Source organism: Helianthus annuus, chromosome 8, assembly GCF_002127325.2.
Source record: "Helianthus annuus cultivar XRQ/B chromosome 8, HanXRQr2.0-SUNRISE, whole genome shotgun sequence".
Taxonomy (NCBI): Eukaryota; Viridiplantae; Streptophyta; class Magnoliopsida; order Asterales; family Asteraceae; genus Helianthus; species Helianthus annuus.
The window spans coordinates 11831623-11903711 of record NC_035440.2 but is presented as its reverse complement, the minus strand read 5'-3'; the positions used below and the strand labels follow the sequence as shown (position 1 = coordinate 11903711).

Here is a 72089-nt window from a genome sequence, read left to right as displayed (position 1 = left end):
TTGCCAATTCATGACCGCCTCTACCTTAGCGGGATCCACCTGGATACCACGCTCGCTGACAACATGTCCAAGAAATTGGACTTCTCGTAGCCAGAATTCGCATTTAGAGAATTTGGCATAGAGTTTCTCGCGATGCAGCAATTTGAGAATACATCGTAGGTGTTTCTCATGGTCAGCTTTGTTCTTTGAATAGATAAGAATGTCGTCGACGAATACGATGACGAATTTGTCTAAGTACGGCTTGCAGACGCGATTCATGAGATCCATGAATGCAGCCGGTGCATTTGTGAGCCCAAAAGGCATCACTAGGAACTCGTAGTGACCGTATCGAGTCCTAAATGTTGTTTTATGTACGTCTTCATCTCTAACCTTCAGCTGATGGTAGCCCGACCTCAAGTGGATCTTCGAGAAATAGCTAGCCCCTTGCAATTGATCAAACAAATCGTCGATCCTTGGCAATGGATATCTATTCTTTATCGTGACCTTATTAAGTTCACGATAGTCGATGCACAGACGCATCGATCCGTCCTCCTTCTTAACAAACAGGACAGGTGCTCCCCAAGGGGATGAACTCGGTTTAATGAAACCTTTAGCCAGCAGTTCATCCAGCTGGGTCCTTAATTCCTTCATTTCAGTTGGTGCTAGCCTGTAGGGTGCTCTAGCAATGGGAGCTGCTCCAGGGATGATATCTATTCTGAATTCCACTTGCCTATCTGGTGGCAACCCAGGTAGATCTTCGGGGAAAACTTCTGGATACTCCGAAATGACAGGAATGTCTTCTATCTTTGGTTTGGGCTCTTCAATAATCACCTGTGCCATGTAGATGACACAGCCTCTTTTTAAACATCTTGAAGCCTTGAGCATAGTTACGTTCTCGGGCAATCCATACTGCGTATCTCCTCGAATGGTGAGCGATTCACCAGTCGGAGTCTTTAGCACTATTTGTTTTCTGTTGCAGACGATCTGGGCCTGGTTGTGGGATAACCAGTCCATACCCAGAACTATGTCAAAACCAGGCAGTTTGAAGGGAAGTAGAGATAGTGGAAAAGAGTGGTTCTTAATGGATATCACACATCCATCTAGTATAGTGGAGACGGTTTCTACTGTGCCGTCTGCTAGCTCTACCTCGTATTTCACAGTTAAGGTTTTGACAGGCATGTTCAGCAATTTGCAAAATTTTTGGTCTACGAAGGATTTATCAGCGCCTGAATCTAAAAGTACTCTTGCAAAGATATTATTTACGAGAAAAGTACCTGTGATTACGTTGTCGTCTTGCAAAGCTTCCTTCACATCCATCTTGAAGACTCTAGCATTGTTCTTCTTGGTTTCTTCAGTCTTCTTGGCAAATTTGGGGCAGTTGCTTTTAATGTGCCCCTTCTCACTGCAGTTATAGCAGGTTGCATCCTTTATTTTCTTGCAGTCCACAGTCTTGTGGTCCTTGGACTTGCACAGTCCACAAGTATGCGACCTCGACTGGGACTGTGAGTTCGACCCAAGCCTACACTTACCAAAGTGATGCTTCTGGCAGTTTTTGCACTTGGGCTTCTCTCCATATTGTTGCCCATCTTTCTTCGACTCTGTCCCTCTCTTGCCATCACCGTTCCCACGGTGTTTCTTGCCCGACCTTCGTGAGGTATCGTCCTCACGCTTCCTCTTCTCGGCCTCTTTGTTCCTTAGCGATCTTAGTCGGACCGCGTCCATTGTGAGGGACAAAGAGAGGTCAGTTACAGACCTGAAGGTCGTTGGCCGAGAGGCCTTCACACTTGCCTTTATTGCGGGTTCTAAATCCCCGATAAAACGAGCGATTCTCCTTGGCTCCGGGGTTACCAGATATGGAACCAACCGAGACATCGTGTTGAAGCTCGTTAAGTAGGCTTTGGCAGTCCAGGTTTGTCATCACTAATGATACAAAATCGGACTCTATCTTCTCCACCTCATGTTGAGAGCAGTAATTTTCTTTGATGAGAGAAATGAATTCCTCCCATGTCATGCTGTATAGCACAGTCTTTCCCGAGGCCTGAACCAACGCCCTCCACCAAGCCAGGGCCTCGCCCTTAAACGATTGCGACACATACTTCACCACATCCCTTTCCGCACAGCCACTGATGTCCACCATGGTGTCCATCTCATCCAGCCACGTCATACAATCGACGGCACCCTTCTCCCCCGTGAAGTCTCGGGGTTTACAAGACACAAAGTACTTGTAGGTGCAGCCCCTGGCACGAGAAGCACCAATATACTCCCTTTCGCGACGAACACTGTTTTCATTGGACGAGTGATTATCGTCGTCCTTTTTGGGCTTGGACAGTGGTTTGCTGTGGGATTTTGAGTGTGTCTTCGGCTTGGAGAGTGGTTTGGATACGGTTCGGCTCCGAGATTCGGTATATTGTTGATCTAGAGCTGCCTGAATAGCGTTGTCGACAAGAGCTTTTAGCTGAGCGCCCGTTAAATGTACTTGGGCATTATCATATTCGTCTTCACTCGTATGGCTATTTTCTCCATTGGGATTAGCCATAGTAGCTTGTATCTGCTGCAGAAGATAATGAAAATTCTATTTAGGAGTTTATTATTGAATTGTCTTTTATGGCAATTCATTAACCATGGTAACTGACGTGATGTCGTGGTCACGCAAATTTAATCCCAAAAACAACTATGTAAATAGTGGTAAGCGGGTATCGAACACAGGGAGTTTGTGGAATATGTGCTATCTTGATGTATATCTAAATTAACTAAATTAAACTAATTGCAAGAAAAAGTAAAATTCAAGAGTTGTTTGGATTTGATTGGTTTTAAAACTAAGCTTAATTAACTACTTGCAAACTGAAAATTGAGATTGTAAACAATTGAGAAATAAACAACTATCTTGTGTATCCGGTTTGCTTCAACTTTTGTGTTAATCATTTAACTAGAAAGAACTACATAGACATAGTTCATGTATAAACAATTGCAGTGATGAAAGGGGACGAAGTACTCAGATTCCGAGAACGTGAGGTTATCACCCGATGATCAATCAAACCTTACCCAAACCTAACTATACCCATGATATCTCGATTGCCAACGGCACCAAGAACGTATGGTTTCTAATTAGTTTAAAATAAAATTCAACCTGTTACTAACAATTGATTACACACCATAACAATCAATTTAGATAAAAAGGATTGATATTCTAGAAATGTAAATAAAAACACAAAAGTCTAACAAACCTTCACCACAAGATAGTCATTAAAGTGTCTAGCCACTCATGGCTTTAGCTAACATCATGACAAACAAGAAGTAAAAACCAAGTTTCACAAGTACCACCAACAAAGACAAGAATATAGTGCCAAGATTGTTTCCCAAAGATTCTAGTGAAAAGATATGCCAAAAGATGTCTTTCTTAACTCCCAAGTGCCTCCTAAATAGTCCCCCACTCGTTTTCCTCAAGTGGTAACCGACCTAGCATGATTAGCCATCATAAAGTGTCTTCAAAATGCTCTTTAATGTGTCAGTTACATTTTTGGCTCGATCGGCGCCGTAAGCTACGGCCACCTGCCGTAGCTTACGGCGATCAGTGTTGCCCCGGACTCAAGTCAGCGCCGTAAGCTACGGCAGGTGGCCGTAGCTTACGGTGAGCAGTTGTTCCATACGCCCTTGTGCTCCTGTTTTACGGTGCATTCTTCTTGTGGGTTATAGGGGCCGTAAGCTACGGCCTGGTGGCGTAGCTTACGGCTCTGAGTGATCTTTTGCTTCCGATTCCTCCATTTTCCTTGATTTCCACACATCTCGATCACGCCAGCCTCTCGCATCCTTCAAGCTTCCTTAAACCCGCATTTTGTACACTTTAACACCTGCACCATCATAAACTTGTGATTACCTAATTCACACAAATAACCGGATAAAATGTAGAATGTGCGTTATGTTTAAGCCTTTTAAGGGTTGTCCTACGGACCACCCGTCACATCCCCACACTTACCCGTTGCTTGTCCCAAGCAACCACTTCAAAAACTGTTTTAACCATAAGCGACCAATCATGCAAACCAAACCAAAGTGCCATCCTTTTACTAGCTTTTTATCAATCCACAAGACACACCCCTCACAAACTCTCGGTGACAAGAAAAATTAGCAACTTATGCTAAACCACTCAATGCGTATATGTGTGTGTGCGACAATAAGCTTGTATGAAAATCAAGTTGCCTCCTAACCAATGTCTAGCATGCTTTTGAATCAAGGAAACTTACGGGTTGTAATGGGGCTAGGTGAAAGGGTAGGAAAAGGAATATATATGTAGTAGCGAAGGATTTAACCCGGTCTTTTATTACACAATGAAATAAACGAACAACTAACAAACTTAACTACTATATACAAGACAACTAAACATCACTTTTTTTTTTCTTTTCATTTCTTTTCTTTTTTTTTTTTTTTTTCATATAACTAAATCACAAATTACTAACAACCACTAATACTATAAGACCGGGTCAAATCGGGTAAATTTTTGGGTAACTAACTAGGGGTAACAAATGATAGGCTTTAAGCACAAAATGGGCAACTAAATGTCCAAACCCCCGCCCTCTCGCAACCATGCTCATATATATAACTAATGAGGTCCAACCCCCCAAATCCCACACTCGCACTCACCTAGACGAGGTTTCCTAAAAGTCCCCTATCATCTTCAAAAGCATGTTGACTCTAGGATTTAACAAGTATTCACACACAAGTTCTATTAACACACAACACACAACGCCACTCAAACAAGGAAATATCACTAACAATCATGCGTGGCACAATTCTCACCAAGAAAAGATTTAAAATGGGTGTCGGTGTGTCAAATGGACAATATCAAGTTTTCAAATTTTTACACTTTCGCTTGGATTTGCAAAATTTTTGAATTTCTCAAAAATTTCCCCCATCCCCACACTTGGGATACATTGTCCCAATGTATGGTTTTGAGGGAAAGATCGCTTTCAACAAGAACATCCCCAATTGCTTATATTCTTAAACCCATATATATTTTTTTTTTTTTTTTTAGACACCACCAACACTCACAACCCACAAATATATTAACACAAACACCACCCAACCTCCCAACCGCAACATAAACATAAGCACATAAACATATATACAAAAATGTACAAAGGAGCGAAATACGACCTGGCTAGTAATACTTCGGTTGTGGAGGCCCAAAGATGGATGTCATCACATCCGTCCATTCACCAAAACCAAATGCTCCACCGCCACTACTGCTTCCTTGATCACTACTTGGGTTTGCTTGTTGGTAGCTCATAGCATGTGGATCCACCCATTGAGAGTGGTGCAATGGTGGAGTGGGGTATGACACACTACCATCATATGGTGGAAGTGTGGTGTAGTCCACAACGGGTGGATCTCCCACAACCGGTTGCCCCGCATGCCATTGGTCGTGCATGCGCCTTTGCCGATCATCCAAGTAACGGTTATTCATCTCTTCTTCATGGGCATATCGATGAGCACGGTTCAATTGCTCATTCCTATCATAGCTTCTTTTGATAGCCCTTTCCGCACTAGCACCCAAAAAAGTTTGTTGATCAAATAACACTTGGTTCGGTTCACTCCAATCACCGAATGTGGGTGGTCGCCTTTGTTGAATGATTTGACCCATATCCCCCGAATGGGCCCAATACGGGTCATACGCCTGTTGTGCATAGTCAAATGCACTCCCCACATAGCCAGATTGTACACCGGCTCCTTGAACCCCCGCTTGACCAACACCTCTTACTTGAGCATCTACCGTGAATGTGTCTTCGCGGTAATCATCATCCCCACTCACTTCATCATCCGTTGACTCGGGCTCCTCTTCCTCCCCCGGTCGTAACGGTCTCGCATCTACTTTTAACGCTCTCCACCTTCTACCATCCGTTTTCAACTTATGAAACCTATCCGATTCGGTGTATGTCCAATCCGACCCAAGATTCTTAAGGTCAAATGGTCTAAACCTCTTATAAGAACCTCTTTCATCTCCTTTGATTGCCCCATACTTTTTGAGTAATGCCGTAATCAACCGGCAATGGGGTATAATCTTCCTTTCCCCGCTAATCTTGCTCAACCAAATGTTGTTTAGTACCAAAAATCGGAAGGGAACCTTGGGTGACCCATTCATCAACATATACAAAACTGGTACTTCTTGAAACCGCACCTCCATCTTGTCACCCCGCCTAGGCATGACATTGTACATGCACAACGTCAACAACAACTTTGCTTCCATCCTTAAATTTCTTCTATATAATTTCCCATGTGTTGTGCCCGGAAGAAAGAGGTAATCAAGCATGGCTTGCCATTGTTCATGTTTCGCGGGCTCATGATAAAGATCCCTAAGACTCGGGTAGATATATTCATTGGCCGGCCCATCATCAAACTTTGCCACCCGGCGCAAAGAATCATATGACATTTCCACTTTTACACCATTACACTTCCCAACTAATCGCATCTTGTTCGGAGCCTTGAATGGGGGACATTCGAGTGATGCCACCCACTCTTGAATTTGCTTGTCATACATTTTCTTCGTCTCACCATCATAGCATTTTGTGGCCGCTCCCCAACCCAACGCATTAAACTTGGCGATGATCCCAAACGGGGCAAAATCCGCCTCCCGGATTTCTTTTTCACAAATAAACGCTTCTCCCCTTTGTTTTAACTTGTTCATTTGATCGTGAAAAAGTTCCTCTCTCCATTCCGCGGGTTGGTCTAACAATGAACCGGTTGTCCAATCCGGCTTTGGCCCCCTTGGCGGTGCATCCTCCTCCGAATCCGGGTCACCAATCCGAGCCAATTTCCTCCTTTTCTGTTGTGCCGCATCCCCTTGGGAAGAACTTGCAATTCCCTTTCCTTTCCTAGATGCCATACCTACACACATTCACAACCAAGCAAACAATTCAAGTTAGTTATTTTTATCTCATCTTCCCCACACTTGCTTCATGTTATAGATATAAATGTGCAAAAACCCAAAAATTTTTATTTTTTCAAACAAAATTTTGGCATGATGTCTCCTAAAATCAGAATTTTCCAACAAAGTTTTATAAAACATCAACACATTTATACTAATAACAATCAAAGGTTTACAAATTCTATCATCTATCTCATACAAGCAAGTGTGTAAGCGAAAACATGATGGGAACTTACAAACCTCAATGTACTTCAAAGAATGAACAAAAATTGCATACCTTGGTGTTGTAGAAGATGAGAATCACTAAAGCCTGAAGTTCACACAAAAACTCACAAAAAGCCCCAAATTTTCGGCACCTAGGGTTTGAAATTCGACCCAGAAAACTAAGGAATCTTCAAGATTCAATACTAAATCTGAATTCCTTGTGAAATTCCACCCAAAATAGACCCAAGAATCACCGAAATCGGACTTGTTTTGAGAAAGTTATGAAGGTGTGAAGTTAGGGTTCTTAGAAGTTAGAGGAGAGGAAGAAGAAGAAGAAGAAGAAGAAAAGATGTGGTTGGGGGATAAGGAAAGAAAAGATGTGGTTGGGGTTTTTAGAAAAGTTTATTATTAAATTTCGGAATTTGTTGTTTCTTTTTTTTTTTTTTTTTTTTTTTTTATATATATCAGCAGCGACCAAAAGCCCCCTTCAGACTTCGCTCGTCGCCGTATGCTACGGCACCATGCCGTAGCTTACGGTGATCACTGGGCAATTTTAGTTGTCGTAAAACAGGAGCCTATCGCCGTAAGGTTCCAAAAGATGGATGGTCGCCGTAAGCTACGGCCCCCCACCGTAGCTTACGGCGAGTACTGGGCTTAGGGGGGCTGGAAAAACTTAAAATGTGTTTGGTTCTTTTTTTTTTTTTTTTTTTTTTTTTTTTTTTTTTAAGTTTTCAAAATTTTAAGAAAAACATAACTTTTACCCTACCCCCCGTTAAAAACCCGTGTTGTCCTCAACACTATGTTCGGGAAATTCGTGAAATTTTCCCCACACTTGTTTCGTACACCGGTTTGAACGAGACTTATTTAAAATAAAATAAACTATCCTAAATATTTACAACTACCAAACCTGGGCCTCTTTCACGTTTCCTCATCATCCACTGGGCGTAAAATGTAGCCCACTTTATCTAGCTCAAGATTGTTGATATCATTCCCTTCCAAGTACGGTTTGAGGCGATGCCCGTTAACCGTTTGTTGCTTGTTTGTTCGTTCGTCTTGAATATCAACATCTCCGAACCTTCCCACTCTTCGGACAACGTAAGGACCCATCCACTTGCTTTTTAGTTTCCCCGCAAACAATTTCAACCTTGAATTATACAACCACACTTTCTGACCCACTTCAAAGTTCTTTTTCTTGATCTTCGCATCATGAACTTTTTTAAGTTTGTCTTTGTATGCGGCTGCACACTCATAAGCTTGGTCCCTTATTTCCTCTATTTCATTCAATTGAAGCTTTCTCGCCCGACCCGCTTCATCGTAGTTTGCGTTTACCGTTTTAATTGCCCAATATGCCCGGTGTGCCAACTCCATAGGCAAGTGACATCCTTTCCCATAAACCATCCGATAAGGAGTGGTATCAAGTGGAGTTTTGTAAGCCGTTCGGTAGGCCCACAACGCATCGTCAAGCTTGCTTGACCAATCCTTCCGATCCGTTCTCACCGTCTTCATTAAAATCTCTTTAATTTGCCGGTTAGAAACTTCGACTTGACCACTCGTTTGCGGGTGGTATGGTGTAGCAACGCGGTGGTTCACATTGTATCTCTTGAGCAACTTCCCAAAATTGAAATTCTTGAAATGTGACCCGCCATCACTTATTATCACCCTAGGCACACCAAAACGAGCAAAAATATTAGATTGCACAAACTTACAAACAACGGAGTGATCATTGGTCCTTGTGGCAATAGCTTCAATCCATTTCGACACGTAATCGACCGCCACCAAAATGTATAAGAACCCATTTGAGTTTGGGAAAGGACCCATGAAGTCAATTCCCCAAACATCAAATACTTCTACTACCAAAATTGGGTTTAACGGCATTTCATCACGTTTCGAAATACTTCCCATTCTTTGAAAATTGATGCAATTCCGAGCATACTCACAAGAATCCTTGAAAATCGTGGGCCAATAAAACCCACTAGATAACACCCGATAACCCGTCTTGTTCCCACTAAAATGCCCACCACACGCCGATGAATGAGCATGAATCAAAATCTCTAAAACTTCCGTTTCGGGAACACATCTTCGTATCACTTGATCGGCTCCGATTTTGAACAAATCGGGTTCGTCCCATATGTATTGCTTCACTTGACTAAGAAATTGTTGTCGTCTCTTCCTAGTCCAATGACTTGGAATTGCACCCTTAGCCAAATAATTGACATAATGGGCATACCAAGGTGCAACATAAGTGGAGACGGCCAACAAGTCTTCATCGGGGAACCGTTCATTTATTTCACTTGGGTCATCGACACCTTCTAACGGGATTCGGGACAAATGATCCGCAACAACATTTTCACATCCCTTTTTGTCCCGAATCTCAAGATCGAATTCTTGTAGTAAAAGCACCCAACGAATCAACCGGGGCTTTGCATCCTTCTTTTCCATCAAATATCGGACCGCGCTATGATCCGAATACACTATCACCTTGCTTCCCCAAATATAAGATCGAAACTTGTCCAAGGCATACACCACCGCTAATAATTCTTTCTCGGTTGTGGTGTAGTTAAGTTGCGCCTCGGACAATGTTTTGCTTACATAGTATATCACCACCGGCTTTTTATCTACCCTTTGCCCCAAAACCGCTCCAATAGTTGTATCACTAGCATCACACATAATCTCGAACGGCTTTGACCAATCCGGTGGTTGCAAAATGGGAGCCTTCACCAACTGTTCCTTCAACACATGAAACGCTTGCAAACATTCATCAGTAAAATCAAAGGGAACATCTTTTAATAATAAGTTACATAAAGGTTTTGTGATCACACTAAAGCCTTTAATAAACCTTCGGTAAAACCCCGCATGTCCCAAAAAAGATCTCACCCCCTTTACATTCTTTGGTGGGGGTAAAGATGAAATTACCCGAATCTTTGCTTTGTCTACCTCCATCCCCCGGTCCGAAATGACATGCCCCAAAACAATACCCTCTTGAACCATAAAATGGCTCTTTTCCCAACTTAGTACCAAGTTTGTCTCAACACACCTTTTTAAAACTTTTTCTAATTCATTAAGACAAGAGTCAAAACTTGGACCAAAAATGGAAAAATCGTCCATAAACACTTCAAGAGACTCCCCAACCATATCCGAAAATATACTCATCATACATCTTTGGAATGTGGCGGGGGCGTTACATAGTCCAAATGGCATTCGCCGAAAAGCAAATGTACCATAGGGACATGTAAACGTGGTTTTGTGTTGGTCGTCCGGGTGAATCGCAATTTGGTTATACCCCGAATACCCATCCAAAAAGCAATAATATTTTTGACCGGAAAGTTTTTCAATTATTTGGTCAATGAAGGGTAACGGGAAATGGTCTTTTGAGGTAGCCGCGTTTAATTTGCGATAATCAATACACACTCGCCACCCGGTTACCGGGCGGGTGGCGATTTGCTCACCTTGTTCATCTTTGACTACTTGGATGCCGGATTTTTTAGGCACTACCTGTGTCGGACTTACCCATGCACTATCCGAAATGGGGTAAATGATCCCCGCATCCAACCACTTGATGACTTCTTTCTTCACCACCTCTCTCAAATTCGGATTTAACCTTCTTTGTGTTTCACGGGTCGGCTTAGCATCCTCGCTTGTAATAATCTTGTGCATCACAATGGAGGGACTAATACCTTTTAAATCGGCTATCGTCCACCCAATCGCCGCCTTATGAGCCTTCAACACCCGCATCAATTCTTCCTCTTGAGCTACCTCCAAGTTAGAAGCAATGATTACCGGTAAGGTATCATTCTCCCCCAAGAATGCATACTTTAGGTGCTTTGGTAGCTCCTTCAACTCTACACTTGGTGGACTTTCCAAAGAAGGCTTTGTGCCCGAATCAATTTCCACCGGTAATGTATCCGTTTGATAAGTCCATGGTGGACTTCCTTCCTTCACCGCGAGAGCTTCTTGCTCCTTCTCTTCAACCTCTAACTCGCATGTATGAACCTGCAAAGACATATCACAAACACAAGAACCCAAAATTTCTTCTTCGAACACCTTCGGGTCATAGCCATCTATAAAATCTGCCAAGAAACACTCATCACCATACACATTAGTACCGTTAGTAAAAACATTCAACCTCATTTTTCTATTACCGAATGTCATGTCAACTGTGCCATAACGACAATCAATAATAGCATGTGCGGTGTTCAAAAATGGCCGACCCAAAATAACATTTTGTTGTTGAATTGGATCCGCGGATGAGTAATCTAGCACAAGGAAATCAACGGGATAATAAAATTCATCAACTTTAACTATAACATCCCGTACGATACCCCGGGGAAGTTTATGAGACAAGTCGGCTAATACAACCGTTGTTTCGACCCGCTTCAATGGACCAAAATCATATTGGTCATATAACCCCCCTGGTAGGATACTTACTCCGGCTCCAAGATCCAACAATGCCCTTGTGGTTTGAAAATTTCCAACTTGAATATTTATTAAGGGCGTTCCCGGATCTTGTAACTTAGGAGGAAGGTCTCCTTTCAATACCGCACTTACCCGCTCCGTCAAATCTACCAATTTAGGCACTTTTTGTTGCCTCTTTTGAGTACACAATTCCTTTAGAAATTTGGCGTAAGCGGGTACCCGTTTAATAGCTTCAAGCAAAGGAAGATTAATTTTAACCTGTTTGAATACCTCCCACATTTCCTCTTTTTGAGGACCCCGTTTTGAAATAAAATTCTTTTTACCCGGATCTAGCAAGGCCGAAGGAAACGGTACTTCACTAGACCCCTCACCCTCATTTACTTTTTCTTTTTCTTTAATAATTTCGGGTTTTTCAAAATTGGGTTTTTTAGACGAAACAATGGGTGGTTCGTTTTCTTCCTCACTTTCTTGACCCGTTATATCCTCAACCACCCCTTCAACCAAATCCGGTGAAGGATTGGTTTTATACTCTTTCCCACTTCTCAAAACACTCACATGATGAATATTAACATTGTTACCTCTTGACGTACCATGAGATGGATTTACCTTAGTGTCACTTGGTAATTGACCTTTACCCTTCTTCAATTCGGACACTTCGGTTGCAAGTTGACCCATTTGAGTGGTCAAAGTTTGGATTGCTTTGTCTCGCGCCTCATCCTTTTGTATGCGTGCGTCATCCATTTGGTTCCTCTTTTGCATCTCCACTTGCATACTCTTCAACATTTCCATCATTTCATTTCCACCCGAAGACCCCCCTTTTTCTTGACCCGCTTGGTATTGCCTTTGGTATCCTTGGTTGTTCCCACCTCTATATCCACCTTGATTATTGTAAGGTTGGCGCGAACCATAATTCCCTTGGCTACCTTGAAAGTTCGGGTTTGATTGATTCGAAGGGTTCCCATAACGAAAATTCGGATGATTTCTCAACCCGGGGTGATAAGTGTTAGAATTCGTGTTGTAATTTCTACCACCCCCTCCTTGACCTTGAATGGCATGAACTTCTTCAAATTGCCCTTCAACCATTCCTTGGCAATTTTCCGCCGCATGACCTATTTCATTACACAATGCACAAACGTCATAAATTTGATTAGAAGTTTGTATATTACCGTCATCAACCGCGTGCACTTGTGTTCGAGTAACGGCCGGTCGTGCTCTCCTTGAAGCTTGAGCTTTTCTCTTTGAGGTGATCGCCATTTGTTCCAAAAATTCCCAATCCTCATACTCATAATTTGTGCCAAAAGTTCCATTTGTGATGGACATCAAATCTCGTGCATCTTCGGCACACAACCCCTCATGAAAAGCGTTCATTAACTCCCAAAGCTCAATCCCATGATGTGGACAATTTTTAATCATCATGTTCAAACGCTCGAATGCTTCATGGAACATTTCGCCTTGTTGTTGTTGAAAGCTCCTCAATCCTTTCCTCGCATCATTGGTCTTTTGGGCGGTATAGAATTCGTCTAAGAATGTTTGTTGCATCTCCGCCCAAGTATAAATAGATGCTGAAGGCAAAGTGTAGAACCACTTCTTTGCCTTGTCCTCCAAAGAAAATTGAAATAGTACCAACTTGATATCATCGGCCGAAAAACCTTGACTCCCAAGAGTATTGCAAATTGAGTCATAGGCTTCCAAATGGAAATAAGGCTCCTCCGTTGCTAGCCCCTTATATTTCGGCAAACTTTGTAACGAATTGGTTCTTACTTCAAAAGTTCTCCCTTGGTTGTTATGAGGAATAACCACCGGTGAAGGATTGTGCGTTATCACCGGTCTAAAATGTGCTTCAATTCCCCTTGCATTTTCCCTAAGATGCCTCCTTGGCACACCAAATCGACCTCTTGGACGAACTTGACCCATTGGCCTTTGCATGGGCCCTTGTGGTACGATTGGTTGTTGAATTGGCCTTTGAATTTGCGGTTGCACCTGTTGTGGTCGAACTTGTTGCAAAGGAACCGGGCGTTGCATTTGCGGCCCTTGTGGCCTTGGCCTAATATGTTGAGGTATGAGTTGTTGTTGAACCCCACCAACATTTGGAATCACTTGTACTTGGCCTTGCGTATAACCGTACTCCCCTTGCTCTCCATCACCCCCATAACCGTATCCTTCTTCATCAAAACCTTCAAATTCCTCATAACCTTCATCATACCCATCTCCTTGAATTCCCGATGATTGCCCAAATGGAATAGTTGAGTATTGGAAACCCGATTGATTTGGTGGTCGATACGGTGTAGCATGGACAATAGACGAAATTGGTGCCATAGTATGGCCCGAATATGATGGACCCGCACCCGGGAAAAAATGGGATAATGGTGGTATAGTAGTGGAAGGGTTAAAGGTGACGGTTGGTTCTTCTTGGGTAGTAATGGGTTGTGTGGTGTTGGTTGGTGTAACATGTTGAGGTATGGTGGGTTCGGTAGTATTTGGTGGAATGGTAGTGTTAGGTGAAGGTTGAGTGGATGTTGGTATGAATGATGAGGTAAATTCACCCGTAGTGGGTGGTGGTGGTGGTGGATCCATGTATCGAATTGGTGTAACTGGTGTTGTTGGTGAACTATTGATTGTATTTTCCCTTAGCAAAATTCTGTTTGCTCGCAAAGTTCGCTCGATTTCCGGATCAAACGCCAATGGTGATAGCTTGTGAGAGCTCCTAGTACGCATGCACCTGTAAATACCTGCACACTAACACACCTCGCGTAAACCAGAAAAATAACAAACTTAAAGCAAAAACAAAAATAACACACGTTGCGCACTACTCCCCGGCAACGGCGCCAAAATTTGACGTGATGTCGTGGTCACGCAAATTTAATCCCAAAAACAACTATGTAAATAGTGGTAAGCGGGTATCGAACACAGGGAGTTTGTGGAATATGTGCTATCTTGATGTATATCTAAATTAACTAAATTAAACTAATTGCAAGAAAAAGTAAAATTCAAGAGTTGTTTGGATTTGATTGGTTTTAAAACTAAGCTTAATTAACTACTTGCAAACTGAAAATTGAGATTGTAAACAATTGAGAAATAAACAACTATCTTGTGTATCCGGTTTGCTTCAACTTTTGTGTTAATCATTTAACTAGAAAGAACTACATAGACATAGTTCATGTATAAACAATTGCAGTGATGAAAGGGGACGAAGTACTCAGATTCCGAGAACGTGAGGTTATCACCCGATGATCAATCAAACCTTACCCAAACCTAACTATACCCATGATATCTCGATTGCCAACGGCACCAAGAACGTATGGTTTCTAATTAGTTTAAAATAAAATTCAACCTGTTACTAACAATTGATTACACACCATAACAATCAATTTAGATAAAAAGGATTGATATTCTAGAAATGTAAATAAAAACACAAAAGTCTAACAAACCTTCACCACAAGATAGTCATTAAAGTGTCTAGCCACTCATGGCTTTAGCTAACATCATGACAAACAAGAAGTAAAAACCAAGTTTCACAAGTACCACCAACAAAGACAAGAATATAGTGCCAAGATTGTTTCCCAAAGATTCTAGTGAAAAGATATGCCAAAAGATGTCTTTCTTAACTCCCAAGTGCCTCCTAAATAGTCCCCCACTCGTTTTCCTCAAGTGGTAACCGACCTAGCATGATTAGCCATCATAAAGTGTCTTCAAAATGCTCTTTAATGTGTCAGTTACATTTTTGGCTCGATCGGCGCCGTAAGCTACGGCCACCTGCCGTAGCTTACGGCGATCAGTGTTGCCCCGGACTCAAGTCAGCGCCGTAAGCTACGGCAGGTGGCCGTAGCTTACGGTGAGCAGTTGTTCCATACGCCCTTGTGCTCCTGTTTTACGGTGCATTCTTCTTGTGGGTTATAGGGGCCGTAAGCTACGGCCTGGTGGCGTAGCTTACGGCTCTGAGTGATCTTTTGCTTCCGATTCCTCCATTTTCCTTGATTTCCACACATCTCGATCACGCCAGCCTCTCGCATCCTTCAAGCTTCCTTAAACCCGCATTTTGTACACTTTAACACCTGCACCATCATAAACTTGTGATTACCTAATTCACACAAATAACCGGATAAAATGTAGAATGTGCGTTATGTTTAAGCCTTTTAAGGGTTGTCCTACGGACCACCCGTCAGTAACGAAGACCATATCCGGTTAATTTGTTACTCACTTTTTATTTAGGATTTAAACATACTTATCCTAATCACAATTAATATTGCTAGTGGCATAAAAGCCTAGTCACGAGGACGTTATTATAATATTAGCCGAGATTACAGAGAATCAAGGTATGAAGGTTTGAACCGTAGTTCTTTTACCGAAAAGTCTTAAATTTCAACGTTGACGCTTTTAACCCCTCATATACGAATATTGTCATAACTTTCTCATACTTTATCGAAACCTTGTGAAATTTTTATCACACATTCTAGTGAGTATAATTTATCATTACAAAGCTTCGGGTCTGCTAAAATATCACTCAGAGGTATACTTTAAACATGTTGACACATTTAGCCCCTTTAGTTTGTAATTCCTCACTTTCTTTCACAATTAGCTTCGTATGATCCATGACTTATTCATTTGAAGGTATAAACATCTTGTAGGGCTATTTTAAAAATATATTTATCCATTGTGACATTCTGGATCCTTATATTCACACAGTTTCCTTGTTTGTCAACTTTAGCCCTTTTAATTCAGTCCCTTGCACGTTTAAAGTCCATGACACGTGTTGATATAATATTGGACATGAATTTTTCGAGGTGTTACATAATTGGACTTTTACTTTGACTTTTAGTTCTGGCCCGTTAGAGCACAGTTTAGAAATGCCTATGTCACACCCCAACCGATGGCGGAATCATCGGGGCATGGCACTGAGCGAAACAGATTGTCCAGAAGTTTCCATAACAATTATCATCACTATTCAGTTTAAATAACACGTCCCATACCGTGTCCCAAATAACAAACAAATTATTACAGATAACAACCAGTCAAGTATTCTGTTCCGACAACTCAGATTTTAAATAAAACAAATAAATATTGTTCAAAGGCTCCTAAAGACCCAGCCTGAGAAGATCTACAAACAACTATGCTCTAGTTGCTCTTTCCTGACAGACAACTATTTGTTGGGGGCCTTTAGAGCTTTATTCTAGCCTCGCTTTCCTAGCAAGCAAACATCTTAAACACCTGTCACATACGTTAAAATAAAGTCAATACATATAATGTAAAGGTGAGCATACAAGTTTGATAATAACATATAATGTTCGAATAGTTTACGCATAACCAGCACGTACACAGAGGAAAACGAAGCATGTTAATTATCGACATGGACCTATCGATACCAGTGACTGCGGGTTGACTGTCCGAGACAGTTCGCAATACATGATTACCACAATAATCCATGCAAGTAATTGTCCTTAACAACCCCCGTGTGAACGGGTGCTGAGTCCAAACTATAGTACTACGTCGTTAAGGTAGGTAAACAGCATTCCACGTGTAAACACAATCAACAAGCATTCATTTAGTCACGTAATACATGCATATTGGTTAGCGTTCAAATAACTTGAGTAGTGTGATCGATTGTGTTTTGATATAGGTAACGTATGTAACACACAAAAGTGCTAAAAGCAAAAAGGGATCGAGTATACTCACAACGATTGATTGATGGATTGAAGGGAGCGCTTGAGAGTAGGGTTAGCCTGAATAGTTCGATAGCATAACGATGAATACACGTAGAAAGGAAACAGGTGTAAGTGGGTCGAACAGCCTGGTCGATCGAACAGCAGGTTCGATCGAACGGGTTGTTCGTTCGGCTGGACAGTCCGTTCGGACAGTCTGTTCGATCGGCTGAACTGTTCGAGTGGATTGTTTCTTCCTTTGAGTAGGATGTGTTTGTGTATGATGGTTTGACCTTTTGAAGTTTTCGTTGTAGTATTTGAGAACACTGAAGTGTTCTTACCTTTCAGGTCGATCGATCGAATGGTCTGTTCGATCGGCCGGCTTAACCGATCGGTTAGGAACTTCAGTAGTAGTCCTCAGCAGGATGTCACTCGATCGAACAGCATGCTCGATCGAACAGCATGCTCGATCGGGTGGCATTCCTATACGTCGAACGAATTGAAAATCAATTAAGGGTTGAAGCATAGTATCTCATGATTCGATGAGTAATGTTATCAAACGGTTCGTTCGATCGAACATCACCTCATTCAATACTATACTTCATGAAATTGTCAAAGTGTGGGGCCACTTGTTAGCCGATCGGCTGGCCTGGTCGATCGGCTGATATGTCCGATCGGTTGGGCTGTTCGTTTGGACAGCCTAACCGTTCGGTCAGCATCCTGACCTGGTCGGCTTGTTCGTATAACACTTGGCTGTTTTGGTTATTTGACGTTATTTCGAGGTAGTTTGGCAACAAGCTAAACCATGGAACTTTCGTTCTTACTTGTTCCCTCTGCTCGGACAGGAATCACCCAAGTCCGGCCGGTAAACTGTTTGGAACGGCAGTTCGATGTTTAACCCGAAGTCGGTGAACGTCGGAGATAGAATCCGAATCTTGAACCACTCATCCATTAGAATGATTGGTGAGTTGACTCAAGCTCCGTTTCTACCGGTTCGAAGGCATTGAGTGTAAAAGAGTTGAAAGAAAGTTGGAAATCCTACATTCATTCCTTCACATCATGTAAATGTTTAGATCTTTGGTAGTTCTTAGCTTGTTTATGTGGAAATCGGTTAGATCCGAGCTATTCATGGTGGATTGAGGCCAAAACATGATGTTCTTGAAGAACACCATGATGACATCATCCTAGAATGCTTAGATCTTGATGATTTCACGGTTAGAAATCAAGATTTGAAAGATAGAAAGGTGTAGGAGTGTGTATTGATCAAGAAAGTAAAAGATTTAGGACGAAAACTTACCGAAATTGGAAGAAATCTGAGAAAAAGTGAGGAGCACGAGCTGGTCGGTCAGAGAGTTTCCAAAAGTGGAAAGAATGACAATGACAGCCCTATTTATAGGCTCCAAAAGAGAAAGGGCTGGCCGATCGGCCAGGCATCCCGATCGGACAGCCTGCTCGATCGGCTGACAGCCTGATCGATCAACAGCCTGGTTCGAGTGTTCGGTACGACGATTTTCGATATTTCGGTTTCGATTGAAGATGATACGAGTACGATAGAGTTTCCTATTCAAATTACTTTCAGTCCCAATCACTATATCTAACATACAATCATCTATATTTCACCCTATCCTTACGTTACCATTCGTCGTAATTCGATTTCGATTGCATTCGATTCGAGTTTTGATTGATCACCACATAAAACATTAAGTAAACACACACAGATAACACATAAGGCACACACACACACGTATAACAACTAAAGTTCGCGTAATTCGAGATTCGAGTTCGATGATGGTTAGATCGGTTTGATTACTGATTAGTAAACTTTATCGCATTGTTACTTCCTACTATTCACAGTCGTAAATCGGTTCGCGTCGATAAAACATTCAATTACTTCGATTCATTCTGATTAACAACACTTACTCCACATAATACAAATAAACATAAAATAGACTAATTACAGTCAAAGAAGTCAAAGTTGACTTGGACTTTGACTTTGACTTTGACATTCGAAAACACGGGGTGTTACACCCTCCCCTTGTTTAGGGAATTTCGTCCCGAAATTAGGCCGAAAGCTGCACAGAACCGTGAATTACCAATTTGACGCTTCAGATCTTCATTTGAACAGCTGCGGGTACTTGGCCTTCATGTCGCTTTCGAGTTCCCAAGTGAACTCTGCGCCCCTTTTGCCTTCCCATCGGACTTTTACGATAGGGATGCGCGAGCGCCTGAGTTGCTTGGTTTGGCGATCCATGATTTTGACAGGCTTTTCCACGAAGTGTAGCGTTTCGTTGACCTGAAGATCGTCGAGCGGTACAATCAGATCATGATCAGCTAGACACTTTCGGAGGTTCGACACATGGAAAGTTGGGTGGACGTTACTAGGTTCCTCCGGTAGTTCGAGTCTGTAGGCGACTTTTCCGATCCTTTCCAGAATCTTAAAAGGTCCAACATATCGAGGCACTAGTTTCCCTTTCTTGCCGAATCTGACCACACCCTTCCAAGGTGACACCTTTAGGAGTACGTAGTCACCAACGTCAAATTCAAGGGGCTTGCGTCTTCTATCGGCGTAACTTTTCTGTCTATCTCTGGCTTTCGACAAGTTTTCTCGAATCTGGAGGATTTTGTCAGTTGTTTCTTGTAGTAACTCGGGACCGGTTAATTGTGAATGACCGATCTCGTGCCACACAATAGGCGAACGACATTTTCTTCCATATAAAGCCTCGAATGGTGCCATTTGTATGCTGGCATGATAGCTGTTGTTGTACGAGAATTCAACTAACGGCAAGTATTTATTCCAACTACCACCAAAGTCTATGACACACGCTCGGAGCATGTCCTCAAGTGTACGGATCGTTCTCTCAGTCTGTCCGTCGGTTTGAGGATGGAATGCGATACTCAGGTTAAGCGACGTACCAAGAGCCGCTTGAAACGTTTCCTACAATCGCGAAGTAAACCGAGCATCACGGTCTGAAATGATATCACGAGGCGTACCATGATTACAAATGATCTCGTCGGTGTAGATTCGGGCTAGTCGTTCTACCTTGTAGTCCTCCCGTATTGGCAAAAAGTGAGCTGATTTTGTCAGACGATCAACTATAACCCAAATGCTGTCGTGACCTGATGGCGTGGGCGGAAGTTTGGTTATGAAATCCATAGCTATACTCTCCCACTTCCATATAGGGATTGGAGGTTGTTCAAGTAAGCCAGAAGGTCGCTGATGTTCAGCCTTAACTCTCGCACAAGTCAGGCAACTTCCAACATAGAGAGCAATATCCCGTTTCATGCCCGGCCACCAGTACTTGTAACCAAGATCCTGGTACATTTTATCGGCACCGGGATGAATAGAATAGCGGGATTTGTGGGCTTCATTCATGATAATCTTTCACAAATCGGTCCGCTTAGGGATCCAAATTCGGTCCAGATAATAGAAAATGCCATCTGCTTTGCTTACAAGCTGAGCTCTATCGTGATAGATTCTCTCCTTCTTCAAGGTGCGTTCGTTAAAACAGGCATGCTGGGCTTCGCGGATGAGAGCTTCAAGGTTGTGCTGGGCTTGAGTATTGCGAATACTAAGCAAATAACTCTGTCTGCTGAGTGCGTCGGCTACAACATTTTCCTTGCCTGGGTGATAACGAATCTCACAGTCGTAATCGTTAAGAAGTTCTACCCATCGGGGTTGACGCATGTTAAGTTCTTTCTGATTAAAGATGTGTTGTAAACTCCTGTGATCGGTGAAGATCGTACACTTGGTACCATACAGGTAGTGTCGCCAAATCTTCAATGCAAAAACAACTGCGCCTAGCTCAAGATCGTGGGTTGTATAGTTCTTCTCGTGGATTTTGAGCTGACGCGACGCGTATGCTATAACCTTGTCCCGTTGCATGAGAACACAGCCAAGACCAAGGTTGGAAGCATCACAATAGACAATGAAATCGTTGTTTCCGTCTGGCAACGTGAGAACAGGAGCGTTGCAGAGCTTGCGCTTAAGGGTTTGAAAAGCAGATTCTTGTTCAGTTCCCCAAACAAAAGACCTGTCTTTATATGTAAGAGCGGTAAGCGGCACAGCGATCTTAGAGAATCCTTCGATAAATCGTCGATAATAGCCCGCTAATCCAAGAAAAGAACGGACTTCAGACGGGTTCTTAGGTGTAATCCAGCTCTTAACTGCTTCAATCTTCGCAGGATCGACATGAATACCCTGACTATTCACGATGTGACCCAGAAACTGAACCTCCTCCAACCAGAATTCGCACTTGGAGAACTTGGCATAGAGTTGGTTCCCCTGGAGTAACTCGAGAACCAAACGTAGATGTTGCGTGTGTTCGGCTTTCGACTTGGATAAATCAAGACATCGTCGATGAACACGATGACGAAACGGTCAAGATAAGGCTTACACACGCGATTCATCAGATCCATAAAAACCGCGGGCGCATTGGTTAAACCAAAAGGCATAACGACGAACTCATAGTGGCCGTAGCGAGTGTGAAAGGCGGTTTTGGGTATATCCTCCACTTGTATGCGTAACTGATGATAACCTGAATGAAAATCGATCTTCGAAAAACACGATGCACCTTGCAGCTGATCAAACAAATCGTCGATTCGAGGTAGGGGTAACGGTTCTTGATGGTAAGCTTATTCAATTCCCGATAGTCGATGCACATCCTGAACGACCCATCCTTCTTTTTGACGAAAAGGACTGGTGCGCCCCAAGGAGAGGTGCTCGGGCGAATAAAGCCTTTTTCGAGTAACTCCTGGAGTTGGTTTGAGAGTTCCCTCATTTCGGATGGCGCGAGTCGATAAGGGGCTTTGGCAACAGGGTTAGCTCCAGGAATAAGGTCGATACGAAAGTCGATATCACGACTTGGCGGTAGTCCGGGAAGATCGTCAGGAAACACCCGAGGAAATTCATGAACCACTGGGACGTCTTTGACTTCAACCTTCTCTTTCTTTTCCTTCCCCGCTACTACAATGTTGGCCAAGAAAGCTCTGTATTCCTTGCGGAGATACTTGCTAGCTTGGATACATGACATGAGCTTGAGACCTTTTGAAGCTGTTTCACCGTATACACATAAGAGATCACCATTTGCAAGTGAGAATCGAATCATCTTTTCAAAACACACAACTTCAGCATGGTTTTCGCGAAGGAAGTCCATGCCTACTATGACGTCAAAACTTCCGAGTTGCATCGGAATGAGATCTATTGGGAAGAGGTGATTGTTGAGCTCGAGGGTACAATCACGAAGGACAGAGTTAACTGCGACGGTTCTTCCAGTAGCAACTTCGACTTCGAATGACGAGGGGAGATAAGAACGCTTAAGACTAAGGAGCTTCTCAAATTCAAACGACACAAAGCAGTTATCGGCTCCAGTATCAAACAAACATGATGCATAAATACCATTCACAAGGAACGTACCATTAACCACGTTGTTGTCAGGCTGGGCTTGACGGGCGTTGATGTTAAAAGTTCTGGCACGGGCTGCTTGCTGTTGCTGCTGAGGCTGCTGCTGTTGCTGCTGCTGCTGGGGTTCTTGTTTCACAACCCGGTTCAAGCACATGTTTGCAAAGTGGTTAGGATCACTACAAGCAAAGCAGACTCGAGCATTGACCGCGGGTGCTTGAGCTGCAGGTTGGCCTTGAGGCGCTGGAAGTCGAGCTTGATGAGCGGCGGCTTGAATTGGGGCTTGACGGGGACCATATCGACAGTTCGCAGTGAAATGCCCGTAGAGGTTGCCGTGGACGCAGAAACGACAGGCGATTCCCACCGGATGATGGTATGAACATGTCGGGCAGAGCGGGTGGGGACCTGTGTAAGCGCGCTTAGCTGGCGGCGCATTGATCACTGGAGCTTGTCGGTGGTGAGACTTCTGCTGAGCCTGTACGGCTTGCAGTGGAGCAGCGGTCGTTGTCACAGCACAGTTCCTGATGCTGGAGCTGTTGTTGTTGTGCTTCTTCTTTCTTCTTGATGACTTGGAGGGTTGAACGGTGGTGGTGTCGACGGTCGATGCAGTGGTGGCTTGATGCAGAGACTTGGATTGTTTATCCCAAAAACCAGACTTTACCCGCTTGTCATTGATCTCAGCGGCAAGCAGGTAGGTCTCTTCAATCGATGATGGCTTGGCAGCATGGACGAAATCGGCAACACAATCGGGTAGAGCTCGAGTATACTTCTTGATGGCCATGTCTGACGTCTTGACTTGATCGGGACAAATGATGCTGAGCTGTTTAAAGCGTGCAATCAAGGCAGCGTTATCTCCATCCTTCTGCTTAATGTTCCAAAACTCGTCCTCCAACTTTTGGCGTTCATGGGGAGGGCAGAATTCGTCCATCATGATGGCTTTCAGCTCCTTCCATGTCAGCTCATAAGCTGCATCATTCCCGCGTTTTTTTTCGTTCAGCCGTCCACCAGTCTAGAGCTCGGGACTGGAAGACGCCTATAGCATTGAGGGTGCGGAGATTTTCTGGACAGCCGCTTTGGCGCAGAGTGACTTCGATAGAATCGAACCATTGAAACATAGCTGTTGGGCCATCTTCTCCGGTGAATTCCTTTGGTCCGCATGCCTTGAATTGTTTAAAGCTGAAACCAGTCTTGTTGGTATCTTTAGGAGTATCGATTCGCGACTCCTCAGACGATTTGCTGGCATTTTCAAAGACATCGCTCACAGCTTTTGCCACACTCTTGGCAATGATAGTAGCGAGACGCCTGTCTCTCTTCTCTTGGTGAGTAAGTGGGGTTCGGTGTCCAGATGTCGACATGGTCTGCAACAGACATTATCGTAGGTCTAAGACATAACAATCGAATCTCACCTCACACGTCTACTACTTACTAGAGCTTAGAATCACGTCGAAACACGCATCATATAATCACATAAACACAAATTCACAGATTCACATAATCACAGAAGCACAAAAGCACAGAATCACAGAAGCACATAAGCACCGCATCACATACACATCTAATCACAGAGGCGCATAATGTCACGAAATTCTCCTATCAACACACAGTAGCACACACAGTATCCTAACTGCCTCTAAGTTTGCGAGTATTCGAATATAGCGGTTGCATATAGCATATCGAGTAGTATAATATATTGTATAGCATGTCGAGTATAGTATAAGCGCATATCATAATGTCGTCTAGATTTGCAGCGACTTGTTAGCGTCGTGAGATAGAATAGCAATGCGAGTCGGGTGTGTCGATCAAAGTGGTAGCAAAAATCGAGTAAACATCAAAATTAAACACATAAACAGGTAAACCCACATAAAATGGATGAATTATTAGAGTTCAGCAGTTGCAGGCTCAGAATCGAAACACATAAAATCGAGAAATGGATTGTCTGCGGCTACTACACATCGACTACCCAAAGCAATTCGACTATTCGCAGTAGACTTGTCATCACTTTTCGACTTTCGAGATCGCGTTTCTGCCTCGATTCTTGGGCATTCGACGCGTATTCCCTAGGTCATACTCGTGAGTTCAGGTCGTTGGAGTCCGTCGAGGCTTTGGTGAGATGAGTAAAAGTTGGAATAAGTTGCCAAGGTTCGGGTTTCACCCCTGGCTTAGCAATTTCTTCCTCGTTTGTTATCGAAAATAATGAGAAAGTCATTGGTAAATTAATAAAATCAGCATTGACCAAACAATTTAGTCGAGAGTTCGCGGCTTTCACACCTAATCTCGACTAAATCGCTTGACTCTATTTGAAAGTTCGAGTGCAGTGATAGCGAAGAATATTAGAATATAGCACATAAGCTTGGTCTGTTGGTTCCTAACTATAGTCTAGGTCTCTAAGACAGCGACCCGGACTAGGTCGTGTCTAGCCTAATTCCCTATAGTTATGGCTCTGATACCAATCTGTCACACCCCAACCGATGGCGGAATCATCGGGGCATGGCACTAAGCGAAACAGATTGTCCAGAAGTTTCCATAACAATTATCATCACTATTCAGTTTAAATAACACGTCCCATACCGTGTCCCAAATAACAAACAAATTATTAAAGATAACAACCAGTCAAGTATTCTGTTCCCACAACTCAGATTTTAAATAAAACAAATAATTATTGTTCAAAGGCTCCTAAAGACCCAGCCTGACAAGATCTGCAAACAACTATGCTCTAGTTGCTCTTTCCTGACAGACAACTATTTGTTGGGGGCCTCTAGAGCTTTATTCTAGCCTCGCTTTCCTAGCAAGCAAACATCTTAAACACCTGTCACAAACGTTAAAATAAAGTCAATACATATAATGTAAAGGTGAGCATACAAGTTTGATAATAGCATATAGTGTTCGAATAGTTTACGCATAACCAGCACGTACACAGAGGAAAACGAAACATGTTAATTATCAACATGGACCTATCGATACCAGTGACTGCGGGTTGACTGTCTGAGACAGTTCGCAATACATGATTACCACCGTAATCCATGCAACTAATTGTCCTTAACAACCCCCGTGTGAACGGGTGCTGAGTCCAAACTATAGTACTACGTCGTTAAGGCAGGTAGACAGCATTCCACGTGTAAACACAATCAACAAGCATTCATTTAGTCACGTAATACATGCATATTGGTTAGCGTTCAAATAACTTGAGTAGTGTGATCGATTGTGTTTTGATATAGGTAACGTATGTAACACCCAAAAGTGCTAAAAGCAAAAAGGGATCGAGTATACTCACAGCGATTGATTGATGGATTGAAGGGAGCGCTTGAGAGTAGGGTTAGCCTGAATAGTTCGATAGCATAACGACGAATACACGTAGAAAGGAAACAGGTGTAAGTGGTTCGAACATCCTGGTCGATCGAACAACAGGTTCGATCGAACGGGTTGTTCGTTCGGCTGGACAGTCCGTTCGGACAGTCTGTTCGATCGGCTGGACTGTTCGAGTGGATTGTTTCTTCCTTTGAGTAGGATGTGTTTATGTATGATGGTTTGACCTTTTGAAGTTTTCGTTGTAGTATTTGAGAACACTGAAGTGTTCTTACCTTTCAGGTCGATCGATCGAACGGTCTGTTAGATCGGCCGGCTTAACCGATCGGTTAGGAACTTCAGTAATAGTCCTCAGCAGGATGTCATTCGATCGAACATCATGCTCAATCGAACAACATGCTCGATCGGGTGGCATTCCTATACGTCGAACGAATTGAAAATCAATTAAGGGTTGAAGCATAGTATCTCATGATCCGATGAGTAATGTTATCAAATGGTTCGTTCGATCGAACATCACCTCGTTCAATACTATACTTCATGAAATTGTCAAAGTGTGGGGCCACTTGTTAGCCGATCGGCTGGCCTGGTCGATCGGCTGATATGTCCGATCGGTTGGGCTGTTCGTTCGGACAGCCTAACCGTTCGGTCAGCATCCTGACCTGGTCGGCCTGTTCGTATAACACTTGGCTGTTTTGGTTATTTGACGTTATTTTGAGGTAGTTTGGCAACAAGCTAAACCATGGAACTTTCGTTCTTACTTGTTCCCTCTGCTCGGACAGGAATCACCCAAGTCCGGCCGGTAAACTGTTTGGAACGGTAGTTCGATGTTTAACCCGAAGTCGGTGAACCTCGTAGATAGAATCCGAATCTTGAACCACTCATCCATTAGATTGATTGGTGAGTTGACTCAAGCTCCGTTTCTACCGGTTCGAAGGCATTGAGTGTAAAAGAGTTGAAAGAAAGTTGGAAATCCTTCTTTCATTCCTTCACATCATGTAAATGTTTAGATCTTTGGTAGTTCTTAGCTTGTTTATGTGGAAATCGGTTAGATCCGAGCTATTCATGGTGGATTGAGGCCAAAACATGATGTTCTTGAAGAACACCATGATGACATCATCCTAGAATGCTTAGATCTTGATGATTTCACGGTTAGAAATCAAGATTTGAAATATAGAAAGGTTTAGGAGTGTGTATTGATCAAGAAAGTACAAGATTTAGGACGAAAACTTACCGAAATTGGAAGAAATCTGAGAAAAAGTGAGGAGCACGAGCTGGTCGGTCAGAGAGTTTCCAAAAGTGGAAAGAATGACAATGACAGCCCTATTTATAGGCTCCAAAAGAGAAAAGGGCTGGCCGATCGGCCAGGCATCCCGATCGGATAGCCTGCTCGATCGGCTGACAGCCTGATCGATCAACAGCCTGGTTCGAGTGTTCGGTGCGACGATTTTCGATATTTCGGTTTTGATTGAAGATGATACGAGTACGATAGAGTTTCCTATTCAAATTACTTTCAGTCCCCATCACTATATCTAACATACAATCATCTATATTTCACCCTATCCTTACGTTACCATTCGTCGTAATTCGATTTCGATTGCATACGATTCGAGGTTCAATTGATCATCACACAAAACATAAAGTAAACACACACAGATAACACATAAGGCACACATACACACGTATAACAACAACCAAAGTTCGCGTAATTCGAGATTCGAGTTCGATGATGGTTAGATCGGTTTGATTACTGATTAGTTAACTTTATCGCATTGTTACTTCCTACTATTCACAGTCGTAAATCGGTTCGCGTCAATAAAACATTCGATTACTTCGATTCATTCTGATTAACAACACTTACTCCACATAATACAAATAAACATAAAATAGACTAATTACAGTCAAAGAAGTCAAAGTTGACTTGGACTTTGACTTTGACTTTGACATTCGAAAACATGGGGTGTTACAGCCTTGGAGCCTTATTAGGACCAGGTTTCATGTTAGTATAACCCTCTGTGATTATATACCTTGGTTCATTAGTTATCCGATTTATATGCATGTTTCCGCTAATTGCTTAAATATTGACTATTATGCCCCTTTTTACCTTAAAATGCGATTTTGAAAAAGTAAAAGAATAGAAACCTTCATTACTGATTTATAGACTTGTCCCTGAAATTTGACATCAGTTTGAGGTCTAGATTAGGAATTATGCTCATTAGCGTAAATGAAAAGCTTTTTATTAATTAAACGGCATAATTAGCGTATAGCCTATCTAAACCCAATTTTTGATACCAAACTTTGTACCCACTGATGTAAAATAATATTTTGGGATTTTTGAAGATTTTTAATTATTTTTAGGCTGAGCATAACATAGAGTTCTAAGCTTGATTCGGTTATTGTCGGTTTTGCCCTTTTGGCCTATAAAATGAGTTTTACAAATCATTTTGATACCAAACCTTTTTCTACTGATTTTATATGATAAATAAATTATATTAAGCCTTCTGGAATAATAAAAATACCATCTTTTCTTATAAAACCCGGAAATCGCTTAAAACCGCCTTTTTACGCGTTTTTAACGCATAGTATGTATTAAAACTATTTTAAACATATAAGGTTTGATGCCTACTGATATTTTCAGTAAATTTTTATATTTTAACAGTAAGCAAAAGTTTTAAACTCAGATTTCCAGTTTTGACCTTTTAAGCCTATGTGAAATTACCAAAATGCCCCTAAGGTGCATAGTTTGGTTATAAATGATAAATTTCACATATATGTAATACCCTACTGTTATAACTTATTAAATAAAGTATTTTTACTGATTATATCAGACCTGTAACTCAGATTAATATTTAAACTCTTTTATAACCTTTAAAATGACCAAAATGCCCCTACGGGGCATAGTTTGAGTTTAAATTTTTTTTGGGCATAATAGAAGATATCTTACTGATATCACAACATATTTAAGGCATATTAACTTAGGAAACCTGTATATGACTCTTATGGTTACCCGTTATGCATTTTTCGCGTTCGGTTCGATTTATGTAACTAGTTTGCATAAATTGACCGAAACGGGTCAAACCTTATCATTTTTGTCTCAAAATCCAGAATGTGTTTAGTGTACCCATATTATACAAGTCTTCAAACTTGTCGGGTCTAAATCACATTCTATTCCGGTCTTCGCTTAATCGTGCGTTTTGAATCGTATCTTCCTTTTAAAACTAACCGGTCTAAGTTTAGGTTTAATTAAAGACCCGTTAGGAATCTAATATGTTATTAAAAACCTTCGTTCCAGATTAGGAGACCCGGTAAAAGCTACGTGCACTTGCTGTTTGTGATTATTACTTGCAAAGGTAAATACTTTTAACTTATTTTCCCTTATACGGGCTTGGGGTACGGTATATAAAATACCGCTTGGTCGGGCATTGAATTTTTAATCGTATGAAGGTTAAATTATTGAAATGACCTGTTTAAATTGTTTTGTTTGCTTAAAGCCTTTGGGGGGTTAATGACCATGTCCCGGATATCCTTGGCATCATTCATAGCAATGGCCACGACCTTAGCACGCGGGTGTAGGCGTACACCCGCCAGTGCATTTATAAATAAAGAGATATAACCGCCGGTTCCGAGAATAACTCGCCGCGGGACTATATCATGTGGTGTGTCAATTAATCTTTAACCCGGTAATCAACCCGGGCTACTGAACGTATAAGAAACATGTAATTCTTTTACAAGTTTATATATAAATAATTATCCCAAGTTATAAAAAGTTTTGTGCCATGTGCATTCAAATCAATTTTCCTAAACATTTTCAAAATGAGTCAGTTAAATTGTATTTACCAGTGTAAACTGACGTATTTTCCCAAAATGGCTAAGTGCAGGTACTAATCGGAACATGCTGGCCTCTTCTAGCATCAAATAAAAGTCTCGCAAGCTTAGATGCCTATAAAGTCTGTTGAACAAAGTTTCCTTTTATTTGATCCGCCTGTGGATCTTTTTCAGCCATGTTGTGATACTTAATATTACACTTTTATTCGGTTGAAATAAATCTATCTTTTGCTTCTGCTGTGCATTTAAATTTGTGTTGTTTGACTATGATGATATCAACTACGCCATGATACTCCCCACCGGGCCCACCGGTAATACGTGAAAATATCGGGGTGTGACAAGTGACGAAAACAAAGAAGGAAAAAGGTGATACGGGATGGAGTAGGAAGAGATTGGCGCGAGGGATGCGAATACCATCCCGCTGTTTCGTGACTAGAAAGCGGGAGAAGACCAAGCGGGGCGTGACGAGATGTCGGACACCAAATGAGCTTTCCAGATGTTCTTTGAGAGAGATGAAAAAAGAACTCAAAAACTTGTTTATCAACTTAAAACGGTCGCAAACTGAATCAATCAATATTATAACTTATACTAATATTCTATTTAGAGTAAAAAATAAATAGATTATTATGTATTAAACTAATGAGGTGATTTATGAAGTAAAAATAACATAAAAAATTATGTGAATCATCATAAGGTCACATGGTGTGGTATAAAGCTCATGCCACCTCATCGCCACGTCACACAAAGGGCTTTAAAATCTCTTTCTTTAACTTGTATTCAATGGTTTAAAGCCCCTATTATCATTACCTAATTGTTATTTTTTGATTTAAATTTAAACATTATTTAATTTTGATATATTAATTTAGAACTCATAATTTAATTAAAAAAAGTACAATGCCATAATTTAAATAAAAAAAAACACAATGTCATAATTTATATAAAAAAAATATAATGTCATAATTTAAATAAAAAATATAATGTCACTAAAAAAATCACTGGTCGTCTTCGTCGTCTCCTCCATGTTCACGATAAAACCATAGATGCTCGGTCAGATCAGCTCGAAGGTTATGGTGCGTGTCTCTGTCACGTATCCTCGCTCGGATAACTTCTTTTTCAGCGTATGTGAGTAGTGGGTTCGTCGGTTGGTTACTTTCATCATAACTTTCTCTATAAAATGCTCTGTCCGAGTCCTCCAATATCATGTTATGCAAGATGATGCATGTATACATGATGTTTCTCAATTTACTTTTTTCAAGTATCATCGACGGCTGGGCAGTGATATACCATCTCTTTTTTAACACACCGAAAGCCCGCTCGATATCTTTTCTTGCTGTCTCTTGTTTCTTCTTGTAATACATTCTTTTCTCGTCATCTGGACACGAAAGAGTTTTCACAAACGTCGCCCACTCTGGATAAATACCATCTGTGAGATAGTACCCATACTTATACTCCACGTCGTTTGCATAGAATGAAGTATCTGGTGCAAAACTATCTATGACGTCGTCTAAAAGATTCGAAGATTGTAAAACTGCGATGTCATTGTTCGCCCCAGCCATGCCAAAGTACGCATGCCAAATCCATAAATCTTGAGACGCGACCGCTTGTAATATTAGGGTAGGACCATCGTGGTGACATGGTGTTGCACTTTCCAAGCGGTTGGACATGTCGCCCACTCCCAGTGCGTGCAATCAAGACTATCCAACATCCCAGGAAACCCGTGTATCCACTGATGAGGCTCGTATAAAAGTGGAACGTCGACAGCGGTTGGCATCCTCAAATATCACCTCCCGTAAAGAAAGATAACACCTAATATAATAGTGTTAATAAAAAATAATAATAACTATAATAATATTAAACTGTAAATAATAAAAATAAAAATAATAATAATAATAAGCTGTAAATAATAAAAATAATAATAATCACAATAATATTAACAATAATAATAATAATAACAATAATAAGTATAATAGCAATACCTTCAAAAAAATTTTCAAGACAATCACGACAACTTCTGGCTGACATCCTTAAATATTCATCCCACGCATTAGTCACTATGCCGTACACTAGTTGTCTAATTGCGGCAATACACTTTTGTATTCCAGAGAAACCAATTTTGCGACTAGCACTTTCTTTTTGTGTGAAAAAAGAGAATTCGGCCGCAAGATCATTAGAAATTCTTAGGAAAAGACAACGGCTCATACGAAACGTACGCCTAAACTGTTCATCATCGTACAACGGATTTTCACAAAAATAATCGTGCATTAAACGTTCATGAGCACCTAACCGATCTTGTTCAAGATGCGGTTGTCTGGTACGCGATGTAGTCGATTGGGCTTCTTCTCGCAAATGATTAATCGTCTCCTGCGTCACTGCGATAAGCATATCGTCGAGAACACCGTCAGATGAAGAGCTCGACGAATCGGCTGACATTCTTAAAAATGATTGGAGAGAATTTTGTGATTGTTGTGTGTTTTAGTTTATGATTGGTGTGGTTTTAAGTTTGTGATTGATGTGTATATATATTAGATTTAATTTTTTTTTTATTAAAGAAGTGACCATTGCCAACGGTCATGTTGACTGTTCTCCTCGAATTTACCATTTTTCGTCCGTTACCATGCTAGCAAAGATGTGATATCGCCCCATGTTTAATGACGGTGGGGTGGTTGATGGCGCCTGAGGGCGCTAAAATTCCTTACGTGGCGGGTGACGCTAAGTCACACCCTAGGCTATAGCCTAAATGTGAAGATAAGATTCATATAAAAATATCAATGCTCTTCTCATGCGTGATTGGTCACTATAAAGTGCTAAGAATTTATCTAAAGATTCTTGTTAAAAAGTAATATTTTTGATACTATAGTAGCTACTTTGGAGGTTCATAACTTTGCATCTATTCTTGGGTGCCAACCATCCCAATTTTCCACTTCCTTGGTCCCTATTTCGGCATTTCTTTCTCTTTCTCTTTCTCTCTTGCATTAAATTTTAAACGATCTTCAATATGGTTGTAGGAAATTTGTTTTAGTTCGATTATTTAAGTAACAAAAGGATATTATAACAGAATTTTTAGTTTGTTTAGTTAAACGAACAAAGTTGAACACATATCTTGTTCATTATTATGTCCGTAAACGCTGATTCATTTATGTTCGTTTATATTCACTTAATTATTCATTTGATTTTTTTAAGCCCATTACAATCTGGTCTTAAGTTGAACTAGTTAAAGTTAAATAGATACACACCAACATGTCTAGTTCGTGTTCGTTTGGGTTATTCTTACAAGATAACCAATCACAACAATGGTAACCAATTATGACAATAGAATGATAATGATCTATTTAATTCCCTTTCTCATTACATTTCTCGTTCATCCCTTACCTCATGCCAAACAAATGCTAAGTATAATAGAAGATGAATAACCGTTCACAATTTAACTTTTTAGTCTAAAAAGTTATAATGACTTTAATATTAGAGTTAAACGTCATTTTGGTCCATGTGGTTTGGGTTATTTTGTCAGTTTAGTTCAAATGTTTCATTTTTTGTCTTTGTCTAAAAAATGTTTCATTTTTTGTCCACTGGGTTAACTTCATCCATTTTTCTGTTAATGTGAAGGGCAATTCGGTCATTTTATATGTAATTCTGTTAACTAGAAGGGCAGTTCGGCCATATAAAATGACCGAATTGCCCTTCTTGTTAACAGAAAAAATGGATGAAGTTAACCAAGTGTACTAAAATGGCAACTGTGAAAACCTTTTGGACCCACAGGTGAAAAATGAAATATTTGAACTAAACTGGGAAAATAACCCAAACCAAAAGGACTAAAATGACATTTAACTCTTATTATTATTATCATTATTATTATTATTATTATTATTATTATTATTATTAATTTGAAACAATTGTGTGCATATTTGGTTGTAAGTTGTGTTTAAATGGTTGTACATTAATTAAATATAGGTTGTAAGTTGTGCTTAAATGGTTGTACCTTAATCAAATAATAGTGGTTTCATTACCTTACCAAATTCAATGTATTTTGTATGCATGTATGGTTGTAAATTGTGCTTAAGTGGTTGTACCCTAATCAAATAATGGTTTCATTATCATACCATATTCAATCGGTTTGATCCATTCAAAGTTGTGTTGTTTTATTTGTAAATTATTATTTATAATATTCTAATTAATTTAGCCAAAATCTTGTATAAATATAACTTGCAACATATTGATGCAATGGTTGTTGTAATGTATGCATTATGGTTTGTATAGTGGTAATGATATATATTATATATAGATTACGATAAATCTGTCAAATGAGAAAAAAATGGCGCGGGTTCATCGTAACGCGCGGGTCCTAGATCAACTTAGTTATTTTATTCTACATTTTACGTTTCGGTTTAATTTTTTCGCATTAACACCGCAATTTCAGTGTCAGTGGTTGCTGACCGTAGTGTGGCATTAATGCTCGCCCCCACCGGAACGCGGGGGGTGATTAATACTAGTTATTATTATTATTCAACGTATACAAAACACATGGCTGGTAATAGTAGTTTTATTGGATTGGTTGAGTTGGGCGGCCACATGCCACCCACAACTTTTTTTTTTTTCGCCAAATCACGATTTTGCCCCGTTTATATTTATAGTCATGCATGACACTCTCCTATTGGCCCAACAAATTTACAATTTTATCCCGTTTTAAAATTACGATTTGACCATTAGTTCAAAATTATGCTTTTACCCTCACTTAAAAATAAATTTACGCTTTTACTCCTTGATAAAAATTTTCAATTTTGCCCTCGGTTCAACATTACGATTTTGCCACGTTTAAATTTACAGTTTTGCCATTAGGTTTTTTCCTTATAATAACGATTTTGTCATCTGTTCAAAATTATATTTTTACCCTCATTTAAAAATAAATTTACGCTTTTCCTCCGAGCTAAAAATTTCAATTTGTCTCGTTTAAATTTACAGTTTTGACATTAGTTTTTTTCTTCACACAACCAAGTTACGATTTTGTCCTCAACCTCATTGGTCCATTTAATTTACGATTTTATCCCTGAAACAAAATTATGATTTCCCCTCAGTTCAAAGTTACGTTTTACCCATCGTTTTAATTTTTCTAGCAAAACTATAAAAGTTTTTTGTTTTAATTGGTTAACTCGATTTAGTTTTTTTTCGTCTAAATGAGCTGTTTAACACTCGCTTATTAGTCCTGAAAAATTACAGTTTTGCCTTGAGCCCAAAATTACGGTCTTATCATCGTTTTTGTTTTTTTTTCCTAGCAAAATTATAGTACTGTTTTTTTAATTGATTGAGAACTACTCGGTCATCGCCCCGCAACGCGGGAATAGTGCCACGCAGCTGCATGGCACTTCCCTATTAGACCAACCGTTTTACTATTTTATATTCGTTTTAAAATTACGGTTTCGTTCTTAATTTAAAATAAAATTACGTTTTTGCCCCCACTTCAAAATAAAATTATATTTTTGTCCCTCACTCAAAATTACGATTTAGACCTCGGTTCAAAATTATGATTTTATCCCCAGATTATAATTACAATTTTGGCCCCAGTTCAAAATAATTTTTGCTTTTGCCTTAAACTAAAAATGACGATTATGCATTTTCACCGCGTTTCAAAAATTATGATTTCGTCTTCAGTTTCAAATTATGTTTTTGCCTGGTTCAAAATAAAAGTATGCTTTTGTCCCCCAATTCAAAATTACAATTTTGCCCCACTTCAAATTAAAAATATAGTTTTGTCCCCAACTTAAAATTACGATTTTGTCCTTAGTGCAAAGTTATATTAAGATTTTGTGACCGGTTCAAATTTATAGTATTGCCATCACTTTAACTTTTGTCAATTTACAATTTTACCCAACTCAACAAATACAACTTTGCCCTCAGTTCAAATTACAGTATTGCTATCGTTTTAGTTTTTTTAGCAAAACTATAAGAGTGTTTTTTTAATTGGTTGACTGGATTTAATTTTTTTTCATGTGAAGGAGATGCCTAACACTCGCTCGTTAATCCTGACAAACTACAGTTTTGCCCTGAGCTCAGAACTACGGTCTTGTCATCTTTTAGTTTTTTTCCTAATAAAACTATAATAGTGTTTTTTAATTGATTGAGAATTATTCGGCCATCGCCTTGCAACGCGGGAGGGGCATAAGTAGTTGAGGGAATAGTGCCAGGCAGCTTGCCTGGCACTCCCCTATTGGACCAACCAATTTTTAATTTAATTTTATTCATAGCATCAAATTACGGTTTCGTCCTTTGTTTAAAATTACGTTTTCGCCCCTAATTCTAAATAAAATTATATTTTTGCCCTGTCTCAAAATTTACGCTTTTGCCCTCAGTTCAAAAACTCATTTCTAATTCTATTCCCAGTTTAAATTTACGATTTCGCCCTCTGTCTAAAATTACGCTTATGCCCCACGTTCAAAATAAAAATATGTTTTTGCCCCTAGCTCAAAATTACGATTTTGCCCCCCAACTCAAATTTACGTTTTTGTCCACAGTTCAAAATAAAATTATATTTTTCCCCATAGCTCAAAATTATGATTTTGCCCTCAGTTTAATATTATGATTTCGCCCCTAGCTCAAAATATTTTTACGATTTTGCCCTCTGTTCAAAATTATGATTTTGCTCCCATTTCAAAAATTACGATTTCTCCCCTAGTTAAAAATTATGATTTTGCCATCGTTTTACTTTTTTTTTTGTGCAAAACTATAGTACTGTTTTATTTTGCTTGGATGACTCAATGCAACTTTTATTGTGTCATGTAGTTGTCTAACACTTGGTCATTGGTCCTGACACATTAGTATTTTACCCCCAACTCAAAATTGCAGACCTGTTATTGTTTTAATTTTTTTTAGCAAAACTATGGCAGTGTTTTCGTTTAATTGGTTGTCTCAATGTATTTTTTTAGATCATGTTATAAGTAGTATCTACAAGTAACCTAAATACATGCATACATATTATGAAACTAAGAAATATTTGATTTAACGCCCCGCAACGCGGGCGGGCATAGGTGTAATTTTTATTCATCCAGGCATGCCATGCCTGGTACATGCTCATTTGTCCTGAAAAGTTACAACTTTGCTCCCAGTTTAAAATTATAGTCTTCTATCGTTTTAGTTATTTTTTAGTAAAAATATGGTAGTGTTTTTGTTTTAATTGGTTGACTCGATGTAATTTTTTGGACCCACAGGTGAAAAATGAAATATTTGAACTAAACTGGGAAAATAACCCAAACCAAAAGGACTAAAATGACATTTAACTCTTATTATTTTTATTATTATCATTATTATTATTATTATTATTATTATTATTATTATTATTATTATTATTATTATTATTATTATTATTAATTTGAAACAATTGTGTGCATATTTGGTTGTAAGTTGTGTTTAAATGGTTGTACATTAATTAAATATAGGTTGTAAGTTGTGCTTAAATGGTTGTACCTTAATCAAATAATAGTGGTTTCATTACCTTACCAAATTCAATGTATTTTGTATGCATGTATGGTTGTAAATTGTGCTTAAGTGGTTGTACCCTAATCAAATAATGGTTTCATTATCATACCATATTCAATCGGTTTGATCCATTCAAAGTTGTGTTGTTTTATTTGTAAATTATTATTTATAATATTCTAATTAATTTAGCCAAAATCTTGTATAAATATAATTTGCAACATATTGATGCAATGGTTGTTGTAATGTATGCATTATGGTTTGTATAGTGGTAATGATATATATTATATATAGATTACGATAAATCTGTCAAATGAGAAAAAAATGGCGCGGGTTCATCGTAACGCGCGGGTCCCAGATCAACTTAGTTATTTTATTCTACATTTTACGTTTCGGTTTAATTTTTTCGCATTAACACCGCAATTTCAGTGTCAGTGGTTGCTGACCGTAGTGTGGCATTAGTGCTCGCCCCCACCGGAACGCGGGGGGTGATTAATACTAGTTATTATTATTATTCAACGTATACAAAACACATGGCTGGTAATAGTAGTTTTATTGGATTGGTTGAGTTGGGCGGCCACATGCCACCCACAACTTTTTTTTTTTTTCGCCAAATCACGATTTTGCCCCGTTTATATTTATAGTCATGCATGACACTCTCCTATTGGCCCAACAAATTTACAATTTTATCCCGTTTTAAAATTACGATTTGACCATTAGTTCAAAATTATGCTTTTACCCTCACTTAAAAATAAATTTACGCTTTTACTCCTTGATAAAAATTTTCAATTTTGCCCTCGGTTCAACATTACGATTTTGCCACGTTTAAATTTACAGTTTTGCCATTAGGTTTTTTCCTTATAATAACGATTTTGTCATCTGTTCAAAATTATATTTTTACCCTCATTTAAAAATAAATTTACGCTTTTCCTCCGAGCTAAAAATTTCAATTTGTCTCGTTTAAATTTACAGTTTTGACATTAGTTTTTTTCTTCACACAACCAAGTTACGATTTTGTCCTCAACCTCATTGGTCCATTTAATTTACGATTTTATCCCTGAAACAAAATTATGATTTCCCCTCAGTTCAAAGTTACGTTTTACCCATCGTTTTAATTTTTCTAGCAAAACTATAAAAGTTTTTTGTTTTAATTGGTTAACTCGATTTAGTTTTTTTTCGTCTAAATGAGCTGTTTAACACTCGCTTATTAGTCCTGAAAAATTACAGTTTTGCCTTGAGCCCAAAATTACGGTCTTATCATCGTTTTTGTTTTTTTTTCCTAGCAAAATTATAGTACTGTTTTTTTAATTGATTGAGAACTACTCGGTCATCGCCCCGCAACGCGGGAATAGTGCCACGCAGCTGCATGGCACTTCCCTATTAGACCAACCGTTTTACTATTTTATATTCGTTTTAAAATTACGGTTTCGTTCTTAATTTAAAATAAAATTACGTTTTTGCCCCCACTTCAAAATAAAATTATATTTTTGTCCCTCACTCAAAATTACGATTTAGACCTCGGTTCAAAATTATGATTTTATCCCCAGATTATAATTACAATTTTGGCCCCAGTTCAAAATAATTTTTGCTTTTGCCTTAAACTAAAAATGACGATTATGCATTTTCACCGCGTTTCAAAAATTATGATTTCGTCTTCAACACTCTATCATGAAAATGTTTTATATTTCTTATATTAATTAATATTGTACCACAATTATCATTTAACATTGTATTATTTTCATTTGGATACAGATGTTTAACCATTATACTGAAAAAAAATAATTTTTATTTAGTATTATTAATTTTTACGCACGCCAAAGTAGATGTAGGATCGGGGAATCGATCAAAAACGAGTCGATCAGAAGAGTTCTAGACCAAATCAGAGGCGGAATTCATTGATTTGATCTTCATTCAGCTTGATATGCACTTAGAAGTAGATTAACTGTAGATTGTATTGATATAACAACGTTACACGAGCTGGAGACACTTCGGCAGAGCTTCGCTACCGGAATCAGAATGTTACAAATGAAGAACCAAGACTCTCCTATTTATAGGGAACCCACTTCGCACGAACTAGACATCACTAGGTCGCACGAACTGTCACTTCGTGCGAAGTGGCTAGTTCAAGCTTGTTTCCCGTTTTTCTCGAACTACGTGTCTTGGTTTATCTAATCTATTACAAGACTCGATACAAGACGAAGTCAACAGACATATGCACCAACAAACTCCCCCTTGGATGATGACAAGTCTTTAGTGTGTCGAGTCTTCAGTCTTGATCAGTCTTCACGCTCTCTCCAAAGTATCTTTCTCTGTAAGCATCCTCATCAATCTCTATCTGCTCCTATCAGAATCTCAACCTGGCTCTATTCTCTCTCTAATTCTCTTGATCAGGTCTCTTGATTCCTTAAGTTTTTCAGCATCAGCAGCTTCTATCTCGAGCTTTATTCTAAGGTCTGATACTGGCTCTTATGTCTTCAGACTCCCCCTTTGCTAACAAACTCCCCCTTAAGTGCAACTGGGATCGCAATCTGGAATCTTCTATCTACAGGCTCTGGATCGAAAACCTGGCTTTACAGTTTTCACAGATTCAGGAACGTTTCCTGGCTTTCTGTAGCAACAAGATCAGAAATCTGGCTCTAATCTGCATACGGAAATCTTCAGAAATCGAAACCTAGCTCTTTCAAAGCTTCTAACCTGCACAAACTCTATCCAAAAGTAAATTTCTCAATTGTTAAGATTCAACAAATTTAGAATCCACTTGTAGATATCGTATAACATTTCTCAAATTAACCACTTGTATTCGTAACACACAAATTTTGGTTTCAAATTAATGAACCATTTAATCATTTCAAAATCTTTTCTTTTTTCAAACAAACTCTCCCAAACCTGTTGTCCATCATGTTTAGCACTTGGAATTTTGAAAATCAGCTTTTCAATCATCAGTTGTCGAAAATAACATGAAATAAAATCTTTTTGATTTTTCAAAATTATATACTAAAACACAATCCTTTTGGGTTTTTGTTTTTAATGAAAAGCAGTAAAGAAATATTTACAGACAATATTTTTGTGAGTTTGTGTAAGAGGATCATATCAGTTTTTGAGACAAATCACTAACACCGTTGACCTTTTTAGACTTTAAGTTCTAAACAAATTCACTTAGATTGTCAGTATTGTTGTCCACTTAAACCTCTACACAAGTTTCAGTTAATTCGAGATACGAAGTTAGTGTTTTAAGGAACTTAAACTTATTCGCGTGTCCCACCTTAGAATATACTCTCGTATCAAAATTCCCTAGATTCAGTATTACAGGTGAGTATACCAATTTGATATCTGTATTCTGGGTTAGTGCGAGACCTTGAGAGCTCAAGTATGAACTTCCGTTCAGTCAAAGAGATGAAGGCTCGACTTTAGGTGTGTTCCGTTTAGAGAATCTTTTCTTCAACTGCAATTGATTCATATCTTTCGATATTTTTCAATTTTTTTTTGCAGAGGGTAAGCTTTTAAAGCGCGTAAAGTATTATATGAAGTCTAGGCCATTGCTTCCGCAATATCAGAAGACTAAGGATAATACCCCAGATATCAAACAGTATAAAGACCTAGTATCTCAGAATCAGGCAATCTCTCAAACAAGATTTCGGGGGTTACCCATATATCCGAGAGATGTTCCACACGAGATAAGTAAGTATTGATATTTAGGTTTATATCTCAAATTCAATCTACTAATCGTGCGAAGTCTACTGGCACATCATCAGTGAGACTTGTTTAAAAACATTTTGACTTTACATTTCTTTAGCATGTTGTGATAGTCCACTAATGTATTATCATTTCCTCTTTTTCACAATAAAATTCAATTTTTGATTTTTCAATGTTTTTGGCTTTCTAGATTTTATCATGTTTTTGGATTTTTCAAATGTTTAAAATTTCTAAATTTTTACTAAGTCAAAATGTTTTTGATTTTTCAAAATTTCTAAATTTTTTACTTCCCCTAAAATCAAAAATATGTTTCAATTTTTGATTTTCCGGGAAAATTTGGAAATATTTGCAATAAACTGCACAAACAACATGACAAACTGATGTGAATTGCTTCAATTCGCCATCCACTTGGCATAAACAATCAGAACTCCCCCTGACAACAAACTATTTTCCCATTATGATTTCAAAACACTTAAGTTTGTTTTAATCGAAATGGTTTTTCCGGAAAATTAGTTTTGTTGATTTCACACATCATGGGGTTTCATCACATTCTTTTTTTCAACCATTTATAAAAACTGTCACATTTCCTTTTTTCAATCATATGTATGAAAGTTAAATCACGTTCAATTTAATGACCTTGATTAACCACTTGTAGGAACTATTATTTTGTAGATTTTTCACACAAACATTTTTCAAGAATGATGCCGATTCTCCCCAATTACCAACCTGGGAGTTCTGGCAAGTCAAGATTTTCAGTTAAAGAGATTCACCCAAGCCTGACGGTCCTTGGGTGATTCCGAATCATCATCACTTGGTTTCTTTCCTTTCTTATTCTTTTCATAGAATTCCTTTACCCCTTTGACCTTCCCGTCAACCATTTTTCCAAAAATATTTTGAACTGTAGGGTTAAAGGCTTTTTCAACATCAAATTCTTTCTTTTCAGAAAAGAATTGATTTGAAATCTAAACTTTGCCAACTTTTTGTTTTAAATTTTCAGTCTGCAATGGTGGAAGTTTGCATCATCCATTGTCGGAACATAATTTTCTCATTTTAGTTCAACTTGTGGCTCCTCTGACTTTGACGAATCAGATTTATCGCCATAAAATGCTTCTGTTTTCTTAACAACCCACTTGTGATTGTTAAGATTTACTCTTCTTTTGTAAAAACTTCTTGAACTCTCACCAACTTCAAATTTTGAAGTTTTGAACACTTTAAATTGTTCGGTTGGTGGTTCATTATCAACCAACTTTTCTTTCAATTTTTCAGAGACCCCTGTTTTGTGTTGGTTGCCTTTGGACAGTTTCAGGCAATGTGCCCAGCGTTTTGACATTGATAACAGGTTCTTGTCTCCTTCTTCTGAGCAACATCATTCTTCATTCCCTCTTGCTTCTTAGCAAGAAATTCTTTGTTCGTCTGCTTTCTGAACAAATTCTCCTTTTCTTCTTCAGAAGATGTTCGTGAAACAAATTTAGTTTTTGAGTTATAAATTTTCTCATTTTTATAATTTTCTGGTGGAATAAAACCTAATCCTTTCTTTTTGAAATTACTGTTATAGTTTGGTTTCTTTCGATAACCCGAACCAGAACTGTAACCCTTTTTCTTGTTTAATCTTTGTTGAACTCTTGAAGTGTATTTTTTAGGTTTTTCAGTAAGATTTACATCTTTTATTTCAGAAATATTAATTTCTGTTAATTTGAAAACCTTGTTAATCATTTCAGTTTTAACACCTTTTATTGGAAATTCTTCATCAGAATATAATTTGTCAGAATCATTCAAAGTATATGCTACTTTGAATGTTTTGTCATTCAAATTATTTTTTGATATCAGAAAATCATTATTGTAAACCCTTTTGACTTTTTCAACTATTGGATTTGAAGTATCAGATTCAGACTTTGACTCCTCGGTTTCATCTTTATCTAACACTTGATCGACCACTTTCTTTATTAACTCGGACTCATGATCAGTGTCAGATGCAGTGAATGTGATGTCAATATTATCTGGCAATCCATCTGAAGGTTCAGATTCCCACTTTAAATTGGTTGCCTTTTTGACTCTTTCTGAATTAAGATTTCGTGGAGAATATCCTTCTTCAAGCGGAGGTGGACACCTTGTATAATCGGTACTATGTTTCTTACCAGCATTCTTTACTTCAGATGTCTTCTCCTCTTCAATCGCTTTCATACCTTCTACTGTAGGGTAAATCCTGTTAATCACATAAGAAGCACATGAATAACTTTTCAATAACCTATTTACCCTCTTAGTTTCTATCCTCTAAGTTTCCAATTTTTGCTCAAGTTCAGCACATTTCTCAATGTACTGATTGATGATTTTCTGCTTTGTCATGAACGCTCCATTGAGTGTCTTCATAGCAATTGCTTGTTCATTGCTTGACTTGTTATATTGATTCATAGCTTTGTTTAAAACATCATAGGATTCTTTCACTCTGTTCATGTTATGAATCAATTTGTTGTTGTGCCTTTTCACAGTATCACAATTTTCACACTTCTCAGGCATTTTATCTGCTTCCTTCTCAACCTTGATAGCTGGATTTTCTTTAATCTGCTTATTTATCACTCAAACATTTTCATCATCACTGACATCTTTTTCTTTAACAATTGCTGCCTTATGATTCTTCTTTTTCGCAGCTTGTCTTTCTTTGATCTCTTCCATTTTACCTGCAAAATACAAATTATATCTATCAGGTGAAAATTCTCTTTTATAATATTCAAGTTTTTGAATTTCTTCACTATCGTCATCACTCTCTTCATCTGATGAGTGATCAAAAATTGGTGCTTTTTCTGAAGCCTCTTCTCTTGAAGCTGGTTCTTCTTCTTTCTTTTTAGGACTGTATTGCTGAGATTCATAATAAGCATATGCTAATTCCTCTTCAGCAGTTGAATCTTCAAAAATTTGAGCAACAAATACTTTAGATCCTGAAGTTCTGTTAGGATCATAATCATCCCAATTAAAACCTTCTGAAATTCTTTCATCATCTTGATCTATCAGACCATAACAAGCTCTCTTTGATGGTTCTTCAATCAGATCCTTCCTAGCATGTGCAGTTTGTGACGATTGTTGTTGATGCGGAGCAACTTGATGATCAATTGCCTTTCGATGATAATCATTATTGCCAAATGGATTTTGAGCTCCACTTGCTTCACGATTTGTGCATTCTCGCTTAAAGTGTCCCTTCTCCCTGCAACGAAAACAAGTAACTTTAGATTTATCAAAGCCTAAAGGTGAAGTTCCAGCATCAGGGAAATCATCTCTTCCAATTATCTATTTTAACTTCTCAGCTCTTCTCAACACACTAGCCATACACCACTTTATATCCATTAGTTCCATCTCCTCAACATCAATTTGATCATAATCCTCTTTGGTTAACATAGGATTTCCGATCCTTCCCGCAACCAAACTTTCATAAGATTCTAATACGGTCACCAATAAAAACATATGACCTTTAGCAACCTCTTCCGAGAAATTTTGACCATTTTGAAGATGTAATGCAATGTTGCAGTTTAGTACTTGGCCATTATTGGTTGCTGAAAAATTTGGATCAAATGATGGATATGAAGAGAATCTATTATTGTTTTTGATCCTTGAAATGATCCTCTAGAAGAACTGTTTGCATTAAATGCAGTTTGATCTTTGGTGCAATGTTGGTCTTATCAACCGTACTTCCTTTGTAGTACAGACCAATGTCCTGATCACCATTATAATTCTTCATTTTCTCCATCTTCCGTTGTTCCATCTCTTGAACTTTGAGTTTTTCAATAAACTTGCTCAGCGATAGATTCGCAAATTCACCATTATTCTTCAAAACCATAAGATACGTGCCCCAAACATCTTGTGGTAACGCATCGGCCAATTTTTCAACCCATTCTTCTCTATCTTTCTTGATATCCAATCGCTTCATGTTAACCACCAAATTGCAATATCTTCCTATAATCATTTTGGTGTTTTCAGTTTTCAATCCACGAAATAGATCAAATTCTTTCTTCAAAAGCGATTTTTTGTTCTTGATCATGTCTAAGCTTCCAACAAACTTTGTTTTTAGTGCTTTCCACATTGAGTGTGCACTTCCATTGTGTTGCAATAAAATCAAGATGTCTTCCTTAATAGCTTGTTGCAATATACTGATCTTCATCTTTTCACTTTTGTATTTCTTTTTCTCATCAGCATCTAAATCTTTAATCTCAACAATCTCTCCGTATTCATCAATCGGTCTAACATATCGTTCTTCAACACATTCCCACGCCTCTAGTGATTTGCTTGAACCCAATTTTCGAAACGTTCCACCCATCCACTATACTCCTCAATATTCATGAGCTTCTGCAGTTTTTGCATGGTGCCCATTTCATTTTCTAAGTTCACATTCTGAGCCATAGTGATCGGGGTAGCAAATGCGTTGTTGAATTCGTTTTCCATGTTTCGGTATCGAAAAATTTTCAAAAACAGATTTTCAAACGAACTGATTAATACTCAAACGACCTGATGTTATGTTTCAAACGGACTTATCCAAACCAAGCGACCTGGTAAGTTCAACTCGTGCGAACTGATCAACTTTCACACTGGAATTGGTACGATCTGGAACAACCCGTGCGACCTGAACAACTTTCAAATCGTACGACCTGAGACTCTCTCAAACGAATTGGTCACCTCGCACGACCTGGTCAAATTTTTTCAAACGACTTGATCAATTTCAAACAACATGGCTTCACTTCGTGCGAGCTGGATATTCAGCTCGTGCGACCTGAATGATTCTCGAACGATTTGACAAGATTTTCACGCGGTTTGGTCCATTTTATCAAGATTTAGGTTGATTTTAGTTCTGATTTTTTCAAGGATTGATTAAAACTCAGTTTCACGAGTTATATGTGAAAATCAGATCATTTTAACCGTAGATTCATTGAAATTTTGAAGAAAACGTGTAGAAAATGAGTAGAAAACAGATTTTATCCTTGAAAACAAGCTGAAATGGTAAGAACTCTTCCTCCTGAGCTCTAATACCACTTGTAGGATCGGGGAATCGATCAAAAACGAGTCGATCAGAAGAGTTCTAGACCAAATCAGAGGCGGAATTCATTGATTTGATCTTCATTCAGCTTGATATGCACTTAGAAGTAGATTAACTATCGATTGTATTGATATAACAACGTTACACGAGCTGGAGACACTTCGGCAGAGCTTCGCTACCGGAATCAGAATGTTACAAATGAAGAACCAAGACTCTCCTATTTATAGGGAACCCACTTCGCACGAACTAGACATCACCAGGTCGCACGAACTGTCACTTCGTGCGAAATGGCTAGTTCAAGCTTGTTTCCGTTTTTCTCGAACTACGTGTCTTGGTTTATCTAATCTATTACAAGACTCGATACAAAACGAAGTCAACAGACATATGCACCAACAGTAGATACATGTGGGTTCAAGTATAAGTTCTCCACATGTAACTCTATTAATAAGATACGCAGTCAAAGTTGATACAAACCATTCTCTCAGGTATGTCGTGGCTATAACAATGTTTTATGTTTTCTAAAATAGCTATAAAAGTATGTCACATTTTAGAAAAACTTTCTACCATCCTAAGTAGTTAATGCGTTAAAAAAATGGATATCGGTCAAGGACCGATTTTTGAGATCGACAATCGTGGTGGGATATCGGTAATTTTAATATCATGTTGGGTATATATATATATATATATATATATATATAGGGTTGGGATTTAGAGAAAACGGTAGAAAGTGTGAGAACGGTGAGAACGCTTATCGATCGTCCGATCAAAACAATCTATGGACTAGATTGGCGCGGTGGCGTTTTCGTAAATAACATCAATTTTATTACGTGAACGCGCTTCATTAAGGGTAAACCGGGTCTTTTGACTTCTCCACACAAAACGCCAACCTCTGAAATAAAACTCCAAAAACAAAAATCACAGACCATTCCCAGTAAAAACGCCAAACTTAACTAGAGTAAAATCCCGCCTAAAAAAACCGCCAAAAAATTCCTATATATACAACATCTCAGACTTCAATTAAAAACACACACAAAAACCCAAACGCCATATTTCATATATCCCATTCGCCTTAGAAATGGCAAAAAACCCAAACATCAAGTACCTTCTAACCCAAAACGTTTTTTGAAATTCAGTTTGGTTGTCTGTAAGATTTCGCTCAATGAAATGGACAAAATCCTTAAGTAAGGATGTTGTTCATTTCATTGAGTAAAATCTTATTGACTAATCCTCAACTACCATCCAATTTATAACGCCAAAACATACAAAAACATTATTGAGCTTTGTTGTCAAAAAAGTTTAGCTGTATGGGGTGAACAACATTGTCAGTTATCTTTCTTAACCGAGGATTAACAATGTTGTCCATCTCATACAGCAAAACATTATTGATTTTAGCATTATCAAATTTTGAGGTTTAAGGTGCTCTTATTTCGTGGCGTTCTTTTTATCGGTAAAACGCCAAAAAAGTTAAAAAATCAAACATCGTTCATTGTGAAATTCAAGATTGTTGGCTGAAGGGTCTAAATTCAATAACATTTTGCTGCATGAGATGGACAAATCTTCAAGAAAAAGATGCTGATGTCAGACTGTGTGCTTCCAAACAGCCACACAAAAAACTATTTGAAAAAAAAAAAACAAAATGAATCATACGAAAGTCGAACCAGTCAGTTAACATGATTCAAAAAAGAAGAAAGAGACTGATGATAGTGAAGATTTGGAAGATAAATTGTTTATGTATTCTTTTTTTATTATTTTCTTTTTCAGTTGATTGTTATATAATAAAAACGCCATATATAATAAAAACGCCAAAACAACCAAAATGATTGTTTAAACGATATCATCCCGTTAAACGCCACCAAAAACTCCCAAACTATAATAAAATTATTTTGAAAAAGTATTATAAAAAACCCAAAAAAAATAAAAAATAAAAAATAAAAAATAAAAAGCAAACTTGAAAATGTAACTAGAAAAAGAAAATACAAATCAGTAATACTGAAGATAGGGAAAATTTATTATATTAGAATCTAAAACGCGAAACTTGAAAGATGATACGTGCTACAGACTTCAGAGATAAAGTTTATCAAAAACAATAATTACAAACAGTAACTGAAAAGACGAATACTTTATTATAATAATGCACCGCCTAACTTAGGCGCCAAAAAGACATCCTATAAAATGATACGTCTCAACAACTTCCATTTGATCAAACAAAAAAAAAAAACAAACGCCAATACTACTAAATACCACTCACTGAAAAACGCCAAAAAATAAAAAAATCAAAGATGGCTAATATGCTTTCTTGGATATTCATAATTGTTCTTCGTGAAGTTTCACTGAATGAATTATTGCCAGAAGGGAATAACTCAGAAAGATTTTGCTGCATGAGATGGAAAAAAATCAAAAAAAAAAAAAAAAAGATACTGATGCCAGTCATATGACATTTTGTATTTTTTGTTCTTGAAGAAAGTTTGGATGACGAGAAGAGATCAATGACAATGAAGAGTGGGTTGATTATAAAGATGGAGATCAAGATAAAGAAAAAGCGAAAAACTCACTCACACGTCATAGATCTATGTCCCCAAACATTCACAAAAAAAGCCAGTTCAACAGACGAGCATGCAAAAAAATCAAACCAATCGGTTTGTTAAGTTTTACATAAAACGCCATGTATTTGGTGACAGTTCTAGTACTATTAAAGAAGAGAGAGACTGATGATAGTGAAGATTGGGAAGAGAGATCCGATTAGGATTTTTAATTTATTTTCTTCGCTTGTATTTTTTTTCCTGTGGTTGAAATATAATTTAATAATAGTAAAACGCCAAGATAACACAAACGCCAAAATGTTTATAAAAAAATAATAGAACAATGGGCCATCTTGTTTAAAACGGCTTGGAAAACGCCATTCAAATAGATAATGGCATACGATTTGAATAAACGCCATAAACGCCAAAATGTTAATACAATGAAACCATTAAACGCCATTAAATATTGAATTTGGTTAACGCCAAAAATCTTAAAAACAAAAAAATTAAAACAATATTGGGAAAAACGGAACTGGAAAAGCAGAAGATGAAAGGACAAAAAAGCCCCTCCGCCCTTTTCTAAGCGGCGTGACACGTGTTGGGCCAGGAAGTGTTCTCACCGTTCTCACACTTTTGAGCATTTTCTCCTGATCCCGTATATATATATATATATATATATATATATATATATATATATATATATATATATATATATATATATATATATATATATATATATATATATATATATATATATATATATATATATATATATATAGCAATGTAACACTAACAATTCAGTATACTCTACTACCATTAACAAATTAACCATTTACAATTGGCAAAATACTATCAGTTGTAGCAAGTATGAACAAACTAAGACTTAAAACACTAACATTTAACACTAATAATTAACAACTAAGACTTAAAACACTAATAACAACAATAAGAAGAAGGACGAATGCTAGAATTAAGAAGAACTGTACTGATATCGGAAAAATCAGTGATATATCTTTCAAACATCTGTCCAATATCGGTCAATATCATCGATAATATCGGTACCAATATTCTGACCTATGTTTTGCATTGATATCTCACCAAGGCTGATAACCGATATATCATTAATATATCAGTGATATATTGCGATATTAACTACATAGAAACCATCATAATACATCTATATAACATCTAAAAAGATTTTACCTCATAATAATCTTTTTTATTGACATGTAATTGTAGGTAAAATGAATTTTTTTTGGACTTTACTTAACACTAGAAGCTAAAAGTAATAAAAAGCATGAAGAATCCGCCCAAGCCAGGGGCAAAGCCAGAGGAAGTAAAGGTAAGTTGGGTCCAACCTCCAATCACAAGAACCAACATAATAAAGGAGAATAAAATAAAGAATATAAAAGAATGATACAAAAAACAAAATCCATGACGAAGCCACCAATCACATAAACACCTTAAAGAATCTATCATTGACATCATACTAAGCTTAGGAATAAGAATCCTTCATAGACCAATCACTCACCTTAGGGCATCTATTTAAAAAAGCCACAAGAGGAATATTTATTGTCACTCAAACAAAGATATTTTACCCTCTTGATAGTACCTAACCACTACAAATGATCCTCACATGAATTGGTTTGAGGGAGATGGGAAGGTTTACGCACTTATGTAGGTTTCTACTGAAGAAGTCTCAGGGTCAAATTCTTGCGGGAAGCGAGTTGTGCCAACGGTTCTACCTGACAGTAATATGCCAACCGCGGAATTTCTACTCGAGATGTGGGTGATCCAAGGCCAAAGGCCTAACCAGGTGTCCATGTCATATAGCTGTCCAAAAAAAAAAAAAACTAACCAGCGCAAGTTACGTTTAACTAGACTTTGTTGATTAATGGGTATTGATAGGTCCGATTAGTTTTGTGATAACAGCTTTTACAATTGAAAAAGTTCAGCTGGTCAACAACACAAAAAACTAATCACACAAAGCATGGGACTAAGAATCAGCCTTGACTAGTCATTGACTCATTTCCCACTTTAGAGCATTTATTTGAAAGAAGAGGAGGGAAACTTTTTTGGATCTAAGGATGCAATTTGCTTGAAACATGTTATATAACTTTAATCAGCATAAAAGTGATGTACACGTATAAATATTTATTAAATTTCATTGACTTAGAACGTACAAAAACACCTTATATAAAACACTTCTAATTATATATGCATCTTGCTCATTTGAAAACACTAACAAGGTGTGCTAGGGATTTAATTTTCTCCCTACCATACTCTTGTTGCTTTAACATTCACTTTGCTCGAAGTAGCTTTTAAAGCAGTCTGACTCACCATGAAAACACTACTCCCAAGCCCATAAGGGGGAAACCCCTGTTAGATCCATACAAACGTGTTTTCCTCCTGTCCATCCAAAGATCAAATCGGCTAGTTTGAGGGTAGATCTTCCTTCCAATGAGTCAATTAAGAAATTCACCGGTACCTCTTTCTTAGCAGAAATCTTAGTGCGTCTGAATATGTCAAAAAAGACATCCCTAACCAAATCATGTCGGTACTTGAAACCCGAGAGCTCTCTACAATGCACTGCATGCTTCCCAAAGAAGTCCATTCACGCCTTTTGATTAAATGTAATTTGTACATTTTATAAACAATTTAACTAAATAATATTTTTTTGAACGATGATATATATTAAAACACTAACAAGATACTAGACAAATGCAATACAACAAAAAAACATTAAGGAAATCATTCCCATCTTAAAGAGGCGATGTTATGGACTCCACAACAGCTTCGGAATAATAAATACTTTTGTTATTTAAGAAAAATACATATGTCTTATTTAGGGGGACGCGGCGCTCCGTGGTGGCACGGTGACCACGCGTGGATCCCCGTGGAACACCGCCGCCGCTCAACCCTATCACGTGTGGAACTGACAACGAGTGGCCCTTATGACGCGTGAAAACTTGCAGAGAATATGAGGGAAATTGTTGAGTTGTGAGGAAAATTGTTGAGTGTGGTGAGTGATGGGGATTTCCACTAAAATCCATCACTAGTGATGGAATAAAGCTCGATGAGGTGGCGGAACTTGATTGAATGTTGTGAGTGATGAGTGAGTAGTGAGTGATGGGCGCCCCTACCCCTCTGGTAAGTAACGTTTAAGAATCGGATTAAATGCGTGAAGTTTTTTAAGTTAACATATATTAAAATTTTCTGTAGTGAATTACAAAATATTACTTTTAGTTTAACGAACTATTAAAGATATTAATTGAATAATTGTATGTGATCATGTATCAATAACGAAAAGAATAAGAAACAGTAAACATATACCTAGATAACCGAAGGTCAAACATCATGACTGAAAAATTATAAAAAAGGCTGATCTGTGTTAGACATGACCAATGCCAGCTTTTCTCTTCTTTGACCAATGTTTGTTTCAACTTTCAAATTTCTTCCATTGTCAAATCTAACTTACCTTGATTGACGCCCATCAAATATATTTCGTTTAAATCTTTAAATATTAAATGGTTCAACGTGTGAACACCACGATCCGAACACGATATGTTTAAAAAAACATGTCTAGAGGTTTGAGACGAAAATGACATAAACCGTTTAAACGGAACCTAACATGTAAATTTAGTGTTGCCTTCTTGTTATGTAGAAACTCAATACCAAGATTTACAGGGTTTTTATTTTTTATTTTTAAAGTTACACATGATATTTTAACAACGTAGAAGATAAAATATCTAACGTGTGAACATGACGATCCGAACACGATATGTTTAACTAAACACGTGTAGAGGTTTGAGACGAAACCGAGACGAACCACTTAAACGAAACCTAACCTGTAAATTCAGCGTTGCATTCTTGTTAAGTAGAAAGGTGTAAGGGTTTTATTTATTTATTTTTAAATTAAACATGGTAGAAGATAAAATATCTAAAAGGTAATTGTTAGACCATTTCATCTATCAAATTTAAGTGGGCTTGTAACGCATCCTAATATATCTGGTCTAAGTGTCTACCTCGACTTTAAATGGACCTGGGCCCTACTTGAATTAATCATAACAAGAACTATAAGAGGTAGCCTAGCCCACAATTCTTGATTAGAGTTTTTCTGGATATTTCTAATCCATAAATAAACAACTTATATTATATGTATTGATTGTACAAAAAACTGGTTAAGGTGATCCGTAGTGGGGCGCTATGTCCGGAGATGGCGCCGGAAAAACGCCCCAGACACCAAAACTCTCGGCGCTATGGGGGTGAAAATGGGGGGCGGCGCTATCCTTTTCGCGGCGTGATGTGAGTAAGGTTTAATTGTTTCAGAGCAGGAATCCGCAAGGAAACAATCTGAATCTATGTCCGGAGATGGCGCCGGAAAAACGCCCCAGACACCAAAACTCTCGGCGCTATGGGGGTGAAAATGGGGGGCGGCGCTATCCTTTTCGCGGCGTTATGTGAGTAAGGTTTAATTGTTTGACCAATAAAAAATTATTAAGGGTTTTAATAATTAATTAATAACATTGAAAATTAATAATTAGGTAATGATGGGTAGGGGCTTTATGACTACGGACTCTAGTGATATAACGCCCCATAAAGCCCTTGTGTGACGTGGCATGACACGTGTCGCATAACGCCCCACAAGGGGCTTTATGACTACAGATGGCCTAAGTAACAACCAATTCTGTGTTGGTAGGTTTACCATTGGCCAATGACATTATAGCATAGTAAGATTTTAGGGGTGAGATAAGACTTAGAGATTATTATGTTCTGGATTCGATTCTTACATGGTGAGTTTTTCCTGATTTATTGGGTTTTTTCCTGAATTGATATAGACATTATAGCCTAATGGAAATGGATATGATCGGGTGTTTCCACTGATGGTACATAGTATTCCGTTAGTGATTCAAATTTGCTGTTAAAAAGAAAGTTTTACCGTTGTATTAAAACGACTTGTTTTTTCGTTTATTTTTTATAATAAAAAATAAAATTATTAGATAAGTGTCATTTATCTATTATGAGTACTAGTCTTTACAAGATTGTTTAATAAGTATTAAATATATAGGTGAGGGTTCATTGGGGAACACTAAAACAGTGGGAAATTAGAGAACCATGCATTTAACATGTTAAAAATTCAACTTAACATGTTAAGCATCAATCTTTTAAAAACTTTTTCGGCGCTGTGTTTTATAAATACATGTAGAACCATTTTTAATCAAAGATAATTCAAAAACTAAAAATATAAAAAAAGTTTAAAAATCAGTTAAGAAAAAGTTAATTATTTTTACCAAAATATTTTTTTTATTGAAATAGCTTCTACACTTTTTTATTAGAAAGACCCCGAAAAATTTAAAAAAATCGATTTTTAACATGTTTTTCACTTTTTTAGTGTTCCCCAATGACCCTCACACTATATATATATATATATATATATATATAAATATATATGTGTGTGTGTGTGTGTGTGTACACGTGTGTGAATTATATAGAGAAATCTCATTCTAGCTAAAGAAACTTAAGAAACCCATTTGTGTGGACATTTTTTGGTCAGAAGAGAGGAGAGAGAATGTGTAAATGTGTTATATATTTTTTTTGAACTTCACTTGTTACATATTTTATGTGTTTTGATAACAGTTTTTTTTTTATTTTGAACTTTAAGTGTAACAATTTTCAGTATTTTTGGAATTTACAAAGGATTTTAGTTATGCAGTGTTCGTAACAATATGTTAGTACATTTTTTTAGTAAGTGTTTTTGGTGTAACACTTACAGACAGACACACTTTTGTGTCAGACTATAATAATTCTGAAAAACACTTTTTGCATGCTTTACACTTTTCTAAAAATGTAACATTTTTGTACTTGATTTAATATACACCGTAGATTAAATGGATGGATGATGAAAATAGAGTTTCCTTGGTTTTCTTAATTCAACAAGCTTATTTTTATTGTGGATCACTTCCTAGTTCCTATATAACTACTTAGTCTCAAATACTAGGCCTAGTATAATAATTTGGGCTTACAGCCGTATTATCTAATTCAAGAACGAACTCAATCATTCATTATTCATATTTCTTGGGCAAAACATTAGCATTTTCACGCATGTAGTAGTTTTTACCAAGGATGCCTTTGGTTAAACAAGATTTAAAAATAATAATTCAATATTGTTTAGAAACGTAGAAATAAGTTGGAATCATGGTTGTAAAACAAGGTCTACAAGGCCGAGGACTCCCCGAGTAGTCGCTACAAGGTAGGCTGTCAAGACGACTTTCTTTAATTCCGCCTAATTACTCGGAATCGATCAAACACTGCCAACCTCTGCCAGAATCAGATCTAGTTAGTCAACTCGGGCCAAGTTTGACTTAAAAAAAGTAAAACATAATTTCTATGTCTATCGTAATAAAGAAAGAATATCATTTTCTCATATTATGTTATAAATATTAGTAAATTTATGTTATTTGACATGTATTTAATTTCCAAAAACTAATTTCTTTATAATTTAACATGTCCGGGTATTTCCCGAGTACTCTCCGCCTAGGCCGGGTACTCTTAACTCCCCAGTCGACCGACTAGGGAGCGTCTAGCGACTTTTGCAACCATGGTTGGAACTGAAATTGAGAAGTATTTTAAAACAAAAAAAGAGTTAAATGCCATTTTATTCCCTGTGGTTTGGGTCATTTATCGGTTTAGTCCAAAGGTTTGAAACGTTGCTATTTTAGTCCAAATAGTTTCAAACGTTGTCATTTTAGTTTACTGGGTTAACTGCATCCATTTTTTCTACTAACTAGAAGGGCGTTTCGGTTATTTTATATGTAATTCTGTTAACTTAAAGGACAATTCAACTATATAAATGACCGAATTGTCATTCTAGCTAACAGAATAAATGGATGAAATTAACACAATGGACTAAAGTGACAACGTTTGAAACTATTTGGACTAAAATGACAACGTTTCAAATCTTTGCATAAACTGACAAAATGACACAAACCACAGAAACTAAAATGACATTTAACTCTAAAAAAAGTAAGAGAAGAAGAGGAGTTGTGAAGCAGGGCCGGCCCAAAGGTAAGCCAAATGAGGCTTGGGCCTTGGGCCACCAAAACTATAGGGTCTCCACAATTTGATGAAACCACAGTCCATTTATAAAATATTTAGAGTGTGAGTTATCAACAAATTGATGGTTGGTAGTGTAGTGGTTTTGTGTATGTATAGATGTTGGTGAGACCCGAGTTCGAATCCCTGGTTCACCAATTTTTTTTTCTTGTTTTTAAATTTTAACACAATCTTTTAAATAATTACACTTGGGCCCTTAAAGTTTAACTTTCAATTACATACATTTTTTTTGGGAAAAAGGTCACAAAATTTTACTTCGCCTTAAGCCATCAAAATGGTTGGTTGTAAAGTTAGACATTGTAAGATAAAGACGGTGAATTTAATAATTATCCACCACATAAAACACATTTATATATATTTTATCTTATTGTTTTACAAAACTTATCGTCTTACAACAAACTCCCATGTTTTTCATACCAAAACCTTCGAGTAAAATGAAAAAAGCAAATACCATTGCATGTTAAAACACATTTTATTGCATGTTAAAACACATTTTATGTAAGTTAAAGTATTTATATATTTCGTGTAAGCAAATAGGTAAATATAAAACAAATAAAAATAAATAGATAAGACTAAAATCCTATCGGGACAAACATAATGGATCCAAATAGGCCCTCATAGGCCTATGAGCCAACACGATCATAGGCTTCAGCAAGATGACCGATTTTGTGAGTTGTTTGTCTCCATTGTCTTAACTTTGTCAAGTCCCCATCGTCCATGCTTGTGGCATTGCTTTCAATCTGCATATAACAAACAAGGATATTCACAATTCCTAGTTACTATTACTAACTCTAATATATAAATATAATAAAAGTGTAAAATTCAATATTGCTTAACGTACAAGCGTACGCTGCGAAATTACGCGTGTTGTAAAATTCAAAACCCTAATTACACATGTTGGAAAACCATAATCACGCATGTTATACTTAGGTAATGAAGCATGTTATGTTTATGTAACGAAGCATGTTATGGTTTTCAACATGCGTGATTATAGTTTTCAACATGCGTTATTAGGGTTTTGAGTTTTACAACATGCGTAATTTCACAACGCACGCTCGTACGTTAAGGAATATTGTACGTTAACAAGACTCTATAAATATATATATAAAGTGAAGAGAAACAAACTACCACATACATATCGTGTTGTATACCGTATGTAAACAATGTATTTTATCATATGAAGGTAATAAATTTCTAGAATTATATTATGATCACTATGTAAATGTAGCCACCATAATGGATAGATGAAGATATCCTAAAGTTCTAGAGCATCTATGGGTGTCAATTTAAATTAGTTAATTAAGAACTAAAGCTTCGTACAATTTAGTTATCTTATTTGCCTTTCTGAAACAATAAATTAAGAAAATCACTCAAAGTTATTGAAATTTATGTGACTTCTAAGTTCTATCAACAATAAGTATAAAAAATGTCATGTGGAGAGTATTGTATATACTTGCGGAGCTTGAACGAAAATTCGGTGAGACGGAGTTCTCAAAATCCAAATCAGTGGGGCCAGACACTTGAAAATCTAATATTTTAAACTAAAAAAAATTCAAAAATTTTCAATAAAATTAACACGGACTTCGAGGAAAAATCAGTGAGGCCGGAACACCACACAAACCACCATTAACCTCCGCCCCTAAATGTATATGTTATAAAACATTTTTTTTGAATGGCAAACGGAATATTTCATTAATCAAAGACAAAACTGACCCCCAGCCAGGAGCTGGGATGTCCATACAATCACAAGAACAAGGTAAAGTAGAAAAAAGAAAATTACAATACTACGCTAAAATCCCACCATTCCTGTTGTGTTATCCTATTGAACTTTGTTCATCTTCACCCCTTTATACGAGTTTTCCTTTATATCCTCCACAGTAGTTTGTATCGCGCCTTGCTTTCCTTTGAACACGTTGTCATTCCTCACTCTGAATAAAGTCCACATCGTTTGAATTGCGATTGCATGTATTGCTTTCTTTATTTTCCAATTCCTCTGTACCTCGTTTAGTTCCTTCAATAATTCTTTGAGATTCCCGGCTGTGTTAACCATCGGTATTTTGACCCAATTAGTTACCTTCTGCCAGACTCTTCTTGCGTAATTACATTGTAGTAAGGTATGAGCAGCTGTTTCTTCGACACAATATTTACATTTTAATCAAGTTTTAAATTTATAAAACACGATATTTACTAACACTAAACACACATATGGGCAAGTGCACCCATCGTGGACGTAGTATAGTGTTGGTAAGATACCGAGGTCGTCCAAGGACAGAAGAGCTTTTAGTACCGGTTTATCCTCAACGTCTAATCAAATCAAAAAGTTAGAAAAGATTTTTAAACTAAGAAAATAAAAACTAACTAAATGCTGAAAAATAAAAATAAAATAAAAACAGATAGACAAGATGAATCACTTGGATCCGACTCGTGTATTAGTATAACCTTTGATTATTTTCGCACTTTTACACTTGTTTAAGAGATTATCTTAGTTATTGTAGTAGGCCCCTCTTTTGAAGACGACGTTACCCTCAACCCAGTAGTTTGAGTCAGCAAGGATACAATCCTAAAGGGTTGGATTATTGGAAGATAATGAATTAAGTTATTAATGCAAATTGTGGTAGGCCCCGCTTTTGGCGGTGACGTTACCCTCGGCTAAGTAGTCTGAGTCAGCAGGGATACAGTCCTAAATAGCCGGGTTATAGTATTAATAGTAGTTAACTTATGAGGGGGTCAAAGAGATTGGATCCCCGCCATCCAATACCTATGGGTATTGAAGGAGATCCTACTAAAATTGACCCAGGTCCCTTGCAGGACCTCTAAACGCTGAACAAGGGCAAGACCCTTACCAAACCGTTCCCTTAACCCCCGACCAGGTAGCCAACATACCTCCATATAGACCGTGGAGATATGAATAGTGAAAATCTTTTATTTTATATAGACAGTAAAATAATGCCAAGACACCACGGACAAACGATAAGGAAAGATCACCTTCAACATAAGCAACTAGTTATTAAAGTCATTAATACAAAACCAAATAAAAAGTGCAAAAGATTAAAAATAAAAAGTATTATACTAAACACTTGTCTTCACCAAGTGATGTAAGAGACTTAGGCAAACATGGCCTTTGATTGTCAAGAACTCTTACGATCAATCTTGGATCCCGAGACGACTCACACACTCTATGATGGACAATGGATGATGGTGGTGGATGATGGTGTTATGGTGGTGGTGGGTGGTGGATGAAGTGTGAGAGAGGTGGTGTGCCAAGGGATGAGTTGAAATGAAACCAAGCACTCCTATTTATAGGCTGAACAGAAGGCTGGGCACGGCCCCGTGTCCGCTGGACACGCCCCCGTGCCCGTCTGACACTCTCTCTCTTCATTAATTGTAATTCGCAATTACAATTAATGCGCCTGCTGTACTTTCGCCACGCCCCCGTGCTCACTGGACACGGCCCCGTGGTGGGCAATAGAAGCTTCTATAGGTTTGTCTTTTCTGCTGCTTTTTGGGCACGGCCCCGTGCTGGCTGAGCACGGGGCGTGTTCAGTCTTCTGTTTTCTCTTCTCTGCTTGGGAGGATGCCGTTGAGGGCTCGGGCAATCCACTTTTGTTCCTTTTCTTGTATTTATGTTAGAATTAGCTGTCTTTTTGCTTCTTTTGTGATTTTGAGCTCATTCCATCATGAAAATACAAAAGGAAGACAAAAACACTCTTTTTCCAACATTAGTACTCAAAAATGGTTAGTTTTATGCCTTATTTGATGTAATTTATATGTTGCATTTTACACACATCAAATACCCCCACACTTGAACTTTTGCTTGTCCTCAAGCAAAACTCTTTAAATATGAGGCTTACACTCCCAAATGGAATGGGTAGAAGAGAAGGTTTTTGGCTTGTCATAGAGTGTCGGGAATCCAAGATCTTTTTGGGTTTTATTTTTATTTATTTACAATCCTATTCGTTATGATTTATTTAGAACGTTTCATAAGAGAAATTACTTATTTAGGCTTAGCATGCCTTTTTAAAATTTCATTTATATACAAGTTCACATACCTCACGGGAGAAATCATTCAACACTCGGCCGAAGGTGTATTTTTTTTAGTGAATCACTCGAGAGCGGCATGGAACTTATTCCTACCATAAGCTTGCCAAGCAATCAATCCTCCTCCTTTTTAACTATATACCTTTGTAAATATCAAGAGGACTTTTTGGGTGAAGGGTTAGGCTTGGGCTAAAGGTGGGTGGTTGGGTTAGTGGTTAGTAAAAGGGCGAAAAGCGTAAAAAGCGTCGGTTTTCGTAAAACACTTTGTTTTTAGTGACTTTTTATTTTGAAGTATTTCTCCAAACAAGCTTTTGTTTTCATAGCTTTGTTTGTTTTTAACTTCATCATTTTTTTTTCACACAAAAAACCGAGCTTACGAAAAACCGAGCTTGTTACTAAAATAAAGGGTGAAAATAAAAAGGGTTTTTGGTGGTTAAAAAGGGTTTTAAGGTAAAGAAATGAAAGGTTTAGGCTCAAAGGGGTTAACTAGGGGGATTTTGGGTAGGTGGTAAAAAAAATTGAAAAATAATGGTGTAGAAAGAAAAATGGTTAGTCCTAATGCCTCCATCATTTACTTACTTGGGTTTAAGTTGGTAAGGACCGGGAATGAATCGTCGTGGCAAGTTCTAGAGTTGTAAGAACCAAGCGGCTATTTCACACAAGAAGCGAAAATTGAGCATTTAGTCTAAAGATGTGAATTTGTATGCTCAATAAAGGCTCAAAACTCACTTTTGTGGGAATGAGTTTTTATGTGATCGAGCATATATAATCAAATTTTAACTAAGCTTGTTATGCCTTTTCATAATTTTCTTATGTTGGTTCTTGTTATCACGACGCTCTCGGTTGTAAAATTTGTAAAAATATAACCTTATTAATCTTAGGATTCCTAACTTAAACTTTAGACAAGTAAAAAAAATTGAAAATTTTTGAAAAAAAATTTGGGGTGTTTAGCGGTTCCAATAGAGTTTTGTGTAAGGCTTGTTGTTAGGACTTGCAAAATTTCGAGGTGTTAGCTTCCCCCCCACACTTAAATTACACATTGTCCTCAATGTGTCCCAAAAATAAATTTTTAGGTTGATTGGATGTGTAATGTGGTGTTAAAAAGCAAAGATTTATGTTACTGGCAATCTGGACACGGCCCCGTGTTCAGGTGTCAGTAACAAAAATTAAAGAAATGAGACAGAAGCCTGGACACGGGGGCGTGTCTGGTGAACACGACCCGTGTCCAGTTACCTGAACTGGGCATTTTTCTGCAGGGGGTTCAGCATGGGGCCGTGTTGGTTGGACACGGCCCGTGTTGAGCCTTCTGTAATGGAGAATTTTGTGCCGGGTTGCCTTGTTCTTGTGCATGGGGCCATTTTTCTCGTTCCCTTTGTCATCCTTTACCACCATGAGTGTGTTTTATTCCTGCAAATTAAAACTAAAATATTAAACTAAACTAAGGATAGTTCCGCGGAATGCCTCCGTGGTGCGCCACGTTTATAAGGGTCCTTGGCTAGACCCAATGTGAGGTTATATATTTTCTGAGTGGGATGCTTGGCATCCCATGTTACACCGTCGGAGAGCAGCATCCAAACTCGAATCAATAACCTTCATGTAGTTGACCGGGTCGTCGTCTTCTATTCTCTTCCCAACTCCGAATTTTACTTCATCATCCCCGTACCTCAAGGTGAGTGTTCCGTCATTCATATCTACCACTGCTTGTGCGGTGGCAAGAAATGGTCTCCCTAGTATGAGGGGGACCTCGGTGTCTTCCTCCATATCGAGTATGACAAAGTCGGCTGGATAGACGAATTTGCTTACCTTTACCAAGACATTTTCGATGACACCTTACGGGAATTTGACGGATCAATCAGCAAGTTATATGCTCATTTTTGTAGGACTCGTTGTTCCTAGGCCGAGTGTTCCGTCATTCATATCTACCACTATTGCTGGGTTCCGATGAGGGCATGAGGTTAATGCTAGCCCCAAGGTCGGCTAGTGCATTACGAACGGGGGACTCCCCGATTGAGCAAGGAATTGTGAAGCTTCCGGGATCGATTTTCTTTTGGGGAAGTTTATTGAGTACGAGGGCAGAGCACTCTTCGCCTAAGTTAACTAATTGCAAAGTTTCAATTTTCTTTTTATGAGTGAGGAAGTCCCTCATGAATTTAGAGTATTTGGGCATTTGGGTTAGGACATCAATAAAAGGAATATTGACATGCAATTGTTTTAATAGACCTTCGAACTTTGCGAATTGCTCATTGGTCTTTTGACGAATTAACCTACCAGGGTATGGGACTCGAGGAGCCTTGGTAGGCTCTGGTGATGGAGGGGAGTTCTTCTCCTGCGCAGGCGGGGGTACCGTTTCTTCTGTCGGCGGTGGTGCTTCTGCAGGCCCCACGGTGCGGTTTCGTAGCGTGATGAGATGAACTTGCGCTTTTGGGTTTGTTTCGGTATTGCTAGGTAATGCACCTTGTGGTATCTCGGCAAAATTTTGAGCTATTTGATTTAATTGTTTTTCTATGTTCTGAATACTAGCTTGTTGATTTCTAAAATTTGATTCTAATTGTATAAATCTTTCCGAGTTTTTCTTTTCAGTGTCGGAGATGAGGCGAGATACAGTATCTTCAAGCCTTTCTCGTCCACTTTGTTGTTGAGTGAAATTTTTTGACTCATTCCTTGGTTGTTGAAAGTTTGTTCTTTGGGTTTGTTGGTTACTACTATTGCTGGGTTCTCTCCAACCAAGGTTTGGGTGGTTTCGCCATCCTTGGTTGTAAGTGCCCGTTGGAGGACCCGACGGCCTAGGTCTATTATCAATGTAGCTTACCGATTCTTGTTGATCGTCCGTTTCTTTCATACAACTCCAATTTTCATGTGGCCCACCACACCCTTCACAAGCCATAACCGAGACTGTTTTTGTCATTTCTAACTTTTTTATTTTTGAAGAAAGGGCCTCGATTTGGGCTTGTAAAAAAGTGCTTTCATCAACCTTATGGGCGCCCGGGGCAATAGATTTATTGCCTCGGGGAGTGTGCCATTGAAAATTGGTTTGAGCAATTTCCTCAATTTGGTTATATATTTCATGTGGGTGGCGATTACCTAAAAGTCCCCCGGAGCTAGACTCAAGTGTCTGCCTTGTGTGTGGCAACAGTCCATTATAGAAAGTGGATACTTGTTGCCATATCGCAAGGCCATGATGTGGACACTTGCGTAATAGCTCCTTGAACCTTTCCCAAGTTTCATATAAGGATTCCCCGCCCTCTTGTGAATATGTATTAATTTCAGTCATTAATTTAGCCGTTTTTGCGGGAGGGAAATATTTATATAGAAATTTTTGGGCTAGTTCATCCCAGGTGTTTACCGATCCAGCTGGGAGGGCGTTGAGCCAAGCTTTTGCTCGGTCTTTTCGTAAGAAAGGAAACATTCGGAGGCGGATGGCGTCATTTGATGCTCCATTGATCCGAAAGGTATCACATATTTTTAAGAAATTAGTAATATGTAGATGGGGATCCTCGTCCGCAAGCCCATGGAAGGTTGCAGAGTTTTGGAGCATTTGTATCAAATGCGGCCGAAGTTCGAAGTTATTAGCTTCAACATTCAGTGCATTGATAGCGGCGCCTAGGTTACCTACGGTGGGTCGTAGATAATCCATTAGGGTACGTTGGTCCGCCATTGGAGGTGGATCACCCGAAACTTTCTCTTGTTTTTAGCTTTTAATCTTTTTCTGAGAAAGCGTTCGGGTTCTTCTAGAGGTACTTTTATGTCCTTATTAGAACTGGAGCTCATACACTATGTAGGATTGGCGTCTGGTTCCAAGTCCTGCAATAAAAACAGAAAAGAATGCTGGTCAGAAGGTTCACCACGGCCCCGTGCTCAGCGAGCACGGCCCGTGGTCGGAGTTACAGTAATTGTTTTCCAGATCCCAGTTACTGGAAAGTTGGACACGACCCCGTGTTGCACCGACACGGCCCCGTGGTCAGCCTTCTGTAACTTGGAAAACTAAAAACTGCCAGTAACGATGCTGGGCACGGCCCGTGTCCGACCAGGCACGGCCCGTGCTAAGCTCTGCAGAAGCTGAAAAACTAAGAAAATCCTAAAAATTAAAAAGAAAAATAAAAAATATGACTAGGCCGTTGATTCCTAACTTTCTTAAAATCCTTGTGTCCCCGGCAACGGCGCCAAAAACTTGATGCGTGCGAAGTGTTATATATTTTTAGATATATTTTTTTAAGCCCTTTTTACACTTTTAGCCAAGTTTTAAATTTATAAAACACGATATTTACTAACACTAAACACACATATGGGCAAGTGCACCCATCGTGGACGTAGTATAGTGTTGGTAAGATACCGAGGTCGTCCAAAGACACAAGAGCTTTTAGTACCGGTTTATCCTCAACGTCTAATCAAATAAAAAAGTTAGAAAAGATTTTTAAACTAAGAAAATAAAAACTAACTAAATGCTGAAAAATAAAAATAAAATAAAAACAGATAGACAAGATAAATCACTTGTATCCGACTCGTGTATTAGTATAACCTTTGATTATTTTCGCACTTTTGCACTTGTTTAAGAGATTATCTTAGTTATTGTAGTAGGCCCCTCTTTTGAAGGCGACGTTACCCTCAACCCAGTAGTTTGAGTCAGCAAGGATACAATCCTAAAGGGTTGGATTATTGGAAGATAATGAATTAAGTTATTAATGCAAATTGTGGTAGGCCCCGCTTTTGGCGGTGACGTTACCCTCGGCTAAGTAGTCTGAGTCAGCAGGGATACAGTCCTAAATAGCCGGGTTATAGTATTAATAGTAGTTAACTTATGAGGGGGTCAAAGAGTTTGGATCCCCGCCATCCAATACCTATGGGTATTGAAGGAGATCCTACTAAAATTGACCCAGGTCCCTTGCAGGACCTCTAAACGCTGAACAAGGGCAAGACCCTTACCAAACCGTTCCCTTAACCCCCGACCAGGTAGCCAACATACCTCCATATAGACCGTGGAGATATGAATGGTGAAAATCTTTTATTTTATATAGACAGTAAAATAATGCCAAGACATCACGGACAAACGATAAGGAAAGATCACCTTCAACATAAGGAACTTGTGATTAAAGTTATTAATACAAAACCAAATAAAAAATGCAAAAGATTAAAAATAAAAAGTATTATACTAAACACTTGTCTTCACCAAGTGATGTAAGAGACTTAGGCAAACATGGCCTTTGATTGTCAAGAACTCTTACGATCAATCTTGGATCCCGAGACGACTCACACACTCTATGATGGACAATGGATGATGATGGTGGATGATGGTGTTATGGTGGTGGTGGGTGGTGGATGAAGTGTGAGAGAGGTGGTGTGCCAAGGGATGAGTTGAAATGAAACCAAGCATTCCTATTTATAGGCTGAACAGAAGGCTGGGCACGGCCCCGTGTCCGCTGGACACGCCCCCGTGCCCGTCTGACACTCTCTCTCTTCATTAATTGTAATTCGCAATTACAATTAATGCGCCTGCTATACTTTCGCCACGCCCCCGTGCTCACTGGACACGGCCCCGTAGTGGGCAATAGAAGCTTCTATAGGTTTGTCTTTTCTGCTGCTTCTTGGGCACGGCCACGTGCTGGCTGAGCACGGGGCGTGTTCAGTCTTCTGTTTTCTCTTCTCTGCTTGGGAGGATGCCGTTAGGGCTCGGGCAATCCACTTTTGTTCCGTTTCTTGTATTTATGTTAGAATTAGCTGTATTTTTGCTTCTTTTGTGATTTTGAGCTCATTCCATCCTGAAAATATAAAAGGAAGACAAAAACACTCTTTTTCCAACATTAGTACTCAAAAAGGGTTAGTTTTATGCCTTATTTGATGTAATTTATATGTTGCATTTTACACACATCATTGCAGCATTCCGTTCAAGTTATCCATCTCCTGCTTCTCGAGATCGCTACTTGGTACTATCACCCACATATGTTATAAAACATGAATCGAGATCGCTACTTGGTACGCTCACCCACATATGTTATAAAACATGAATACAACACTTTTTGTTTATTGAGGTGTTTCAACAAACAGAAACCTAAAAGAAATATATAAATATATAACACTAAGCTACTTCAATAATTATTTTTTCTCTGAAGGAAAATTATTTATTTCTTACAAAAATAATTTTATCATTTTGACGCTTTTAATATTTTTATCAACTCCTATTTGAGAAAAGGTACGTTGGTTTACTATTAATTAGCATTTTTTTTGAAGTATATATAAAGATAAAATAAATTTACATAATAAAAGTGAAGTAAAGGTTTTTAATGTCACTCTTTATGCATAAGATTGAGAAATTTAGGCGAAGAACACTTTTTAAAAATATAGTTTTACTGTGGATACTCATTTTTTTGAAGAGCAAATTTGGATCATTGACGTACTACTAGAGTATCATTGTGGCATCAACGGAACCATGCAATCATATCCATCTCCACTAGGCAAATATGGCTATACGCCAATTCAGGAGAAAACACAATAAATATAGGAAAACCCCCTTGTAGGTATTGAACCCACGTCGCAAAGCCTTATTCCACTTCCAAGTGCCACTAGGCTATAAAGCCATCGGCATTTGTGGATACTAATTAATCTTTAAAAATGCAAAAAACATCTTAGGTATACGAATATTCACTACTAGAAAATACACTCTTCTTGACACTCGAACAATGACACGCGCATAATTTATGACATGCAAAAGCGTACGTCAAGAAAAAAATGTCATGGTTTAAAAAATTTAATAAATCTATGACATTCTTTTTTGTGTGTCATGTTTTTACCGTCATAAAAAAAACCAAGATTTATCTTGACACGCAAATAATGACACACGCTCATTTTATGACATTCGAAAGTGTCTGTCAAGAAAAAAAATGTCATGGTTTTACAAAATTCAATATGTTTACGACACACTTTTTTGTGTGTCATCCTTTTAGCGTCATAAAAAACAATATCTATCTTTACATGCGATTAATGACACACGCTTATTTTATGACATTTTAATACGTGTCAAGAAAAAAATGTCATGGTTGTACAAAATTTAAAAATTTATGAAACTTTTTTTGTGTGTCATCTTTTTAGCGTCATAAAAAACATTATATAAACATAAGGGTTAATTTCCTATATCAGTTATTGTTTATGTAATATGGACATCATGGTTAATTTCCAATAGCAGATCACCAGAAAAACTTGAAACTGTTAAAGAGAAAAAATTATACAGACTTATGAAAAGTGATATATATATCTAATATATTAATAAAAAAATTATATTAACAATCTCTAATTTAGGCTCATGAGCTGGGTTAAGCTCGGGCTAGTTTACTTAACGAGCTTGTTTTTTGGTTCAAGCTCGTTACAGTTAGGCTCGTCATAGTGGTTTTGGGATGGCCATGCCGTTTGGTGTTGGTTTTGGAAGGTACCCTATCACTACTACAAAAGTAAAAATTCTGGGCAGCTAATAAAATAAATTTGGGTGGTCTATACCATTAAGCCGCCCAAAATAATGTTTCACAATTTTTCTAGATCATAACCCGCCTAAAACAATTGCCCATCGCCTAAAATATATATGTTTTGAGAGACCCATTAGATTTTGGGCGATTTTTGTGTCGACCGCCCAAAAAGGCAAAAACCATCCATTCATTTTCGTTTTCCCTCCTAACCTAATTCATTTTCATTTTCACCATTCCCTCCTTCCCTTCCTAAACTTCCCTTTTTTCTAACCTTAAGTTGTCTCCCACTTTACCAACATCAGCAAAATTATGACGACGAATCCCCTCGCATATGAGCTAGTGGCTGACGAATAACCACCGCTTCAATCTAACCCCCAAAATCGGGTGACCGAGTCTTAAATCGCTAACGACCACCAACATTGAAATTGCGTCGTGTTAATGCGAAGAAATAAGACCGAAACGTATAACATATAAAAAATAACTACGTCAATTTAGGACATGCGCATTGCGACGAACCTGCCAAATGGGAAAAATAGAAGTAAAAATATTAAATCACACACAAACGTTGCATCGTGCTAACTTGCAAAATTTTGAACGAAACGAAAAAACATTCAACCACACACGCATGTGGCGTCGTGTTAACTCACATAATTTAGTACGAAACGTAAATTGATAATTTGCGAGAGATCAAAAGTGTAGGGGAACAAAGTTGAAAGTAAAAAAGTTGTGATACTAAATTATAAAAAATGAAAAGTTTTTAGATATAAGTAAAAAAAATCAATTTTGTGAGGTTGAAATTGCAAGAAATGGAAAGTTTTGGACAAAAAATAAAAATGTAATTTTTTTTTTGAATACTACCCAAAACGTGTGGTACAACACACTATTCATACAAAAGTTACTCATCTATATATATTAATAAAGGAGATGATTTGGGCAATTTGTCCTTGGATAGTAAAGCCATTTTGCTGATGTGGCATCCATTGGTTTAGTGAACCTTGATTTTGGGAGGGAATTCATGTAATTCTCTATAAACAAACCAATTTCACAAAACACAAACCTAAAACCAAAGAAATACGCGGGATCCGAAAAAGTTTGGGCCGGGTTTCGGGTTTTCCAGATTACCCATTTTGAATATGGGTCCTTTAAATTGTTTTTACTAAATTATTGTGCATACCAATTCTTAATCGGTGATCTTCATTCTCTCTGTTCTCTCTCTTCTACCTACCTTCTCCGATCACAAGCTTAAATCAAGAAATCCTTCACAAATCAAAGCTAAACTACATGATCCAAGCGAAATAGTCTTTGTTTATGTTCTCCGATCACAATCTTCAACCAAGAATCCGGTTCAAATCAAAGGTAAATAGACCAAATCGAACCAAGATCTGCGTTATTTATGTTATTCGACTTTATACAAAGTTGATTTTATAAAGATTGTTTCGATTGCTAAAAACCATTTTTTTTTCTTATTTCTGTAGATCCGATCAAAAAAATTAAAGGTATGTTGTTATTTATGTTATTCAATTGTATACAAAGTTGATTTTATAAAAATTGTTTCGATTGCTAATAACGTTTTCTTTGTTCTTATTTATGTAGATTCGATCAAAAATTAAAGTTTATTTTATAAAAATTAAAGGTATGTTGTTATTTCTGTAATTTTTTTGTTGTTGATGATGACTTTAATTCTCCGATTCTAATCTTATGAATGGATCTATTCTTGATGTCTTCAAAGAGTGATGTTGTTAGTGATTTTATTATTTTGGTTTTTGTTTTTTCTTGAGATCCCCTAAATTTTATGCAACTGCCGGACTCAAAATCTTCGTCGAACTGAAGAGGTAAGTTTAATTTTATGGTTGTTTTGGTGTTTTTTGATCCGATAATTGTTATAGGTTAAATCGTTTATGCTAATCTGTATAACTTTTTAGTTATTTTTATTATTTTTTATTTTTGAAAATCTAACTAAGATATTTTTTAAAATTTGAATGTCTTTGTATTCTTAGTAACAAATTTTGTATTGTATTAACTATCAATCCATTAAAGATTTCGTTATTTCCTTTTTTTAGTATGCTAATTTTCTGGAATTAAGGTTTCTATTTCTATAAATAAATGGTGATTTATTTTTAGTATGATAATTTACGGGATTGGATGATAGTTATTTAATTTTCAGAATTCAAATTTTAAATTTTAAAATTTGAGGTTTCTATTTTAAATTTTAAAATTTTGAGCAAATTTTAAATTTCGTTAGTGATTTATTTTTAGTATGATAATTTCCGGAATAAAGGTTTCTATTTCTATAAATAAATGGTGTTACGTTTTTTGAAACTTCAAATTTAAAATTTTAAGGTTTCTATTTCTATTTCCGAAATTCAAATTTTAAATTTAAAATTTTGAATAATTTTAAATTTCGTTAGTGATTTATTTTTAGTATGATAATTTCCGGAATTAAGGTTTCTATTTCTATTTCCGGAATTCAAATTTTTAATTTAAAATTTTGAGTAATTTTAAATTTCTTTAGTGATTTATTTTTGAAACCTCAAATTTAAATTTTAGTGACTTATTTTTAGTATGATAATTTTCCGGAATTAAGGTTTCTATTTCTATAAATAAATAGTGATTTATTTTTAGTATGATAATTTTTAGTATGATAATTTACGGGATTGGATGTTAGTGATTTTTTAGTTATTTTTATTAGGGGAATTGGCCTGTAATAATCCCACCAAGACCTTATTGGCCATTAATAATCACACCTCAGAATATTCCCTCCACCAGTCCCACCTTTCACCTATTTTTCCTACAATGGTCCCCCGTTAAAAAAACTTAACGGAGTTAAGCTTTTTTCCAAATTACAAACAAATTTTTTAGGGCTTTTGATCAGAACGATGATACGAATCCATTGATGTAAAACTTACTTTGAATTGATGTTTCAAGTGACTTGATTTTGGTTAATTGAAAAATTAAACACCCGAATTGAAGCGTTGTTTTCATCGTTTGGAGCATCGTTTCGAGGCAAGTTTTACATCAATGGACTCGTATCGTCGTTCTAATCGAAAGCCCTAAAAAATCTGTATGTAATTTGGAAAAAAGCTTAACTCCGTTAAGGTTTTTTAATGGGGGACCATTGTAGGAAAAATAGGTGAAAGGTGGGACTGGTGGGGGAATATTCTGAGGTGGGATTATTAATGGCCAATAAGGTCCAGGTGGGATTATTACAGGCCAATTTCCCTTTTTATTATGATATTTTTATTATTTCTATTTCAAGTTGCCATGGCTTAATGCTCATCTTTCAAAGATCTGGCCTTTTGTTAACAAGGTTAGTTGATTGTATTCAATGGTTATTTGATGCTTTAGTTGAGTGGTGTATGTCTGTATTTTAGGTTTTTGATATTTATTATTGTAAATGTTAGTAGATATTTTTTTATTGTAAATGATATGTCCACATAATTTGCAGGTATGTAATCTATAGTAGATATTTATTTATTGTAAATGTTTAATGTCAATTTTTGATGAATTTTATTTTTTTTTATATGTAGATCGAACATGTTATAGGTGTATTTAATCAATAATCTATAAAAAGATTTAAGGTAAAACTACATGATTAAGGTTAAATATTGTTTCTTTATGTTGTTCGATCTTCAATTTATTCAAGAAAAGTTATGTTTTTGATGTTGAAAACTGTTTTGGTAGCTGCTAATGTTTGTTGTTCTTCTTATATTTTTGTAGATCATTAGACATATAGTCAAGGTATGTAATCAATATTAGATTGTTTGTTTTTCATCATGATTCATATGAAATGATGTTTTGTAAAAAATTTATTTACTGTTTTTGAAATTCGGACTCGGAATGTTCGTCTACCAAAACAGGTTAGTTAAATGTTGTTGGTATTGTTTGTTTTTTATATGTATACTCTTTCTTATTCTTATTAAATTTTCTGTTTAGGCATAATTTTGAAACTTTATGTCATTATCTTTTGAAGTTCATATTGTTAGTTTTGTCAATTATGAGTTTTTCTATTTACGTTTAAAGATATCTTTAATTTCTTTCTAAAGATGTTTTTGTTTCCATAAACACATTACTGTTTTAAGGTTAATTTTTCTATTCTCAATTATAACTCGGTTTCTGTAATTAGACATTGTTTCTATAAATAAGTTACCGTTATATTTTTTTTAAATTCCTTTATTTCTTTGCGGTTATGGATCCTAAAACAACGCTCCAAACGTTTTTATAGTTGATTGATGAATATGATCCTATATAAAAATCGGACTCCGATAATTCCTCAAACAAAAGAGGTTAGTTAAATTTTATAGTTTTTTTTTTATCTTTTTTAAGTTTGTAATATTTAATTTTATCCTTTCTGTTCAGTATTTTTTTTTAAATTAGTAATATATGTTCTGAATGATTTATGGTTTGTATTTTCCCATGGTTAACCGTTAATCTTTTGTGAAATTCGTACTCGGAATGTTCATCTACCAAAACAGGTTAGTTAAATGTTGTTGGTATTGTTTGTTTTTAGATGTATAGTCTTTCTTATTTCTTATTAAATTTTATGTGACTAATTTTTTTTTTAAATTAGTAATATATGTTCTGAATGATTTATTGTTTGTATTTTCCCATGGTGAATCCTCAATCTTTTTTGAAATTCTGACTCGGAATGTTCGTCTACCAAAACAGGTTAGTTAAATGTTGTTGGTATTGTTTGTATTTTGATATGTATACTCTTTCTTATTTCTTATTAAATGTTCTGTTTAGGCATAATTTTGAAACTTTATGTCATTATCTTTTGAAGTTCATATTGTTAGTTTTGTCAATTATGAGTTTTTCTATTTATGTTTAAATATACCTTTAATTTCTTTCTAAAGATGCTTTTGTTTCCATAAATACATTACTGTTTTAAAGGTTGATTTTTGTATTCTCAATTATAACTCGGTTTATGTAATTAGAAATTGTTTCTATATTAAGTTACCGTTATATTTTAAAAAAAAAAATTCCTTTATTCCTTTGTAGTTATGGATCCTAAAAACACAGCTCCAATCGTTTTTAAAGTTGATTGATGACTATGATCCTATATTTTTGGTATGTTTCTTTAGTTTTCATTTTATCAACAGACAATAAGTTATTTAAGCTTATATGTTTTT

The 72089-nt window shown here is 37.5% G+C and overlaps 3 protein-coding genes and 2 non-coding genes across 5 annotated transcripts; 2 read left to right on the top strand and 3 right to left on the bottom strand.

Moving 5' to 3' along the window:
* Nucleotides 1-5131: 5131 nt before the first annotated feature.
* Nucleotides 5132-7332, bottom strand: LOC110869556. The gene is made up of 2 exons (XM_022118799.1): nucleotides 7173-7332; nucleotides 5132-6855 (listed from the first exon to the last, which is right to left on the bottom strand). The coding sequence occupies exon 2, from the start codon at nucleotides 6851-6853 to the stop codon at nucleotides 5132-5134; it is 1722 nt and encodes a 573-aa protein (XP_021974491.1). The 5' UTR covers nucleotides 6854-6855; nucleotides 7173-7332.
* A 5564-nt stretch (nucleotides 7333-12896) lies between these two features.
* LOC118481551 lies at nucleotides 12897-13002 on the top strand. Its single transcript, XR_004865760.1, has one exon. It is a non-coding gene; the product is annotated as a small nucleolar RNA R71 (small nucleolar RNA).
* Nucleotides 13003-30663: 17661 nt separating this feature from the next.
* LOC110869557 lies at nucleotides 30664-31335 on the bottom strand. Its single transcript, XM_022118801.1, has one exon. The coding sequence runs from the start codon at nucleotides 31333-31335 to the stop codon at nucleotides 30664-30666; it is 672 nt and encodes a 223-aa protein (XP_021974493.1).
* A 116-nt stretch (nucleotides 31336-31451) lies between these two features.
* LOC110869558 lies at nucleotides 31452-32101 on the bottom strand. The gene is made up of 2 exons (XM_022118802.1): nucleotides 31648-32101; nucleotides 31452-31477 (listed from the first exon to the last, which is right to left on the bottom strand). The coding sequence occupies exons 1-2, from the start codon at nucleotides 32099-32101 to the stop codon at nucleotides 31452-31454; spliced, it is 480 nt and encodes a 159-aa protein (XP_021974494.1).
* Nucleotides 32102-62682: 30581 nt separating this feature from the next.
* Nucleotides 62683-62789, top strand: LOC118481391. The gene has a single exon (XR_004865598.1). It is a non-coding gene; the product is annotated as a small nucleolar RNA R71 (small nucleolar RNA).
* The last annotated feature ends 9300 nt before the right edge of the window (nucleotides 62790-72089 follow it).

Coding starts and splice junctions, on each gene's coding strand:
- LOC110869556 (XM_022118799.1), bottom strand. CDS start 6,853: ATGGCATCTAGGAAAGGAAAGGGAATTGCAAGTTCTTCCCAAGGGGAT.
- LOC110869557 (XM_022118801.1), bottom strand. CDS start 31,335: ATGTCCAACCGCTTGGAAAGTGCAACACCATGTCACCACGATGGTCCT.
- LOC110869558 (XM_022118802.1), bottom strand. CDS start 32,101: ATGTCAGCCGATTCGTCGAGCTCTTCATCTGACGGTGTTCTCGACGAT. Junction 31,478..31,647: donor TCTTGAAAATTTTTTTGAAG/GTATTGCTATTA, acceptor CTATTATATTAG/GTGTTATCTTTCTTTACGGG.